This window comes from Chamaea fasciata, unplaced genomic scaffold (genome assembly GCF_029207755.1).
Source record: "Chamaea fasciata isolate MVZ Bird 193981 ecotype frontalis unplaced genomic scaffold, bChaFas1.0.hap1 SCAF_15, whole genome shotgun sequence".
In the NCBI taxonomy this organism is placed as follows: Eukaryota; Metazoa; Chordata; class Aves; order Passeriformes; family Sylviidae; genus Chamaea; species Chamaea fasciata.
Window position 1 is genome coordinate 4,687,746 of NW_027094100.1, and position 72,089 is coordinate 4,759,834.

Below are 72,089 nucleotides of genomic sequence, written 5' to 3' on the forward strand. Positions count from 1 at the left end.
CACTTCAGACTGGGAATTTGGCTTTTCTCACAAATAATAATTCTACCTTTACAGAGGGTATCCCAGTAGGGCAATTAATTTGACTTTGCTGCATAATATTAATTGGTTTAGTCAACTTGCTTGATTACTGCTTCTTAATGAAACAGGTAGCATGTCATTTTATGAATAGTTGTCCAAACTACTGCACATATTCCTTGTTCATACCACACATTTTAAACTCTCCTATTCTATCAGAGACAGTTTTTAATTTTTAATTTATTATATTTTAAGAAATCATTCTGGTATATATTAAGTCATATGATGTATATTAGTTGTGTTTCTCAGTCACTGTGGGGTTGCTTCTCATTTTTTGTCTCAGTTTTCTCATCCAGAATTGAACAGGATTTCTGTATTTAACATCCTATTACTGTAGATGAAAAAGTAGATACCAACACCAATTCTTTTTATTTATTTTCCACTTCAGTCTCTTTGGAGCTCTGATTCCAATTTTCATTTTCCTGCTTCATGACTGCGTTGTATTGGTTTAGAACTTGTAAATTTTCAGCAGCAGCTCCCAAATCCCTACCCTGGTCAGTTTGGAGCAGCATAAGCCTAAACCTCATGTCAGTAATTTTACTGCTTGCTTTTCTCCTTTATTTTCCCTGTTTGGCTTGTAGGTTTTTATGTTATTGCTAGGTAATAGGATCCTGCACTCATCTGCTATTTTTATCTGCTAAGCCCAGGAAGTAAAATGATACTATAATCCACTTCGAATCACATTATAACAATCCTTATTAATTGAGGCTTTGTCTTTAATCACCTCATGAGATTATGATGATAGAGTTTTGCCTAAAAACTGCTACCCATGCTGTCAATAGGGCCACTGGATCTCCCTGGAATCCTCTATTTCTTTAAAATTGAACAAGTTACCTCATTAAAAGCCTTTTTCTTTTATCCCAGCCTGATTCTGGCACACACTTTTTTTCCACGCATGACTCAGCACCATACAACCTGCAAACTGTATCAAATTTTTCAAATATCTGTTCAATGTTGAGGTTCAAAAAGCTCACAGATAAAACCCTTCTAATTGTCAGCTCTGAATGTGTGTCTAGACCTGCGTGATTCAAACTGATATTTCTAATTAGGGCTGAAATTTCTCGTTGGATATTTTGGTCAGGTAAGAAATGATCATGGCAATTATATTGATTAGGGTGCAGGAATGTTTCTCTCGTTCTTTTTTTTTTTTTTTAATGTCTTTTCTCCACATTAATCAGGAATTAAATCCCATTTTAATTATATTTATACTGGCTCAATTACTACACTAGCAAAATTTTGCAGTGTAGTTGGAGAGGGTCCTAAGTCAAATCACTAGTTAGGTCTCGCTTCCTTATCAAGCATCAAAAATGTAGAAATACAAATATAACTTAAGTACAGGAATGTATATTAATATTCTCAAATCTCATTAGTGGTGGATGGAAGCTTATTCCCTCTTATTATTTTCTGCTGCAACTTCTTTGAATCTTCCTTGTATTACACATAGGGCTTTTTTACTTCTTAATGCTTTCCAGTTGAATCTCTGAAATCCATCATCTGTGCTGCTTTTCCCTTCCTCTTTCTTTTTGTCTTTTGTATACAATACATTTTTTATACTATTCAGTATAAAATACAAGACAGACTGCAGATATGAGAATGTTTTATACAGCAGAATGTACCTAACATTTATAACATACTTTATTAAATCATGTAAGTTGAGCAGGTTTTAATTGGTCTGCTATCTATTTCTTGTGAATCATTTGATAATACAATAATAGTATTGCTACATTATCAACCTTCTATTTTAGAGATCCTATATAGACCCACCTTTTTTTTTATAGCATCTTATATTGCCTATTAACCTAGAAATTAAATACCAACATCATCTCATCAAAATCTTTCTTAGAGCAAGAATATATTGCTCAAAACAAAGTGTATATATATATCTTTTAAAGAAAAAACCTTATGGAGCACAGGCAGTAAAATTTTTATGTTTGAGTATTTACCAGGCGATTTTTATACTGATAGCTCAGTCTTGCACATCATATGGTTTGATTGTACACAGTTTAGACTAGAGTAACTGTACATTTGTCTTCCTAATTCAGGTTAGTCAAATGGTATGTTACTGATTCATTAAGATTGGACTACACAAATGTTGATGTTATACCTGCTGAGTACCTGCTCATTAAGTATCATCTAATCCAAGTAAATTCCAGCGTTTGTGTAACACTCACTAAGATCAAACTCATTCTCCATCGGTTGAGTCCAAATACAATTTATCATATAGAGGAAAATTATATTTAAAAAATCCAAAAAACAAAAGGGAGTTTGTATTCATGAAGAAGATCCAGTTTCTTGATTCAGCATCTTACAGAGAGTGACAATACACTTTTGCTCCAGAAGTTAATTTTTTATCACATACAAAGGCTGTGTTAGTTCAGGATAAGAGTCTCAGAATGGACTGGAATGCAGCAGCTACTTAGTTATTCCTTTCTATGTCTCACTGTCTCCTTTGACTTGATTGGAGATGACTAAACAGGGAATTTTTTTTTTGGTATTTAGGCCATATACAGTTGTTACAAGTCACAGCTTTGGGGCACTGCTGTCCCAGGACTACTGCTCTCTAATTCTGACATAGGTTGCCTGCAGCCACAAAATCTTTCCACAAGCTTGTTGTGTTTCTTAATCCCACAGTCCCTTGTGGCATGAAACAACCTGTCATCTCACTTTTTTCCTGAGTCTCTTCCCTATATCTTGCCCTAACAAGTCTTGGCAAAAGCAAGAGTGAAACAAAAGTTCGCAATTGAAGGTTTAGCAAAATTGAGGAAATATGAAAGGAAATTCTAGCTCAAATGTTCTGTTAATGCCACTGAGAACAGAATTTCCATTATTTGTTATTTTAACAGGATCTGTCAAGAGTGAAATTCAATACATTTCAGCTTACATGCACCAAGACCCCAGACTGGTTTAGGCACCCAGATTTCAGTGGTTAACTGCATTACAGATAGATTTGGCCAGCATGTGCTCAGTCATCACATTTGGCCACCTTAACTTTCCTAGTTCATGAGAACTCTGCCAGGTATACACAGCTTGAAAAACAGCTTTGTAGAAAATGTTGACTGTAAAGCAAATTATGCCCATACAATGAGAATTTGTGGAAAAAGGAAGAGAAAAAGGTGGCATATGAGTGAAGATTTCTGCCTCTGTGTACGTATTGAAATATCCCCTTAGAATCATGTGACAGACATGGCTGGCCCATAGATGCACAGATAATTTGGTTTACCAGATTCCAGCTTGACCAGCCTAGCTTGAAATAAACAAATCCTCAGGCATGATAATGATAGGTCAGATTCAAACCCAAACAGAGGAGCTCAGCCAATTGAAGCACCCACATCATTGGCCAGTGAGCTGGGTGGAGCTGAGGCCCCTGACCAATCGTCTCTAGGCACAGGAAATTTGGAAGCCCTATAAAAGGAGCTGCAGGACAATGAATGGTTGGTGTTGCTGCACGAACTCGGTGTGTTAATGCCGCGTCCCTGTCTCTGTCTCCACAGCGGCAGAATCACACTTCCAGGTTACGTCCCTCAATGTAATTCACACATTTGAGTAGCCCACCATTATCTCCATGGGACATTGGAACAAAATTTTGGGGGTTACTGAGATGAACATCACTCATGAGGAGCTTGCTCTGGCTCATTTAAAACCATGGTTATGTTGCACACGTATGGCTTTAATTGAAAAAGAAGGCTTAAAGTGAGTGTCAAACCCCAAATTTTCCATTCGTTTCCACAAAGTTTATGAGGAACTGTGGTTCTGTGGTTCTGTTCATCCTTCTCAGGAAACGATGTAGTATGGTATTCTGTGCATGAATAGTGTTATGTTGCAGGTGTCTAGACATCAAAGTTTAAGTGGAAATTAACACTAAAGCTATGGCAAATAGGAGAATCACTTGAACTTGGGGAGAAAATTCATATATATGTATATAAATTTTAAATATTTAACAGCATTTTAATAATTTGATTAGAAGTTTAGAACTGTTTCATTAGGGTTGAGAGTTCCTCCTCATCATCTCACAATTTAAGCTCTAAATACACGTATTTAAGACCGAGTTACTTTTCCTCAATGACTTTGTGCACTTGGCAGAGCCCCAGAGCTGATGCAAATTTCTCTAAGGGTCAGCAGGTTTTGCACTCTTTCTGTTATGTTAGCCATACAAATATTTTCAATGCATTTTATAGAGATAAACAGTCTACCATCCTACCCCCCAAAGCAAACAGTAATTAGGAGCAATGAAAAAGAAAAATCTGATTTTTTTTACTCGCCGTAAGACTGTATTTCATATTTATTGAACAACAGTCTCACAGTGTCCTCCTTGGAAGATTCAACAGCCATAAGGCAACTGGTTGTATTTAGTAATCTTCTGCTTCAGTAGTCTTGCCTTTTGGGCTCCAGAATTGATTTTCCTCATCTTGGCATATTTTACAGCTCTGCCCCTTGACCTCTGTTGCTCTGCACTGGCTAGCAGTGACATGAGTGGCAAAAGAAATGTAAATCAGACTGCTGATTTCTGGAACATCAAATGTGACAACTGTGGAGTAGTACTGATGGGTAGAGTGAGTTAAGACAGTTCTTTTCAAATATGTTACAGCTGGGAATCAGTTACCACAGAGAGATCATTCAAACTTAGGAAACTTTCTTCTGTATGAAGAAATTCACTGTAAGAAAGGGAATATGTCTACCCTGCAATCATGAAACCCAAAGGTGTTGTCAAGACATTTTAGGCTTCTGCTAAGAATTCCATAAACTGTGTGAGAACCATCTATCTCAAAAATCTTAATGTCTTTCATTTTTCACTAGAAACATGCTGGGGTGAGACAGGTTTCCACAAAAGGTATTTCTGTTTATTTTAAAATTCTCTTTTAAAACTGACTTAGCCACGATGTGCTTGTATGCTATTGCCTAGTATGGGCTAGAATTTGAGGTGTTAATAGCACATTTCAGTGCTGAGATTTCTAATGTACATGAACATTATCATTGCTGTGGTGAGGTTTCCAGCTTTTCCTGCCTTTTTCTAATTACCTGCCTCATAGCTCTTTGTACAGCATTCACTGCTGAGAAGTCCCAATTGCACACTGCAGATCCGAGCTGCTCTTAGAGCTAATAGCAGTAATACCTAGCTGATACCTGACATTTTTTCTCAGCAGAATATAAAGGTCATTGAAGAAGCCTGGGAGAGCAAAGTGAGTAGATCCTTGCATGATTTTTTCAAAACTGTTGAACTGCAAACAATTCTTCCTTTTAAACATCATTTGTTTAAAGAGGAAAACATGAGCATCTATAAGCAGCTCAGCATTATTATTACCATTTAACATCACTGAAAAAATGACTTTTCCACATTCACCCAGGAAAATACTTGGTAATTTCAGTCCTTGGACAGCTAAACTATTGCTGGGCCTTGGTTTATATTGGCTAAGCCTAAAATATGATATAGTGACCATGGTGAATATTTTTCTTTTGACTGTGCAGAAGTGGACTGAAAGTTATGTTCAGATGAACAATTTCCTAAATCTCAGACATCGTGAGTTACTAGTTATTGCAGCTAACAGGTTGTGGTCTGGTCTGCCTGTTTCTTGCCTGCAGGAGTCTGACTTTCCTGGACAAAAAACTGTTGGCATGCATCCCATGTTAATGGTTTCTTGGCCTTTCTGAAACACTTCGATTTAACTGCAGAAATCATCAAATTAATACATTTAAATAAGAATTATTCAGAGATAAGGAATGATGTTTCCTGTGAGAACCATTTGTCCCCCTTTGGAGCAAAGAGTGCCCAAGGACAAGGTTGTGTCCTTTTCAGCCTTACTGCTCAGAGGTGTCACAATGTTCCTTCAGAGGGGACCCCACAGGCAGAGACAGCCACACACCAAGGCTGAGGATTTTCCCCAGAAATCTGTAGCAGGCACAATCCTACTCTGTGTCAGGTCACCCCTACAGGGAGAGTGTTTGGGTCAGGGACTGGCAGGCGGTGCAGTGGGCAGGGGAACCTTGTCTGGGCGGCTTGGGCACGTAGGCTGCTGACGGAACTCAGGAGTCATGAATCAGCAGCTGCAACATCATGTCCTCCTCCCTTCATACAGATGCACATTTGCTGCTTGCCAGCCTCCTTCAGCCTTTGTTAAGGTGCTTCTACTCTGAGCACACCTTCCTACTTTCCATTATTCCCTCTGGTGTGGTACAGGCAAAGTCCCTTTGTGTTATATTTCTCTGTATGCACTGACGGGAACAGGGTGTCCATTCTAACTGTGCAGAGTACACTCTCTAATGGGTCAAGTACCAGAGCTGAGATCTCAAGCGAGTTTTTCTCTGTTCCTATGTAGAAGCTAATAGTAGTAGACACAAGTTATATTTTCCATATGAGATTTTAACGTGATTCGTTGCAGTTCCGTTTGTTCTGTGCTGGTCTCTGTTCAAGATCCTTCACTGCCCTGACCTTGATGTAAGCTTGTTTTCCTTTATTCTTGCATGCCATCCAGCCACAGTTATGGTGTGAAAAGAAACTGATGATTATTTGCTTTTGCACTCACTTTGCTTTCAGATATTATCAGTAGTTTTATCTTGTAAATATACATTCCCAGCTATTAAATGCTAGATCTAATAAAACAAAATAATAGCTAATAATCTGAGTAGCTTGCTTGCAATACAGAGATATAATAGCTTGTCTGACATTTTTTAGAGCCAATATTTACCTTTATCACTGGTAAGTGCCTCCTGAGACTCATTATTCATGTAATTCCCATTAAGAGGCAGTAGTAAAACAGCCTGTTGTCTTACTACTCTTGTTGTTAAGTACATTATGTTTAGTAATAAATACGTCAGCTTTTGTTATGTCAGAGAATTATTATTATTTCTTATCTCTAGACATTTATAAATAAATGGATCATGTTTATTTATAAACTTCTTTCCATTTATTTCTTGCAGTAGCCAGATAAAACTGTTTTTCTTTAGGTACATGGTTGTATCTCTTGAAGCTTACTTATTCCTTTTGAACCTAAGGCTGTAACAAAATTATTATTCTTGCTTTTTGTGTCTTTTACTTTTCAATTAATCAAGGATGGTATTTAGGAAAAATAAAAGTTGTATTAATAGATAAATTCTGTCAGTTTAGAATAATGTGGTAAAAGTATCTCACTGAGAACTGAGTTACTTGAATATCTAATTGTTATTCCTACTGCCACTACTAAGGCCTGATATAGGAACATAGCAAATTACTTGTGTCTTTAATTTGTCTGATCAGTGGTTCCATGCAGATCTATGAAAACCCTCAATATGAGTTTCAAGCTCTGTTATATAATCAAGAAAATGTTTTACAGCAATGTGAATATTACCTAGAATTCTTTGTCTCTTTCAAAGTCTTCAAACCCATGTTTTCGTGGCTTGCCACCCAAGTATTTATGGCACTATTCATACAGCTGCAAGAGGAAGATTTTGAGCCACATGCTCTGGTAGAAATCAGACTCAGAAAATTTTCTTAGCAGAAGCTGCTGCACAATCTAATGATGCTTTTCGTGTTATAATTGCTTTTTGTCATCACCAGCATGCTTTTAAAAGTCATTCTGTACGTGGATAGAAATAATGAGGTTTTCAAAAGCATCAGGCACCTGTTTAATTCTGCTCATATCCACTTGAAAGCATTTTTGTTGTTCTTTTAACTCGTTTGCTAGGACCAGACCAGTGCTGTCAGGAGATTGAATGATGGATGGTTAGTTACCAACTAAAACTATGATAAGAACTTTCTGCTTTACCAGTTCTTTGTATTGTCCATAATGACCTTTCTCTTCTGTCTCAGTAATCTTAGAATTACTCTTCTCTATACAGTTTGGGGAGTTGCAAGCCAAAAATCTGTCTATTCAAAAACTCTTAAATGGATGCAGAACTTTTGGCCCTGCAAGCTTTTTTGGAAAAGAAAGCCTCGGTTAGGATCAGAGATGAACACAAGCATTGATATTCAGGATACAGCTCCAATACATTTTTAGAAAGCTGCTGGTGAAGCAGCTGGCATGGCATCGTGGCTGGCATCCTCTGGAACTGGAAAACATTACCTTTTCTGCAAATCTGGCTATCATTCGAGGGATTAGGTGACATGGATGTAAACGAAGTTCTTGCAGGCACGAACATTCTGGCTTTGCAGCCATCAAACCTTGTATCAGTACTTTCATTACTCTCATAGTTCACCCTGTCCTTTAACTCCTGAAAGGGGATGCATTGCTCCAGTTACTTCATTAAAGTTTCCTTTGCCTTCCACAGAGAAATTAGTCAGGAACAAGCTGGTAAAGCCCCTAACGGCCCAAAGCCCCATTTTACCTGGTCTGAATTAGCAGAGATCCTACAAATCAGGGCTGGTGGGGCAAGATAGGGGTGTGGCATCAATGGAAACCGAACCCTCTCAATCCCACATTCTTATGTTAATCTGTGTATTATTTTGTCGTGTTGATGAGGTGTAGCTGAGCATTATGTGTAGCTAAAAAAATACTTTACATGGCCATGTAAAAGCTAATGTTTTTCTAAGACTTCTGTTTCCTGTTATTATGTTTCCTCAAGATAAAGAGATGAACTATTATTTGGTTATGTTTAATTGAAAAGTGTTAGTTTTCTTTCTCAAATTCATGTGCCTACAGCAGGTCTTAATAATCAGCAGCAGTTTTTACAATGACTTCCATTGTCTTTTTCTCTGATTCAAAAGAATGAAAGATTATTGGCTGAAGTCCATTTTACTTTTATATAGTATTTCGTAAAAAGAAAATTTAACTTAAGAAAAAGATCTTTCTATTGTAGTTCCACTATGTTTTATATTTGATTTTAGATAACCATAAAAGATTTTCTTATCTTTATTTTTTTTTCTGGAATTTTTCATATCATTGCAGTAAACTTGTTGCATTAATAAATATCACTACAAGGGAGAGCCATCCTAGAAGCTTGCAAACCATTTCTTTGAAGTGTGGTTCTGCTGCTAAGGGCAATAATGGAATAGGATCTCTAAGTATGTGAGGTCTTTAAGTAACTTTCATTAATTCTACAGCAGCTGAATTATTTTTCCTATGAGGCACTGCAGGGATCTGGTACTGATCAGATGATACATGTAAAATCAAACAAGGAGTCTAGCAAAGGTAGTGTGCTGGGCAGCCAACAGCAAATCACTGCTAAACACATTTAACTTCTTGGGGCTGGTTTGGATCCTTAGGCTTGTACCACTTGAGGCTGATCAAATACTGCATATATAAGGACACTTGAAAAGAAATTAATTGTATCTGTTTGCATTGAAATGTCCTTGGCTGAAGCAAGAGTTCAGCAAACACATCTTTGCTCCCTTGACAGCACATTCAGAAAAGCTGTGCCCTTTGTTGGTTGATCTGCAGCTTTTTGAGGGGAAGTATCTCTAGTCTTCGGGTGAGATGCCTGTAACAGCTGTGCTGCAAGTGCAAAATCCACTCAGAGCATCTTCAAATGCCTTAAAGCAGTTTAATAAAATAAATTTATCAGCATCTGTGAAGTCATCCTGCCAGTTTGGATGGGCCTATGGCCAGAGAGAATGAGCCTATAGAAACTTGTCGTTTCAAGGCTTTTACCTCTCTTCTTGTATTTGACGTAGTTTTTAATCAGATGGAACATGACAGCAACAGCTTGACAAGCTGATAATACACTTCACTTGCAAAATTCATGTGCTAGGACTGTAAACACATTTTTATTTAAGCTATGTCATGTTTATGCATAGCACAAGGACTTTTTCTTTAGTGGATCTGTGGTGGAAAGTCTGAGGAGATCTAGCAGTTTTTATATTTTAAAGTAAGACTGATATTTTTACAGCCCACAAGAAAAAGTTTGACTTTTCCCAGTCACACTAATTTATTTGGACAGTCATTCAGCTACAAAGCACAGGCTGAAAGAAGTCATCTTATTACTTGCTCCTTGAAGCATGTGTGCCCCATTTTCCCGACATTAGGGTGTTTCATAAGCTGTTATTATTTATCATATTGATGAAAAAGAGAAAGAGATGGAAAGAAAATCAGTTTTCTCAGGTCTTAGAGTCCAAGAGAAAGAATTTCATTTAAAAAGTCATTGGCAACGTAAGAAAGGTTCTTGTTCACTAAGTCCTGGAGTAGCTGCTAGGGATGATTGAAGGAAAACTGAAGGAGCTTCTGTCGATGTAAAATCAGAACAGACACAGAATTCCTGTGTCAGGGTGTCACTCTGGACTCACTGCTGCCTGTGAATTTTTCACCTGATGAGGCTGTTCTTCCACCCTGTGAAACTGAATAGTGTTATATTTTTTTTTCTCTGAGTCAGATCTTGTTGCCTCTAGACATTTTGTCTCATTTTTACTTGAGTAAAAAATTCTGCCTAAAAACGTCTGAGCAGTGGCAAAGATGTGAGAATCCCCATGTATGCTCTGTATCTGGCATGTGAACATAGGAGGTGGGTGTTCTAACACCTTCTTCACCATCCTCTTCCAGAAAAGCCCGTGTGGGTTTTCAGAGGGATTCATCTCTGTGCAGGCACTTGTAGGAGGCAAGGAACAGGGATTCAGACTGCATTATCCTCATTCAAAATAGGGGAAAGCATAATAAATTGATAGAATCTGAGTCCTTCCAGTCTTTCCTTCCATTTTGAAGAATCCCTCTGTAGGACTCATGTTAAAGAACACTGTGAATATTGTTATATACAAATATACACTTCTATCAGCCTTTTGGATGCTCTAAAGCTGTATGTCTGTACATGTCTCTCCCTGCAGAGGACCACAAGCCTTGCTTTCCAGGACCATTTCCAAGAAAGTTTGAGGGCTGAATGCACTGGAATGACTTTCCCTCTCTCCTTTTTTCTATTTGGGAAAGAAAGAGGAGTTGAAAACTAAAATTTTCAAGGTATACATATGCTCTTTTGAAATCTATCCTTACAATTATTTTAATAAGAGAAATATTGTTTTAGACAGTCTGAGGTTCTTTTCTAACAGTCTTTCTTAGATCTGTGTGGTTCTTAACCAGTTAAAAATCTCTAGCTTAAATAGTCATATTTTTATTCTCAATCTCTGGTTTATCTGCCATTTCATCTGAGAGAAAATGCATTTTATTTTGTTCCTACCTTGTATTAGTCAATGTTGTGGTGCAAAACCTTAACAATTGTTCATCTGATGCAATTAATTGCCTTACTGGATATACACAGTACAGAGTGAACTATCTTTTCTGAATGTCAAATCAGATTTGGGAAACATTCCTGTTATATTTATCCCTGGAAAACACTGGACAGAAAATCACATCTATTAAAACTGCATTCATTACCAAATCCAAGGAAACGAAGTTTTTGAATGAATAGCAGCTAATCAAGCAATGTGTCATAAAAGGCAGTAACTAAAGAAAACCAAAGTAAAACATTCACTTGCATTATTGAACATTTTTAGCTTTATTATTATAATAGAATTACAGTCTGACATAAAATAAAGAGCTTTTGCTAAACTCTGTAAAGCAATACATGCTTCTGCCATAAACAACCTCTATTAGATTTAGGTTTTATTGCCACATCACTGCACTGAGGTGCAATAAACATTCAATGTCATCTTTTTAAAATTATCTCAGGAGTAAACAGAAACTGTCCTCTATAAGAGTGTATCATTATTTTCAAGGAAGACTTACTATTATTACATGGTTTAGCAAAGCGTTGTAAAAAAGCTACATAGAGAATACCTTGTCTTTGATAAACTGTGCAGTCAAGTTTATACAGTATAATACTATTGGCATAGACTAACTAAGAGGTGATATAATGCAGTCATTGCATAGCAAAAAGCAGACTAGTTAAGTAATATTCACATCTAATGTGCAAAATGCAGACCAAAAGGTAGCTATGAATTAGCTCGAAAGTTAAAATGCCCTAAATGAACACACTAGTGTAACGCCAAAAATAACAAGATAAACAAGTACACAGAAGTTAAAGAGCCATAGTTTATTTTTTTCTATACATATATCTACACATGATACCAGAGATGAAACATCCCCTTTTAAATAAGATCCAATCAGATAACTCATCAGGTTCAGACAGGACTAAATGTTAGACAATGAAGCATTATTAAAAAAAAAAATAATTAATCTCTAAATCAAACATTAAATATTTCCTTTTGTAGATGGAGACTGTCAACTTTTTGATTTATTAAGAGTTTAGAAATCACTGCCTATTAAACTTGACTCTCAGCACTTGCTTCTCTAGAGACTCATGTAGCACTGTGTCAAAATCCATTCAATAGCATAAATTACATTTTTTTAATTGACTCTTGCAAATACCCACCATTCTTCCCATCTCTTTGAAAAAACTTTATCTGAAAGTTTATTTCTAAGAGTTAGCAGTAATGATACTGACTAGAATTTTTTTTAAAGGGAGCACAATACCTGCAAAATGGACATCTTGTATTTAAAGCCCTTACATATTGTTCCTACAAATATATTGCTACAGTAAAAATGAAATGTAGTAAGTTTACTCAATAAAATCTATTTTCCTGTACATTCTTTTATGTATGACTTCTTTGTATTTAATGCTACATATATTACATCGCTTATTGTAACAGTTATGTTTCAGCAAATATAGCAGTAATATACAGATGAACTTCTGTCTTAACAAATATTTCACCATTTTTACCTACCAAATATAATCCCATACTTTAGTGTTTATGCATGACCTGAGCAGACCAGTCATTAATCTAATAGTATACATTGGATGACATTGTCAAATTGCAAGCTGCTGTACACTTAACCACTTTACAAATGGAATAAATTCCAAGCACTTTCTGCTTATTTATTTTTATAAGCTTTCCAGTACCACTGATTTATTTTTTCCTTTAATTCAGGCTCTAAATATGTTTTATTGAGCATTTAACAACATATTAAGAGCTAAGAGGTGAATCCTACACAATGTTTTAAGAACACAACTTTAAAAAAGTAAAAAAATGTACAATCTCATGCTGCATATTTACAGATATTATTTAAATACTATATTTTATCTTTCTGCTATTCATAAATCTCAGTCTAAAGCTTCTTTTAATGTATCATTTTATAAAAGAATACATTCAACATATCTAGATCTTGCAAAAATTTTGTTGTGTTTTTTTTTGTTGTTTTAACTCTCTAAAACATAGTGATGAGTAAAAGCTATCTTTAAAGCATCCAGGAATTGTTTGGATTACACGGGTGATAGTAGAAATTTGGGATCTGCACTTGGTTGTGCAACTGGTTTTAAACCTAGTCTAGTGACAACTTAATGCTTGGAACAAGCTTGCAGTAAGAGAGCAGATTAAAGCATTTTTTACCATTAGAACTTATGTGCTATACAGTGACAAATTGTACCTAGAGTGAGTAGATTTCCTTTCTCATTAAAGACTATTTAATATTATAAGTCAGGTAGTTTGGAACATAGAAGAGAAAAGGATTAGGAAAATAACATATCTTATGGGATTCAGCAAATGGAAAGCTTTACATCCTTGAAAAGATTATAAACAGTGGCTGAATAAATGATACAGTCTAGGATGTGCATCAGGAATGTTATAAAGAATATCTCCCCCCTCCCTAATAATCTTCTGAATAAAAATATCTTTTTCATGTACATATACACTATCTTCTGGGAATATTCAGTACTAAGCTTGCTACAAATGGTTTCTTTTTTTTTTTTTTCCACCCTCCCATTACTCTACAACTCTTTTCTATTTCCAAAATCACTTTTCCAAAGCATATACTTTATAATGTTCTCTCCCTCACGCACAGGTTTTTTAAATATACATATATATTTTATCTTTTGCTAACTAAAGAAACCTTTATTTTCTTTAAGACAGAGGCAATGAAGCAAATGGGAATTACTGTATGTGAAAAAGGGAAGCAATTCCCAGAGCAAAAAACGAAACAGAACTGTACGAATAAATGAGGTTATTGATGCGGAGTTTGAACTTTCAGCTGGGGCTCCCTGTTTAAATAGGTGGCCCAATAGACTAAGTTAAAGATTCCAAAAAGCAGTGGGAAGGCTATTCTTGATAGCCGATCAATTTTACTGACGCTGTTAAAAGTTTTCTTGGGTTCTGCAGGTTTTGTTTCTGGCTTAACTTCTTTGGGCTCAATTGTTGCACTTTTAGCAATGGTTGCCAGCCCAGGGTCCCTTGCAATATTAGGGGTGTAGCTTGTAGCTGCAGCTGTGTATGTGTTGTTTTTCTTGATGAGAGGGTCCTTCACTTTCTTTGGCTGAAGAAAGAAGAAAACATTTCATTCTTAATACCTTCTCAACGGATGAAATGATGAAAAAGCACCATAACATTTTGCAATTAATCGAATTCATACCAATAAGGTGTAAGGGAGAAGTTAACTCTGGATATATAAATCATGCAGAATATTTAGGTGACAATAAAGACAAAATCATCCATTTGTATTACTTGTATTAGGTAAACCAAATTAGATGATAGATAAAAATAATGAGAGCTGGTAGCTAGGCTCATTGGCAAAATCACCTTTAATGATAATCAGCATTGATAAACCACTCATAGTTCAATATTCCCACAAACAACTCTTTCCCTTAGTCAAGCTGAAAACTTACAAGATGCCAAATTCTTAATGTAGCCTTCCAACATTAAGACAAATATTGTGATATGAAGAGTTTTAATAGAATTTATACACAAAAATAAACACCAAATTATCATGCACTTAAGAAGTGGTTTATTCAATAAGATGCAAAGCTGTCAGTATTCTAGTCGCTAATGGTTTACACCAGAGGCACATGCATTATGGATTAGGAACGTAATTTTCTTGTTTGAATCTTAAAGTTGGATCATAATGGCTGAAATGGCATTCCACATGCAAAGACTTTAATGTCTGTATGACTTTTTCATCCACCTACTTATATTGCTAAAGCAAAAATACACAGAATATCTTTTAGGGAAGGAGGACTTATTGAGCTTATTTAAACTTATTTTAACCTAGGTCCTTAGATTTTCTAGTATTCTATCTTTTGGATCTAGTTGTAGGAAAAAAATTAAATTTTGACATCTGGGCATACCAGTTAGAATTGAACTGTCCCAGTTTCTGGCAGATCAAACCTTTTCATAAGCCACTGCCCAAGGATAAACACAGAAGAGAGATGTAGTGGGTCATTACGAAGGTGTAAGGGTAACTCCAATTATGAGACAAAAAACCCCCAGCAACAAAATATACAGTGAAAACCAATCCCAACAGCTTAGAAAAATCTTCAGGCAGTATTTTCCACAAAAAGAAAAGGCAAATGTTATCCATTTTATCCTCTTGGGATGGGGGCAGACGTGGTTGAAGAGAAAATATCAGTGGAATTTGATCTGTTTTGTCATTTTACAAGACAGCAAATACAATTCTCTGTTTTCAAGAAGCAGCTGTCCCAGTGAGGCGATATTTTTATGTGGTCACAGTACTTTTGATGACAGATCACCTATAGGTTAATGGCTACTTTGACCCCCTAATAATGGAAATTAGATTAAAAAATCTTGTTCAAGAGGCGAACACTTCAGGGAGATGGCAATAAAATTCTTTGCTTCAGGCCAAGAAAAATCTTCAAATCTTTGGAACAAACACATTCAAAAAATATTCCGACAAAAAAGCCACGTCAGGTTTTTTGTTGTTTGTTTTGTTCTTTTTCTGTTGCTTTGATTTTGGTTTTTGGGGGGTTGTTTGTTGGTTTTGGGGGTTTTTAGCTGTCCATTTCCCCCACCCTCCCCAGGTAGGGAGCCTGCTAACATGGTTGCTGAGTGTGAAGGCAATCCTGTTTGCTTCTCGTTCAGATACTCAGGTGAGCAGCAATAAATCCAGCAGACAAAGAGCAGCCTCACTGAAGTCTCAGAGGAAACCCTTTCAAATAGATTTAAGCTGTCACTAGAAATCTGATCCACAGAAAACCCTGACACCAGCCTGGCTCTTAATATTTCATGTCAAATTCAACTTCATGAAAAAGCAATATGACAGCTAATTAGAGCTCGAAATTTGATTAAGCTGTGATGCTCTGATCACTGTGAGCATGCCTTGCTTGCTTTTCCTCACTGCAGAAAACTCACACAACCAGGGACCAGCAAATGACACATAAAGCCCATTACCTATTAACGAGCAGGAAGTCATAAATCTTCCAATGTTTTAAACAATGCTTATTGGTGTAGGGATTTTTTAGTGTAGTTTTCTTTGTAACAAATGAAACAGCTCATTATAGTAACTGAATTACAAGGGAGGATAAATTAGCAAGGCAATATTTAATATTTAAGGATACAGTTCTATCAATGCTGTTCATTTTTATGACAAATGTCATGAAAACAGAAAAACAAAGAATCAAAAAAAAATATTTTCAGTGAAAGTATCATCAATAACTGAAAACTCAACATTCAGCAGCAGTTGTGCAGCTCATTACTGTAAGTTTGTTTTGTTACTTCACTCATTTGTTCTACAATACTTTTGTAGTAGTTTCCATTGTATAAATGCCCTAATTTAATTTGGAGGATTTTTCACTGACTTATGCAACTAATATACATAAATAATGTATACACATGTAATCCTGAATTAAAAATATATCTTTGCATACCAGTGAGTTACATCTGCTCCTCCAAATACCTGTTCTGTTGAATCTCTAGTCTGTGAATGTTCATGATAACCAGTTCAGCAGGTTAACCCAACAGAATTTACTTGCTCACAGAAGCAGCTGACATGGTAACTCACAGGAAACAGGCAACTTCTATTTCATCCCCTAAATGTCCTCAACAATTTCTTGATGCACCTGTAGTTTACAGAACAGGTCTGACCCCAGACCAAAAGGAATCACTGTCAGTTTTCTCTAGTGCATTCAGGGACGTACAGATCAGGATTGCACAGTCCCAGCACAGCTCTCAATTCCTCCTTCTAAACAAACACATTTTTCCTATAGCTAAGATAGGGGAAAAAAAAAACTCCAGTGATGATTTTTTGGGTAATGATGATAGAGCAGGTCTTCTGAATTTTGTGTTGGGGAGCACTGTACCTTGGGAACTGTCAAATACTGCAGCCACAAACATTTTTTCCTTACATTTACACTAAAGCATCCACATTTTCTCTTGTTCAAACAGAAAAAATTAATTGCCTTCCCTTAAAATAATACACGTTCATCTTTTTTTTATTGCTCGGTTGCAGAAGCCAAAATCTCTGTAGAATATTTCACTATTAATAGCATGAAGTATCACCCAGAATGTCAGAAGTAGTATTTCGGTATTAAGTGTCTAAGTAATCATGGCATAGAAATGCTGTACATGGACACAGGAGGAAACTCTTTTGGAGTAATAACTGTTCTACACAATAATAATAATAATAATAATAATAATAATAATAATAATAATAATAATAATAATAAATAATAATAATAATAATAATATAAATTATTATTACATGCTTATAAAGTAATAACTGTTCTATATAATAAAACATTTAATGTGCTAAACCCCTCCCACAGAGTGACCAGAGTATGGCAGTATCACCAGAGTATGACCAGAGTGACCAGACTTTTACTGTGCTAAACCCCCTCCCCTAGAGTGACCAGAGTATGGCAATGTAACCAGAGTATGACCAAAGTGACCAGACTTTACTGTGCTAAACACTTCCCCTAAAGTGATCAGAGTATGGCAGTGTGACCAGAGTGTGACCAGAGTGATCAGACTGTTACTGTGCTAAACCCCCTCCCACAGAGTGACCAGAGTATGACCAGAGCAGCCAGAGTGACCAGATTTTTAATGTGCCAAACCCCTCCCACAGAGTGGCCAGCCCGGCAGAGAGTGATGCTTTGGGATGGACATGGGGCAGTGTTACCTTTTCGGGGACGACGCTCTTGCCGTCCCAGGCGTAGCCCCTCTTGGTGAAGTAGTTGACGGTGGCGAACTCGATGAGCGCAGAGAAGACGAAGGCGTAGCACACGGCGATGAACCAGTCCATGGCCGTGGCGTAGGCCACCTTGGGCAGGGAGTTCCTGGCGCTGATGCTCAGGGTGGTCATGGTCAGCACCGTCGTCACCCCTGCAAGGCAAAGGGTTTGTGTCTTCAGGGCAGGGGCTGGGGTTTTGTGCTTCATTTCCCTATAGCTGCTGTAGGTGGGGGAGCCTTTTCTACACCCCTGGTGATGCTGTTTTACACCACAACAACACAGACTCCGAGATTCAGAAGGCTGAAAATGACTCCTTTATTTTTGGGATGTGTCCCTCTTTTATACTATTCTACACAGACCAATTTGATTGGTAAAACAAAGGCAAACCTCTTCAATCACATTGGTCAGACCAGAGGGACATCAAGAAGTCCCTCTTAGGAAAAGGAATGAATAACATAGTACAGTTACAAAAACATCTTTCCTGTTTACAGAAAATTCTCTGGGAAAAGAATTTCTGAAAACCACAGCCCCTCCGGCATGTAACCAGGGCTACAGCAAAGGGTTTGTGTCTTCAGGCCAGGGGCTGTTTTTTTGTGTTTCATTTTCCTATAGATGGGGAAACCTTTTCTACAGCCCTGGTTCTTACAAACTTCCCACCTGAGTTCAGTTTCTAAATGACGGTATCAGGTTTCAATTCCTGTGGACATTGCTTGATTTTCAAAACCATTTTTATGCTTTTATTCTTTGATGTTTTTATGGTAGAATACTATTTTTAAAGTTGGAATGGAAATATAATTTGTTTCAAAATATAATTATTTTTTGAAATACAATAACTTTACTCTTCTTGGCATTTGAAGGATTTCATTGCTTTTCTTTATTCATGCCCTGCAAATTGTACTACAGATGTAACAATTTAACATCTTTAGTTCTTTCTTGCAGCAGTTCTGAGATACTTTAAAGAACTAAAAAACTTGTTTCAGCCTATTTGGGGCATTATACTTCAAAGATATATTCAAAGGGACTAAGATTTATGTGTTAATTCTTTATTTTTGTTTTTGAACTGATGGTTTTACAGATTTCTGTCCCTTTATTCACTGACACCCTGAACGTAGCAAAGATTTTATGTAAGAATGACAATGTAATTTGCATTTCTGATATCAGAGCTTCTCACTGCTGAACCTTTCCTCACCTGGCTCTAGAGAGCCAGCAGAACTGTACTGAATTCACTCTGCTTGCAGCTGCTTAGAAAAATGAATCTCCGAGTGCACACAAGACATTTACATCAAATCACATGTCCACAAGTTACCTTGACAACTGCACTGTCATGTCTTGAATGTGTCTGGTGAGTTCAGCTTCGCTGCACTGAGTGTTAGTGGAAACGAACAGTGGGCTAAAATAGGTCAATTAATGAACAACATGTTTACGTGGTAGTGTGAAGAGCTTGAATTATTAGTGCCTAATGAGGAAGCAATTTCTCTTTCCTGAGATGCAACCAAATGTTTTCTTTGACTTATTACTAGTGAGCTTACATTTCTCTTACATAGTAGCAGAAGAATAATTTATAACTTTTATTATCTGTGGTACTAAGTGGGCTAAAAGATCAAAGTTGTGCTTTGGTGTGTATATGCATCCATGCAAGATGTTCTGAAACTGTTTCACTGCCATTTTGAAATGAAAAAGGTATCTTGATACATAACGATTGAGTAAACCCAAGAGTATTTACTAAATAACTGTCTTCTAAAAGGAAAACTGAGAAATTTGTGGGGTTTTGAGCCTGTGAAGACAGCAGTTTGAAAGTTTTGCAGTATTAGATATTATCCATTGAGACTAGGAAATTCGGTTCTCCATCTAGTGACAGTGAAGTACAGCATTTCAAACTGATGATCAGACATTTCTTTTTAAATGGCATGTGCAAAAGGAGGTAAAATAGTTACAATTTCAATTGCTTTGACCATAAAAATGTTCTTAGTAAAGTAGTTCTCAGCAAAGCTGATGTTAAAAATTCAGAATTAATTTTAGTTGCTAAACAATATTATGTAAATCAAATTTGATTATGCTGTAATCTAAACCACTGTTCTGTAAATGCACATCTGTATATCAACAGAAAGCCAGTGCTTGGTTCATGAGGTCTAAGGCTATGCAAGCTGTGATTGATTTCCAGAGAAATTGGGAAACTAAAGCACAGCTGTGAAGGGTGCAGGAAAAGATCCATAAAAATAGCTCTTGTTCAACAAGAGTTTCAGAGGCTGCATTTCTCCACAGTGACTCTCTGGCTTTGCCATGTCCAGCATAAATGGGTTAATTCTCTTTGGAAAAGCCAGAAGGACCAAAGCATCCTGCCCTTTCAGTGCTCTGAGGCAGCGAAACGAGTGCCAAAGCCAGCTTGGCTGGGGGTGCTTCTACCTCCTGCCAAAGGTGCTCAGCAGTCCCATCTGGATATCACCAAGGACTAGGTCACACAGCAGAAATCTCAGGTTCCAGGTTCCAGCTTTCCTAAATGAAAATTCATTGGGTTTTTTTGTTTGTTTGTTTTTTTTTTTAGTATGCACTTGACTTGGGTTAATATCTCCAAAGAATTTTAAGATAAGCTTTTGCAAGCAGTGGTTAAACTCTAGGGACCAGCTGTATAAACTTGAGAGTCTTTTAGATGGCCTTCTCACTGCATTCCTTGAGTGCATGTATTCACTGCTCTAAGCACAATAAATTGTTGCTGATCTCAACAGTAGCCTGTAAAAGGGATTATGGAAAAAAAATAAAATAAGAATTTTCAGAGGGCCTAAAGATGTCAAATGATGGATACCCATTGATTAAAGTCTTTTTGATAATCCCATGATTAATGTTATTGCAATTGTCAGGGATCCTTTATTCTTAATGTGATTGCTTTGGAGAATTCAAATGGTAATGGATGGCTTGAGGTATTTTCAGGTCTCTTTGTACAATCAGTTCAAAATCAGTTTAAAAGCTTTGGACCTATATCTTCACAATGAAATTTGTTAGCTCTTGTGTGCTGCAACATGTCCAGGCTCCCACTGTTCTTCAATACCATGTTACACATAACTACTTTTACCAGTTCTGAACATGATTTCATAACATTTCTGAAACCTAATTGCCTCCTGATTGGCAGGAGATTTATAGGTCCTGCTTACCAAACACAGTTCTTGCTGGAACAGATTCTCTGTTAAGCCAAAAGGACACCTGTGACAGTATCACTGTCATAATGCAGGGCAGGTAAGTCTGGATGACGAAGTAACCAATCTTCCTCTTCAAATGGAAGTGTGTAGTCATAACAACATACTCCCCTAAAACCAAGAAAAAAGAACATTGAAGCTTTTATAAATATACACATCAGAGTTCTCTATAGGGGGGGGGTTTTCATTACATTCATCCCCTATTATAAAATAGAAGTTCTCAAATCAAAATCAGCTCTGAATAAAACACTTAATAAACCTGGCAGGTTTTTTAGTTTTTCCCTAATAATACAAAACTAGACATTTCTGGGAAATGCTAATTAAATTTACATATTTTCATCTCTGTTGAGTAGTGAATGAAAGTCTGCATTAACTGGTGGCTGTTTAAAGCTTCTGTAGAAGCTCTTATTCCATTAGAAGATCGAAAGCCAGCACAGCATACCCACACAAACATCATCTAAAGACTAAATCAAGACAGCCTCTCAAAAGTGTTTCTGTTGGGCCAAGCTTAAGATGTAATTGCTGAAGTGATGGTGTCTGCATTACCCCTGTCAGTGCTTTATGTATTCTGAAGCGTCCCTGCTCTGCTAATTTAGTACCTTAGTAAATTATTATTCTCGCCTGAAATAAAGGATTACTACCAGAATAACACACAATATGTTCATTAGCACTAATACTTTTGGAGCTACAAAATTGTGTGAGCTACTCCAAATACAATTAAAATTTTGGGGGTTTTAATATATTAATATATTTCATTCATACTTTTAAAAATAAATATAAATATATTTAAAATTCTAATACACTAATGTCATTCCATAAACCCTTCTTGCCAGCAGGGCAAACAATGCTCATTTTGAGATCATTATTTATATATAATTTAAAATGGATTTTGGAAAACAGTATATTCTCCAAAGACTGAAAAACCTATTGCTTTTTGGTTTTGATTTGGTTTTTTTTAGTAGACTGATTCTTATTATGCAATAAACATCTTAGGAATGAAACAAGTAGACACGTAACTGAATGGAAACTTCTGTCTAGATTAGAGATGACATGTGAAATTACTGTAGCTCTATTTTAAAATGTAGGCAGCAGGAAAGAGAATGCTGCTCTTGTACAGGAAAAGCTTAAACTTGATTGAAAAACTATGTCTAGGCATTGACTGCTTATGCACAGAGCATGTCAAATGCCCATTTCTGTAATGCAGAGTCCAGAAGAACATTCATTTGAGCAATCTTGCTCAATTTCTAACCCCAAGGAAAGCTTATTTATAGGATGTGACAATGCTCTTTCAATATAAAAGACAGTAGCAAAGGGAGAAAAGAGAATAAATTTTAAATTGAGAGGCAAAGCAAAGGATATACAAGGAAATTTTTATTTTAAAAATAGGACTGGCTGTAGTATAGTGGGAATTATTACTTGAATTTTGCTCACCTTTCTTTAACTTTCACAGAAACAACCTCCTTGTCCTCTGTACCAGAGATTATGATCTTACAAAAGGTGCCAGTCTTAGCTAGGGGAGCCAATAATTTAATTTTATCTACTTAAAATATGACATGGGAAACTATTTTAATGCAATCAGATATAGAATGCACACCACGGTCTGTCAGAATTAATTCAGTGATTGTAGATGGCAAGCTAAGAATACAGAGTGAGCACACCACTGTACTCTGAGGCTTTATTTAGCTGCCTAAATTATCGAAGTATTTTTAACCTCTGGAAAATGAGAACAAGATCCAAAGCATAAAAGCAATTAAAAAGACAGGGATTACTCTCATCTGTTAAGCACTGCAGCAGGTCTGAGCTGGGAGTCCGAGAAAGGTAATGCTGGGAGGAGTGAATTAGGCAAAGCAGAGGCCCGGAATAATGCTCTGCACTTCAGTTACAAGGCAAAACCAAGTTTCCACAGTTCCAATGGACTGCACTTATTGGGCATTTCCTTGTTAAAGGATTGTAGATGTTTTATAAGATTTATTGAAATGAAGGACATGAAAGCACTGCAGTTATTTACTGCATCTTTACCTTTCTGTATTTTATGGCTTTCTTTAATTGAATAGCATTGCCACACTTGTGACAGCTGCTGATCACTCTCAAAGCTTTCCAGTTCCTCTGTGATTCTATTTTGAAAGTATTGCAATACAGCCATAAAATTCCCCACAATCTAAAATTTCAAATAGCTCTTGAGCAAAATATTGCCTATATTCACAGTGTCTGATTGCTAGGCTTTCACAAGTTGTAGCTTCTACATCTTATATTCTCTTCTCTCTTATCTTTTTTATCCAAGGAATTTAGAAAGAAAGGTAAATTGTAATTCCTGAAGTCTTCTATGAATAACTGTGTTGAGCAGATAAATCTGGTTTTCATTCTATTTATTCCAATGTTTAAATTAGTTTATATGTAATACAAAATATGAAGCATTTAAAAGTCATCAAACAAATTCTACATCTATATTGACTTAATTTTTGAATGACTGTCCACACTGGAATATTTCCAGAGGTCTGGAAGAGTTTGTACCTGTGTTCGGTGCTTCTGGAGGTGCAGTTTTTAACCAGCCCTTGATTTTACAGCATATTGCAATAATTGAGTCAAATGTGCAGATGGTATAAACAACCCTGTGCCCATAGAAGACAGTTGACAATTCAGGAAAGTTGCATTAAAGCTATTTCTCAGTGTTCTGTAAACTATTTGTAAAAAACCAGATTTATCAGCACCTGAAGTTAATGTGCATCACATCAGACGTAAGGTCTGAGGTGGGGACTGAGTTTGAGCTGTAACAATACTTTTTCTATTACTCTAGGTAGAGAAGTAAGGCTTTCCTTGCCATAAATTTAAAACAAAGTATTTATCATTTACTATTTATGCCATGTAAGTCATTAAAAACCAAAGAAACTCTTAATAACAACACCATCTCCACAGATTTAGAGAGATAAGAAAAAAATTAACTGTTTTGAGCATAAATCCTAATGATTCTCACTGCAAAGCAATGTTTTCAAGGTGGCAAAGTAGTTCTATATAAATAGAAACTTGCACAAGCCCTTTAAGCATTTGTTAAGGTGCTTGCAAAAAGATTTTAAAATCTTTCTGAGTCAATATGAATCAGTGGCTGGAGAGTGACAGTAATTTTACATGCCAGTAAAAAAATGGATGACTCTGCCTAAACAAAATAGCAGCAGCAATAATTATTATTTCACTTAATACTATTTTTAAGCCTGTAGTACCTGCATATTGCATTGTTAGAATAGATGAACAAACTATACCATAAAAAAGTTTTAATGTTTCAAGCTTCTCTTGTCATTAAAAAATCAGTGTTTGTAGTTATCTTGTTCTATACCCATAAATAAGGACTGCGGGTGGCCTACTTGGCAAGGAAGAAATTAAAGGGAAAAAAAGCACTCTAAAGATCCATGAAATACTTTCATAGTTTTGAGAATGTTTAGAATAACCTGGTTACATCCAGATCCTTGGGAAAATAAGTATCTAGAATTCCACACAACTGTGAATATCATCTCTAAATTTGCCCAAGATGTTGTAGATTGCTCTAATGATCCACAGAATCAGCTGCAAAAGAACTTTATTTTCTGGCCTAATAAAGGTGTATTGAGAACTCTCAGGTGAAGATTGACTTCAATTCCTTTTGTCTTTTTTTTAAGATGAGTCACTATTCATGACTCTGAAAGCAGGGAGGAATTTCATAACTTTCATTACGTATGTCATATATTAAACCGTAGGTGATCAGAGGACAAAGACATGCTGGAAGATGCTGTTGAGACTACCTGCCCACCTACCTCAAGAGGAAGAAAAGGGATTATTAACCACTTCTGGTCCTCACCTTTAGTATGGGGAAAGAAAAGCATTTTTCTTTCCAAGGCAAATAATGAAGAATTTTTCCTTTGAGACACTGAATTTGCAAGCAATAAATATGTTTCTTCTTCTACTGTGTGTTCTTATCAAGTAGTAATTAAAGAGGATTATAAATTTGTAAATACTAAAAAGATTCTGTAATGAGGTTGGTTTTTTTTTTAGTTTTGGAATAGTTTTCCATTTAGTTCTTTGTACTGTTTTTCAGTATCTAGACAACAATATCTTCATCTCAGCATATTAATTATACTGTATTTAACCTTATAGATAGCAATGGTAAAGAGTTTCCTCAGGTAAAAAAAGGAGTAAGAATTCAAATCTTTGAAACAGCTAAACAATGGGCAAAACAAATCAATTGTTTCTTCATGGAAATGCATGAAGAAATCTTAAACTTATGTTTCAGTTCTGTTTGAAAATTTATTGTCTGCCCTTCTCACCAGTCTATAGCATGCTCCTCACATTGCTGTCTAATGAACCATGTCTGGCATGGGTTTAGTTGCATTTCCTCATGAGTCTTTTCTGATTATCCTCTTGCCCTCAAAGCACATGCAGCCAGCAGGGAGCAAAGGCAGCCCCACAGGCTGGCCAGGGCTCTCTGAGACAACCAAGAGCTGAGATCCCTGCAGCCCCCCTCAAATCCTGTTGACTTCCCAGCCAAGGGCAGTTGGGGTGAATTATTGGCTGCAGAAAAGCCAGTGGCAACATTTCCATCTCTGGGAAGGTCAAGAGTTGTCCCCTTTTTACCTGCTTGTTGCACATCTCTGTGCTCAGCAATGGGAGCAGTTGTGTTGGTGCTGTTCTTACACAAAGTTCTTATTATTGCCATCCCACTTCCTTTTATATCAACTGAACAGAAGCTTCCATGCAGTAACCTAGAAACTTGTCTGTGAGAGATTTTCTTGGCTTAATAGAGCATATGAATATATTTTAGCAAGCTAAATAAAAAATTCAGACACAAATTCAATCACTTTAAAGTGACTCACTTTCCCTTAAATGTTCATTGACTTCAACAGCACATTAGGAAATTTGGTTTATGCAGTTATTAGTGGACTTCTCTCTGTCACAATGTTGGGTGCATCCAAAGCAATACAATCACTTCACCTCAAGCAGTGCTGCTTTTGGTCCATTGACAAAAATCTGGTCAACAGAGCTCTTGCTCATGCTCAGTGCTCGGGTTTTTAGTGAATTTAAATTGTCCAAATTATTAGAAAACAAACTTTAAAAAATTTACATCTTGAAAAAAGCACTGCAAAGTTAAAAAAAAAAGGGGGCTGTAGCCAGCTTCAAGGTTATGGGAATATCATACTATAAATATCAGCTGCAGTTCTGTACCTCATTAAATTTTTGGAGTTAAAGCTGGTGCCAACATTAAAGGAAATCATGTTTGGATGGTTCAGATGGTTTTGAGTTTGATGACATTTTTCATTCTCTATATAATTCTTTGAGAAATGATGTACTTGCTTTTAGTGACTTCACTGCCTCCAGAAATAAGATCTTTGAGGATTCATATTGTTTTGCTATTTTTGTCAGCCTATACAGTAAGCAGATAACATGAGAAGAACATGAGGAGTGCTTCTTTTTTACATAAATTATTGGTTTTTTCTGGCTAGATCTGACCCTGTAGGGACTTTTTAATTGTTCAAATACTTTTACTACCAGTTGAAGGAGGAAAATAATCCCAAGATGTATTATCTTTTCAGAATCATGGTTTCCTGAAGTGCATATATTATCATTTACCCCTCATTCTTACATATTTGTATTTATCAATCCTGCTTTGAATTACATCTTGACAGTTAAATAGCACCCTTCCAAAAATTTTCCACAAACCTGTACTGGACTGCACAATTCCAGAGTCCACAGTTTGTCCCAGCAGATCGTACTGGTTCAGTCGAGAGCCATCCTCAGCCACAACCACCGACCTGGCTGGTTCCCGTGTCCACTCATACACAACCTCTGCTCTGGTGTAAGCATCTAAGTCAAAAGAAATACATTGCATTTCAGCTTTGCACTTTCTGTTGCCTTATGGCTTTGTCAGAACAATGTCTTGAGCAGTAGTTTGAGTATTTAATTCTCTTTCATTATCTGCGGAAACCCACAACTACCTCTACTGGAATTTGTCTATAGGGAGTACAACTGATTTAATTGACAAAATTAACTGATTTGCAATTGACAAAATAGATAGAAATCTGCTTTAGGGCTGGATTAAGGTTGGTCCTCTATGGCCTGAAAATATTTCTCTTATATATTGCCTGCTTATGTAAAGAAGTGAGAGTGAGAAGTGGAACTTCATGAGCATGCAAGAACCTCAGTGCTTTTTCTGACTTCTAGTTATTGTAAAGAAAGATGAGCCCCAGACTTTTCAATTTTTCATAGTGTGATATTGTCTGGGCCTCTGTAAGTCCTTCTCAGAGTGGCTTCACTGATCTCCTCATCCTCAGCCTGGCTACAGCTCCCCATTTGGTCATGCCCCCATCACACTGTCCTTGCTGTAAAATGGGCCTAGCAGACATTTCTGAGGCTGCCTAGGAGAGAGTGAGTTTAAATCACAATTTTTATTTTTTTCCTTTGATTATTTCCGAATAGTTCTCACACTTAAGACTTAAGTTTGGAGCAAGGCAAAAGAAAAGTGCTGTGGGGTCTCCAAGCTCCAGCAGTCTGGTGTGTTACACAGATAATTCAGCAGCATCTACACATGCCATTGAGGGGCTTTGTGCTGCTATTTATGTTCTTTCCAGAATCGAGCTACACATAAATGTTATTAATCCTAATTCCTTGGTAAAATTCTGCTGTCATTTTGTGCGGCCTGGAATCTGGCAGCTCTCACTGGGGGCAGTTGGGTGGGGGTTAATTGACTGCACAGAGACAACTCATGTCATTCTTTACACCTAAAGAGTAACCAAAGGCATGAATGGCAAGGAATGTGTGGCCAGAATCTGCACCAAGCTTGCGCCCACCAAAGGCAGCTGGAGCTGCATGGGACATCTTAGGGCATCTGAAATGACAGTAGGATTCTACCTACAGGATGAGAATTTCCCTTTTTTCAGACTGACAAGCAGGAAGGGAAATGGAGGAATCTGATTCATTTGACCTCATTTGTGAGTTAGCAGTTTTACCTTATCAATGTAAGAGATAACAGCTAGTAATTGAAGAGTTGGGTGGATAGAATGTGCTGGAAAATTAATTGCATGGCATTTTTGAAGCTAAAGGGTGCTTTTATCCTCGGGCTTCATATTCCCTAAGCACTGTAACATATCTTGGAATATATTTTTGGAGTCAATGGCAAAAGCAAATCTACATCTTAATAACTCTGACTTTAAAAATAATGGCCACAGTAAACACAAAAATTGACATGCTAATCTAGTCACATAAAGACAGTAATAAAATTAATTTTCAAGCATTTGTTCTGGAGTATGAGAATAGCTTGGAAGAGAGAGGAGTGCTTTTCTGAGCTACTGAGAATGACTGGATTGGTTTAGAGGGAAGAGGGTGCACTGGGCAGTGCTAGAAATGAGCTGCCAAATTTGGTGCTGGATTCAGCTGCTCCCCTCAGTTTCCAATTCGGGTGGCATGAGCAGCAATGCAGCATCTGCTCCCATCACTGCTGGTTTCCAGAGTGGCCTCAGTTTTAAACTGACAATCAGATGTTCATGGTTAGAGTTGAGGAGGACATCTGCCTTTCTGATTTTGTTTTGCCAACATATGGCATTTTGTTGTTCCAGAATTTCTTTAGCATTTGTCACATTGAATTTACACTGGAATAACCTCTAGTTTAAGCTGCTCTTCGGCAAATCACTTTAGCCTTGGAGCTGGGTCAAACAATTATTGGTCCCTACAGTATGGGCAGAGTCCACAGGACATGTGAAACTCCTTCTTTGTGAGGCTTTTAGGAATCCAGCTCCAAGAAGTGATGAATAACAGCGGAGGACATAAAAAACCTCTTATCCAATTTAATCTAAAACAAATGGAGCTAGGCAAACACTACCTTGGGGAGCTAAGTGTTGGAATGTAGTCTGCACTTTAAGCATGGATTTTGTGACAATTAAATGCATTTTCCAGTAAATTTTCCAGTTCATTAAGATGATTATAATTAATTGCTTTAGTTTGACAAAAATGTCCCAAATGTATTTAAATATGATTCTCACTTAAAAAGTGGCAATTAATTATAAGATCTGTTCTTTTTTTTATGTATAACAGTGAGTCCCACTTTCATGAATTGCTTGGGTCCAGCCATTTGTCCTGTTGGAGATATTTGTATGTATATCAATAATGAAATATTGAGAGAAATCTGTAACTTGATAATTATGGCATATGATCTGATAAGAAGGAAGGGAGAGATCCAGCTTCAAGGGCTGTTTTCAACAGTGAATTCTTCATGCAGTGTTTGCAGTAAAACCACTTAACAGAAGGAACTCCTCCCTGTGAAGATCCCAAATTAGGAGTTTGCCTGAATTTAGTGGGTGAACGAAAAGTTTCCTTGAAAACTCCTTGATTTTGTCTAATGACTCTTCCAAGCATTTGTAGTTACTTTTTCTAGGGCCAGTTTAGGACAGCTGCCATAGAACATTAATGTTCAAACAAACAAAAAAATGAAAAAAACCTGTACAACAGGTCCACAGTCTGAGCTTAGAATGTCAGTTACTGTCTTTGAGCGGTGTAAGAAATGGCCTTTCTATCAGAAATATCAGTGATTTTTTTGTTCAATTCAGAAAATTACATACATTGTGAAAATATTTTTTTAAGGATAAAATCAATTTAGATGCAGATACACTTGCGTGTTTTTCTGCTCTCTTGTTCTTGCCTTCTGGTGTGGTTCTGGACTTCTAAGAAAACCCACATTATCTATCCCTTTTATTTGATAATTTCTGCTAATCTTAGTCATTTAACTGAGGCAAAGTCCTCAGTAATCTGGAAAGCCATGAAGGATGAGTATATTAATCAGGCATACAGTGAGCCAGAAAGAATTCAGCATAGGAAAAGAATGGGAAATATTGTTCGTACTGGGGAAGGTCTGGAGTTTGGGCTATGGTTCAGTGATGCACAGCTGTGGTGATAGGTGTCTTGTCGAGTCTATAAAATTCAGTCTCGTCAGTAAAATTTGTTCACAAACTGTTCGTGGTTTAAAATGTCATTAGCAGGTTTTTTTTTCAGGATTAGCCATCTCCCTGCCTCCAGTTCCAGCACGATGCCTGCAGGGACACTTTAATGAGCACATCCAAAGAAATTCCATCCTGCAGCCACTGCTGATCTCACTGGGATCTCGGGTGCACAGATTTCTTATTAATCAAGAACCCACTGCAGGATCTGTCCTGTTATAAACTGGAGTAAAGCTTCTCCCCGCTTCACTCTTGTTTCACAAGATATTCGGAAAGATTTATTGGAAGTGCTCTCTAAAAAAGCTTAACATTCAAGGAGCAAACTATTCTTGTCAGTTATACTCCAAGGTTGTATGAGCTTTTTAAGCCTTATCTAGGAGATTAGCAGCTCGTTAAAGACAAAACATCAATGCTGTCTCATGGCAAACATAGAACCATTGAGCACAAAGTAAATTATCACCCTGTCGGGCGCCATGTGAAGAATGAATTGGGTTTTCTGTTTGTTGACTTCTAAAATTGATCAAGCCACTAAGTAACCATTATCAGTGAAACGACCCATTTCTGTTAGAAAAAAGTAACCATTGAGGAAACAATTTGTACACTATTACATCTTCCATATATTTTAACTTCCTTGTTTGTGTTAAACGAACTAGAGTAAATTAGATCTTCACTTTTTTTCTTTTTATTTCATTTCTAAAAATATTATGTTTAGTTAAGTGTCAAGTTGGTTGCTATTCAAACTAAAGTTTTGGGGGAAATTCTCGATGTACCAAGAGCTTTGTCAGTTATTGCACTGATTTCAATTACATGACTTTGTTCAGTATGTTCTCTCATCTAGGCCTATGTATGCTGCAAGTGGAAGACTCTATTTGGAGATTTCTGAGATTTTTCACTTCCAAAAATGTTCTGTGAGTGTATATGAGCATTTTCTAATCCTAGGAAAAATGCTGATCTAAACATACCAAGACTATAGAAGCAAAACTGTTTTCACCTAAACCAATTCAGTTATCCGTGGCGTGTATTGCTTTTCTTTAAAACTGATCCTGGGTTTTTACAAAAGAAAGCAACTAGAAGATTAACAACATTTTGTATGTGACAAACTACTTTTCTAGATATTTAGAGCACGATCATTTTCATCTTCTGTGAATGTCCAGGCATCACATTGTAGGATACTTAAGACACATAAAAAAGATCCATTATGTATATATATATATATATATATATATATATATATATATATATAAAAGAATAAAGATACAACCCTGACAAAAACGTGAAAAGTACACAAGATTAAAACCTTGAGGTTTTCTCAGTTGCAAAATATTCTTTTAAGGTGGCCTAAAAATGGGAGAAACCTCAATTTAAAATAAACTTACAGCTTCCAAATTTCAAGGGGCAAGCATGTGCATCCATAGGAAAGTCTTCTAAATGCATTGGACATTCTGCTCTCACAGTCAATCTATAATGGATTAATGAGCAAAAGGACACATTTATTCTACTTTCATAGAAATAGCAAATAGACTTCTATTAAGACACACAGCATAAGTTAAGCACAGTATCTGTTATGTGAATTATTAGCAGTTACGACTGGACCTGAATTGTCTGGCTGAGGGTGCAACTACTCTGCCCCTCTGCCCTTCCTCATGGTACATCAGAGGCATGTTCAGGCTTCTATTTTGGTGTGAGGATTAAAATCTATTAGCAACTGCAATTGCTTCCTCGCTGCCATCGTTAAATTGGCCCACTCTGGATGCTCAGACATCTGCTGAAATCATTTCATTGCTACCAGCTTGAGTGCAAACATGTTTCTCAATAAAAGAGATTAAATGAACTAGAAACAGTCACATACCACACATCAGCAGAGAATGAACAGTAATACTTGAAGAGTAGGCTGAAGATTGCATTAAGGCACTTGCAAAGGTGAGGAAATAGAAATGGTTATGAACAAAAGAAGAGACACATGTGAACAATGTGCTGCCAAGATAGTGTTCCTGTGGACTAAGTCTCTAACAGCTGAGCATTTAGAAAGACAAGAAAAAATTGACCTGGACTTGTGTACCTACCAGCCAAGACAATTCTATTTCAGTCTAGCCAATCTTGAAAGACGTTGCACAATAAACTGAACATCCCAAATGTCTGGAGAATTTGTTTTCTCCAAACATTTGTACTGATTTTAAAAATATCTTTAAAAATTTTTAAAGAAAACTCAGTGTTTGCCTATGTACTAAGTAATCAATCTTGACATGAAGCCAACAGGATCCCTTTATACCTTGTTTTGGTTCCATGGAAGACATAAAGGGAGGATCTGTGGCTCTATAGAGACAACATGCCCTTTTTTTTCATTTTTTAATTTGTAGGTTTTTAATCCAGAATGCTTGCGTGACTGTATATCATCATTATTTCAAAAGGATTTCTTTAACTCCTCTAATAACAGCTAAAGTTCAGTTAACCATGAAGAGAATAATATATTTCCAATGAATGCTGTCAGCACAAAAATAATTTTTTCTCCTAACTTTCCAGATGCTTTAATCAATGGAAAAAGAAATGTCTATTTTTATGCTGTCTTGGTTTATAATTCCAAGCACAAGAAATATTCAGAATGGTCAATGAATTATGTGTGTATCTGTTATTTCTTAGAATCTGCTTTCTACATGATCCAAAGATTAAAGACCCTTGTATACAATTTAGGAGTACAGATTATATTAAACTTTCAGGCTTTATACTTTGCTGATGGAATCTTTGAAACCAATGCCAAAATAAGATCCTCTGCAAACTGATGGATTCCAAATACTGTAAGAATCTTTTCAAAATCAAGCATTAAGATACATCCAGGGGGTGTAGAGGTAGCACAGCAGGAGAGGAAAAATAAACACTGCAAACAGCTCAGTTTGCCCATCATCCCAAGGCCTATTGTGAAAATAATTATTAAGCAGGAATCAAATTATACTCAAAAAGGAACCAGTTTCCTATCTGGAAAATATGCTTTCACAAGTTAAATTGTAAAACTAAATGAAGGATGTAATATTTTAGGGCTCACCTCATTGTGTATAGCAACGTCCCATCCTCTGTTATTCGTAATAGTTTATTTGGCATTGTCATGTTATGAGCCACTGACTTCTTTCCATTGTGGAAAAAGGTATCAGGCGTCCAAATTTTGCTGGCCATTAAATTATTTAACCGGAGAACAGTCATGGGTCCTTTGAATTTTAATCTCTCATCTTTCCAGCTTTGGCGGAAAAATACATCTATAGTGTATTCCTACATCAATTCAGAAAAAAGGGAAACACTTATGATGTCATATGTTGCAATATGGGAACTTGAAAAGTATGTTCTTACCATTCCCTAGAAGCAAGATGACTGTTAATGAAATTAGTCATGATCAGAAGGTTTTTTTCTGTATTACAATGTACCTGAAGCTGGTTATTAAATAGTTACAATATCATTACTGTTTTCAACAGAATAAACATCAGGAAGTATTTCAAAAGTTGCCCATAAGTTAGTTATAATAAAATGGAAACAAAATAATTCACCCTTTTCCCACTTGAACTGTAACTTGAAGCTGCAGATAGGTGGCCAGTATTTATGGCACAGGAAATATATGTCAGAATAAAATAAACTAGAGCCTTTTGTTCTAAATGTCTCATTAGCATAAACATGTAATCAACCTGCAGAAAGCTCACAGTTCACTGAAATTATATGGTCTGATTGATGAGATGTGGAATGGTTCACTGGGCTAAACGGTTGGATTACAAAGAGCACAAGCTGAGGACACCTTTGGGCCAAGAGTCACAGTCTGATTCCACATGGACGGGAGGAGAGAAGCAGTGCCTGACTCGGTGGACATGGGGAAAACCAAAATAACCAACACTCACTATAAAATGAAAGAAATATTTTTGACAAAGCAACACGAACCAAGTTAAGGGAGAGAGAGTGAAAGTAAGAAAGATATGTTAGAATATTATACATAAAATATAGGTGTATGTGGGGTGGAAATTAGAAAAACTGTGAATGCAGTGTAGTACAGGTTTTCCTAAGGAAAAATTTCATCCTCACATGGAAGTTCAGTATGGGATTATCCTGCCCCTTCCATCTTTGACATTGTGATAAACATCAAAAGCAGTTATCCAAATGTGGTTCTGAATTACTCTGAATGAGACACTTTTGGTTGAGAAATGGAACCTTTCCTGAGATCTCCTGCAAATGGAGAGGCCGAATCCTGAAATAGCGAGAACTCCTGTGTGTGAAGACACACAGAGCTATAAGAAAAAGAGCTGTCCTGACAAACATGATTGTAAACAGAAACATTCTGGATGGAGCATGCAAAATATCTCCACAGCAAATTCCTTTAGACTTGTGGTTTTTCTTTTAAACAACCAGCAGCACTCCATTCGACATAAGCACTTTTGAGTTGTTTATTCCTTGTGTGACTATTAGCAAGGAAGAATGGTGATTCTTACTGATGTGTGTTTTTCCTGCTTTTAGGGTATGAAATGCCTGATTAAATTTTTTGTTGACACGAAGATGTAGTTACATAGGGTGTTCTAATTTTGGGTTTGTTTGGTGGATTTTTAAATTTAATTTTATTCTATTTATATCCCGGACCTGTGAATCATTTGGGTGCAGACTTAGTTGTATTTCCATTTTTTTAATCACTTGCTCAGTGAACTGCTGAAGCCTGAGTTTATTCAGCTTCACTGAAAGCAGTTTGCATTTATAACCAATTACTTGCTTCAGAATTTTGCTGGGTCATGGCCTTAGGTTGAATTGTGACAAAATCCTGTCCCAGCTGTGCAGTACAGTAGGAGAGAAGGAGGTGTAAAAGACAGCATCCATCATTAAAATTTTGAATTTCCTCCATGTTTTACTCGGACCAAAGAAAATTCCCTCCTACACACATGGGAAAGGTAAAAGACATGCCCAGAAGGTGACATCATTTCAGCATGCATGCAAGCCATTCCCTTTTTCTCTTTCAACTGCAAAGGGAGTGAGTGGGAGGTTGAGAAAAGAGAGTCTGGTTTTTCACTTCATACAAACACAAGGTTCATTTGTTGGAAAAGGACAAGGAGCCAGAAAGATTTGATAAGGGTTCTGACAGCATAAGATAAAATACAATTAAAAAGTAGCTGACAGGTCATGCCTGGCACAGACTGAATCTTTCCCTATCCCAGGTCATCGTACCATATAGAGTGAATTAATTTTGGCCAAGATATCTCAGCTCTTCAGCTTTCACTACCCACTTAAGCATGTACATTAATTCTCCTCAAATGAATCCTGACAGACAGCTGATCTTCAGAGCCGAGCAATCAGATACTCTGATTAGGGCTTTCTCCTACAGCAGGGGGGCACACAGAACAAGGGAGCAGGAGGATTGTCTCTAGACTGCACAATAGCAGTGGCCTATGTGCAGACATATGAGTGAGGTGGAATTTGGAATGAATTCTCCACAGCAGAGACTCTTCATTCCACAGTGTGCAGGCTAAAAAAAGAAGATTCGTATCTTCACTTTGAATAAATTATATGGTATTGAATATTTATAATGCTTTGACTTAAATGTTCTTTAATTTACTCTTCTAATACTTCTCCCTGGAGATTGTTTATTCACAGGGTAGACCCCTCTGTGGTCTACATGAGGTTCTGCACAGGAAGATAGTAAGACAGATAATTATTCACGAAAAACTTTCTTTGCAGAAAAATTGGGAATGAAGGTTTACTAGAAAAAAATTCTGTCTTTATGAAAAAGTCAATTTTGAAATGCTTCTTTTTCCAAATAATATACATCAAAAATATTCACAAAAATGACAATTTGTATGAGAATAGCCAAGTATCTGTTGTTCAGTTCAGTTCAATCCAAACGTGCCTGAAAACCTGCAAAGTTCCTCCGAAAGAGATGATTTTATTTTAGAAAGTGCTTTTTCCCCATTTAACTTTATTCACAAGTATAAGAACAAGCCAAGACAGCCTCTTTAGAGAATACCAGGGTTTGTCTATGCCACTCTTAGAAGTGGGTAGCAGAGTGGGTAGGAGCACTATGCACTCCCTGACTTATCCATGCAGGTGCCTCACTGGATCCCTGCACACAGATGACTGAGGTGTGCTGGTGTCTCAGTGTGAGTGCTTTCCTAACCCTCAGTGTGAGTTGGAACAGCCCCTGGCCAGCCCTCGCCCAGGCTCAGACACAGCACATCCTCCCTTTGCCTTCCCAAACTGCTCCCACACCCCACAGCTGCACGTGGCAGAACCTGAGGAGCCCTCAGCTGCGAGATGTTGGAACCCTGGAAGCTGAGAACTTTTGGGCTTTCTGTGCTGGCAGGCACTGGCCCTTGGGAGCACACTGCGTTTGGCCCGGAGCTGTGGAGTGTGGGCTTCCAAGGTTGGGTGGTGGCGCTGGGATTATGGGTGTGCAGTTTCAATGGAAGTGTGTGATATCACAGGATGGAAGACCTGAGAGTTTGAGATTTTAGTCTATGGCAATATACATAAAGCAACATGGAGGATTTAGAGCGTAGGCTAAGTCCTTCTTTTTCACCTTCCTCTTCCTGGGTTTGGGTGGTTTCTTGTAATTGGGTAGAAAAGTCCACATTGCAGGCCATGGGTAGTTTGTTATTGGGTTAAAAGTAAAAAAAAATTTAGGTGTCCTTTCATAATTGGACAATTTGTGCTTAAAAGACCTTGGAAAGAGACAGAGACAGAGCCATTTTCTACTTTGTTAGCTAGAACTCACAGCTTGTGAGACTGTACTACAGATAAGAATTAATAAACATCTGAGTGTGAACACGAACTGCGTCTCTCGAGCATTTAATCCCGACTCTAACAGAAGAAAAGAAGACAAAAAACCCACAGAGGGTGTCTGCTACCAACCTGTCTGTGCACAGAGCGCAGTGCACCGAGTGTACAGTGAAATTAAAATAAACTCTGTATCCTGGTAAACTCTTCAGTTTATCTCTCTGTCTCCGATTTCACACCTAGCTCCTCAAGAAAAGGTTCAATGTGAGTAGGCTGCACACACGTTACTTTTTATGGGAGGTGAGTAGGAGTTTTACACTAAATACTTTTCTGTGAATTCTTTAGTTTTCAAAATCTATGAACACCTGCCTCTGTGTTTCGTGGTCACACATTTTATTAAGAGGATGATGAATTCTTTCTCCTGTTTAACTGGAGATATATGGTATAGATATCATGGCATTGGTTGCAATTATCAATTTGACTGTAGTTTTAAAAATGCTTATGCAAGCAATCAAAAAATGGTGGCTTTTCATAAAGTTCACTCAGAAAAATAAACTGTCTTGTAAAAGTAACTTTATCTGGTTTTCCATTCCTTAACATTGTTTTGAGTAGTCAGAAACTTGTAATACCCTGGTGTTTAAGGCCTGTCTACATTTTTAGTTCAAATTAAGCAGTTGACAATTTGCAGTCAGAAATCCAACTTGTTTCCTTTCCTCTACTTATTCTCTCTCTCTTTTTTTTTTTTCCCCTTGAATCTTTCTTTTGGTAAGTGCATTTAGCTAAATGTAGCCAGCTAAGCTTGAACTGCTTTCATTTCTTCATTTAAATTAACAAGGATGTTTCTAGCCTTCACCCTAATACAGCATCCGGCAGATAGTGGTGGCTGCAGACCAGGCTTTACCTCTCTCAATAGCAACCTACTTGTGCAAACCTCACTTATATGCAAAATTGTAAGTACCTTATCCATATTTCTACACAACTCTTAGTATCTCTTAAGACCAGTGTTCACATCTTCATTCAGTTTTTTGAACATCTCCATTCCCTGCAGTTATCTGGCAATTTGATTTTAATATTCATTCCATAAAGAAGTGACACTAATTCTCTCATTAATCTTCTCTTTTTAGCAGCCAAGATCTAGGAAAGTCACTTTCCATTGATCAGTAGCTTTTAATATAAAAATACAGGTTAGACTGTACAGATGTCGCACCATAGGCATAAGTGTTAATTGCATTTGAAGATGATGATCTTTCTTGGCAAATCGGATCAGTGATGTGCCAGAGAGGACCTAAGCAATCACCCTCAGAAGAATATGGATCCAAACCCTAATGCATTTCATAATATATTATGTAGCAAATATAAAGTCTGTTAAAACACGTTATTAAAGTCACTGAGGCTTCTAATTTCAGGGCACTTAAATGCAGTCACAGCAGCAGGAATGGTAGCACATAAAAGCTGACGGCCTTTTCGGATCAAGGGCTTAAAGAAAGACCAGCCTTAAAAGGGGTAAATAAGTTATTGCATAGATTTTTCATCCTCCAAATTAAAAAGACAAGAGAAAATGAGTGCTGTAGAAATATAGGCCATCACTTACCATATCATGGTCTGAAACAGGCCCAAAACTGGTGACGAAGATGTCAGTCTTCACTTCAGTTACACGCTCTGATGAAGCAGGAAATTAGGACAGTGAGTATCTATAAAGAGCCTTCATTAGATCTAACCACTACCAATTCTCACAATAAATAGAGAAATTATTGGCTTTGATTAGCCATTCTGAAATTGGTCTGCAATACGATCCTGAGAATTTACTGTAGAAGTAATTTCACAGTCAATATTGTCAGCAACAGTTTTTTTATTACAGTTTTTCCACAGAACTTTTTGAGATGCAACAGCACAGCAGCTGCATTTCCTCTATTGTGGAAGTCTTTTCATTCTTTGACTGATAAATCTTCTTGTCTGACACTATAACCAGTGCTCAATATTGTACACAGTACTCTATAATCTCATTGGGTACTCAGTTTCTGGGCAAGCTAAAATAAGGTCTCTAATAATCAATCCTGGGCTTGTGAGCTATGTATTTTGTACTGAGGTCAAGAACATAGAAGAAAGAGAGATAATACATTATGGTGTACACAAACATGAATTTACTTTATTGGTATGAGTTTGAAATGGCTGTATTACCCTTTACTTCAATAAAAAAAAGAAAGAGTTAAAACTTTTCCAAATAAACTTCCCTAGTGAAATCACCTGTGTAAATGTTTTCTGAAAGTGAGTTCTCCTGTCCTAGAAGCCTAAATGATAGATTAGTATAAATAACACTTCTGTAACATATACCTAACACAGATTATATGCATATGCTGCATCACAAGGCTGGACCCCTCTGTGATTTCCAGGATGTCCATTTGCTCCATGGCACAGTGACATTGGACACTTCAGAAGAAACCAGTGATTTTAGTGGTCACAAGTGCTGAGATGCCTAAACTGGTGTTGATCTCAAGAAAGAGGTCCAACATCTGACTTCTCTAGACGGACTGGCAAAAGACACTTTGAGAAGCACCCAAGCTTAACTTTCCCCCTCCCTCTCCTCTCCCTCTACACACACACACAGGATCAGTCACTTCTGAGCATACTGGGATGTTCTAGGGCACACACAGCAAAATATTCACCCAGGATGGCATCTATCAAAATAACCCTGTTGAATTAAATATAGCTGCAGGGAGTAACACCACCTGGAGGCAGGAATCCAAGCAGTGTTGAGTGCAGCTAACCCCATCCTCTTTCCAAAGTTATGATGGTAAAAGTCTGAATACATTTACTATGTGCCAGTGTAGGGGTTTTCATAGAGGTTTCAAACATGGAACGAGTGATAACATTTCCAAAATAACTTTCAAAAAATAAATAAATTGAGCAATCTGGAATATTAAAGTAATCCTAAAGAAAGCACTATAGTAAGTGTATAGTAAGAGGATACGCAGAAGACAAAAATTTTCCATGACTAAGAAATATGTATGTAGCTATTTGTATAATCTTATTTAAATATTGCAAAATAATTAATGAAAACCCCCCCCAATTTAATACAACCATCTGATTTTAAAATACTTTGGACTTGTTTAAATACAATTTGTTCTATCTGACAAGCAAATTCAGACTGAATTCTGGCTTTGGGAGACATAGTCATAGAAGAGAGGCTGAGGCTTAAGGAAATAACTTGAGGACACTAAATGGAAACTAAAGACTTTTGCACTAAGAAGGAAGATTTCCAAGGGAGTGAAAAAATAAGCGATGCTTTTTATTTCTGTATAATATTGAAAATAATTTAAGTGGCACACAAATCACATGAAAATTACAAAATTCAGGTTGTGAATTTAGAAGACATTTTACCTTCACACTGATTACACCTTTTCAGTGCACCTAATCCCTTCAAGTGCAGATAAACCAATGTACAGACCACCAAGTGATTTTTTTTCCTTTGGTGTGTACCTCACTTTCAAGACCAACGAAAAAGTATCAAAACACAGAAAAAGATTAGCCACTCCAAAGCCATATGGAAGTTTTGAAATTTTTGTTTACTGTTTTACTAATTAGATGATTCAACTGTGCTTTGTTAAGTGCTTCAGAAGTTGTGAGTCACTCCTGCACAGGACATGTGTTTACTCATACAGTTGAGCTATATATTTAGAACCAAGGTTACCCATGTTCAATTTGCATCTTGATTACCATGGGAAGGCTTAAATTGTGCTTCAAATTCTCAGAATGCTTTTTTCAGGAACCACTAATCCTGAGCTGTATTCAAAACCTTCATAGTATCCCTGAGAACTAGAGACAAGTCTTAGTCATTGACCAGAACAGGCTCAGGTCAGGAGCTGATTGGATTGGTGAAGAGAAATCCAGCAGTTCTAAAGATGGATTAACTTTGCCTCTTGACTCTGACATCCATCTCGTGAACCAGGAGTAAGCAATGTAGGGATATCTGTAGAATATGTAAGGATTTCAGTAAAAAACCCTAAGGAAATTAATAATGACTAACTGGTTTGACTATAAGGCGACCACAGGGTCCAGGTAGTTACTGAGCAACAAAAAAAGCAGCTGAGTACCTCACCCAGACACTCTGGAACACAGCTTTGGGCAACTGATCCACGCACGGCTATGAAAGCATCAGTCAACCTCAACTACTGCAATTTTACTGTTTACAAATACTGTGTTTTGCTAATGATGCTAGACTAGCTTAAACTCAAAATTAGTAACAATAAATATTTTGATTTAAACTCCCAGGGATCTCATTATTGCTAGAATTGTGACTGGATTATAAAGCGAGAACAAAATAAGTAATACGGATTTATTTAAACAGCAGGAAATAAGCCTATTTATCAGGAGAGACCATACATGAAATATTTCCCTTTATGATCTGCCAGTATTTGAGCACAAGGTTTATTTGAATTGCATGTTTTGGTGGTTTAAGTTAATTCTACTTTTTGGTAATGCACTTGTTCTTCCTGTATGTTTCAGGTCTGTCTGTGCTAAAATTATTAATATGGAGGTGATTTTTCCTCTGGCTTTGAACGAAAGGAATTTTGATACCTGTACAGTGCACACTTAGACTAATCAGCCCAGCTGTATTCTGTGAAGTATTTTGACTGAAGAACCACAACAAACGCACTCGGGAATTTTGTGCTGCTGCACTAAGAGTGGAGACCAAAAAGCAGAAGAGTGAGCTGTCCTGTGATCACCCACTGCAGTCTGTGCTGAGTTTACTGGGACTTGCACATGCCAATTAACAGCTCAGAGCTGCTTACATCCTACCTACCTCCCTACTCCTGTATTAAATCAATTTTCCTAGGATTTTCTAAGGCTTTTTACAGTTGTCTTTGCATTCATTTGGTGCCTACAGAGTGGGAAAAAAAGACCAAAATCAGCCCCTTCAGTTTTACAAAGTTAAGTGTAGCATCTGGTCCTTCTTTACTTACAGAATAATGCGTAGGGGTAAGGTCTTTTCATTTAGAGTAGAATCATTTAACCTTTAATTATGCATACAAACAAAACCCTTATTTTCCCTAAACTTTATATTAGCTCAGATATGTTAAAATAACCAAGATGAAATTTTATCATGTTTATATATAATGTTCTCAAACAACTGAATCTTAAAATCTAATTAACGTAATACTGTGAGGTTCATTTCCCCATCCCTTCTACTCCGTGGAAGTAATGAATTGCCTGAGATTGACTGATGCTCCACTTAAGGACAGTCCCACTCAATTTTGATAAACATCACACAGGAGACATCAACAAATACCTTTAACTGACAGCATAAAATAAGTATAATTCTGTTCAGTACTCAAGTTGATAATCTACTTGGGAGGATCTACTGGGCATTCAACCCAACAATAAAACCAAATTTAATTCAGGAAGATTCTGGTCTGTCAAATCAAACCCATTGTTGTTTGTTCTGTATTAACCTTTCTACTACAAAATCCCTCTCAAAGAGATAAGCCACATTTGCCATTATTCTAATCTAAAAGATCCCAGAGCATGTAGTATCCTTTAGTTTTAGGGACATGAGATGTGCTATGCAAAGGTGAAAGTCTTAGAAAATCTTTATCTGTCCCTGATTTCATGTTATTGAATCTCATCACCAAACAGAACCTGCCCTAAGCAAATCTTCCCTGTCTCCACTGTGGCACTTCAAACCTGCTGTGGTGGCAACCCAGGGACCATCTCTATGCCCCACATGAAGACAACCCTGAACAAAGGGAAAAGGCATATCCATTTACCTGAGGAACTTATTTTTTCCACCCTTCATTGTTCTTCAATTTCTCTAACTCCCACTCTAGACACAGTGCCTTACTAGGAGAGATCACTACACACTGAAGTGAATTTAGTTTTTTATTTCACTCCTTCCCAGTACTATTTGATTTTTTTTTTTTAAGGACTGTGTATTTGAATAGAGATTAGCATCTTTATTATTTAGGCCATTTTTGATCACCTCTAGTTCTACAGTCCAGGTATTTTCCACAGAAAATTATGCCATTACCTCAATTACTTCCGTCGGGTTTTTTTTCCCTAATGTCTGACATGATTTCCTTTTTTCAGCTTCAGTATGTTACTCTCTGCAAATCCCCCTCCTTGCTTTTTGTAAACGATTATCCTCTCATAGAGTCAATAGGTGTCCTCTAGCATCATTCACAACATTTTTACATTCATTTTGGAAGTTCTGTTTTCCATGCATAAATAACTAAATGCAACTATTAGTTCATGTTTATGGATGGGTACAACAGATGCTATTTCCTAGCAGTGTCTGACTAAGCCTGCATGCGAAGGAGGCAAAACAAGTAAATAACATAATTTATATCAATAATTATTGATAAGAACTGCAAATGTGTTAATGCATAACATGGTGTTGCATGCTCTTTTTAAAAAGAATCAGATTAATTTTATCAACGATGCCATTTTTTGACTAACAAGCATATTCAATCACTGTAATTTTTCCCTGTGGGTCACCAACTCCACTGTTTAATATTCTGATTTATGAGAAATAATTCTTTCTTCCCCCCTTGTTTAATGGAAAACTGCTCAGAGGTTCTCATTTAATTTCAGATATGGCCTTATTGGGATATCTGAGGATAATTTCCTTTCCCATATTTTTTATGGAGCATATGTGGTTTTTAGTTTTCCTTTTGAAGTTACACCTCCAAAAAAAAAAAGGCAAGGGCAGAGTTAATTTTAATCTAGCACTTATTCTACGCTTGCTCAAAGAGTGATTCAAAATTCAACACCTCTAAGTTTTTCATTACCTTAATGCTCCACCTTTTACCCTGGCTTTCCCATGAATTCATAGTATAGCTGCTACAACGAATCTTTGTAATGAAATTTCTCCAGAAGGTTTTCCTTGACTTCATGGTGCCTCATCAGCCACGCCAGAAAACTTCTACCAAAGAGTAAAGCTGTTCATCACACTAATAGGATGTTTGCAAACTTGGGATTGAGAATTATCATGGTGTTTATTTCTAAAAGGATGAATTTACTCCTCTAAATAAGTAGAGCCAAGATCAAGATCAAACCCCTTTCACAATTCATTGTGATTTTGCAGTAACTAAAGATAGCTTTTCATCATTGAATTCTTCTTGCCTACACATAATGGCAAGGAAGGAAAAACAAATAACCTTACTGAAGAAACTAGCTTTTATTCCATAGGTGAGAAACAGAGAAATTTGTCTCTTTTCTGCTTCTGTTCATGCACACAATTCTGTTTCTGCAGGTGTATAGATTTGAAAATGTGCACTACAGGAGGAGAGGTCGTACTGGGATAACCAGAGTTTTCTGCAATGTGCTCTTTTCTGTAAGACAAAGTATCTGCACCACGCATTGCTTTACCTCATCTGCTGTTTCTCAAAAGGCACAGAAAGAATAGACTAGACAGTTTTAGATGATTGGAAGAGTGCTATTGTGCACTTAGTGATACACAGATTTACTCTGTGCCTAACATCATGAAATTTATCAACAGAACATATAATGAGGGTCACTGGTCTCTAAAATTCTTTGATGGTTACATCACAGCTAATATGGAAGGAATGAGTTTTAGGGCTAAATCTACATATTAAAAAATACAGATTTCTTAACTTTTGCTTCAGAGTGGATAAAAATTGTGTTCTGATCAAAATATTTAACAAGAATCCACCACTGATGTTGGGAAGAAAAATTAAACCACTGCTTTTCCATACATATTAAAATTTCCAGTATCAAGTCGTGCTATGATGGAAGGCTACTGAACTTCCAACTCCAAAACCCATGCTATATTTTATATATTGATTTAGATTTCTCACTGGATATTTTTATGCACAGAACATTTCAGAATACATTTCCCCCTTATACCAAGAATCTAAATCAACTGTCAAAATTGAGTCATCCTGAGGTGCTTCACTCAGATTTAGATACCTTAGAAAGAAGGTTTCAAAGATGTGAATTTCCAAATTCCTGAGCACACCCTTTATTTTAAGTTGCTACCACAACTGAAAACATCAGCCTGGGTATTTGCCCCTAGTTTCCGATTTTTGAAATCTGTAATTTATATCTTTTGAATAATGCCTTATTCAATAGTCAAAAGAGTATATCTGCTTCTTACTATACTTGATTTCAACATTAATTTAGTCAGATGTGGGATTATTTTATTCTTTTTAAAGCCATGGTACTCTTATTTCTAATGTCCAAAGCTGACAAATGTAAGAGAGAAATTTGCTGAAGTGACACCATGAAAGTATAGCATACTGTGCAGAAGGAAAATTGGATATTCGAGGTTCTTGGTTACAGGCAGGAACAGGAAACACAATTCACAAAAGGAAGGATGCAAACATTATTTAAACTTTTCTATCCCTTAGTTAGAGAAACTACTCCAATTCTCCCTTCCCTCCACCTATACTTCCCACCACTCATTGTTGCTTTCAAAAGCCATACAGATTGCTATTTATCTTTGTGAAGAGAATAATTTCCTTTCTGTCAGGAGTAAGTTTTAACTGGACCAGATGATTCTTTCATGAGTACACCAATGAAGTCTGCATTCAGAAACATATATATAAAGACATAGACATAAGAGTTGATACTGATATGCTTAGTTCTCTAAATTGCAACCCAGAGAGTGAGAGAAAATCCTTTCCCTGCATGTCCCTTTGTTTTTCCTTCTAGTATCCGTTAAAAAAAAAATCATAATAGCTCTAAAACTCATATAAGAAATCATCATATGCTCAGATTTTTCTTGTAGGCATGTACCAGACTCAGTTTACAGAGTCTCATTTATTTATTGCCTTTTGTGTTTTATTTACTGTGATAGAGTAGGTGACTGAACTCTTCAGTTCCATTAAACAAAGAATAAAGGAGCATTTATCTACCCTAGGTCAAGGGTTCACAAGAAAGCAGGCAATAATACTGGTAGATAAAAGTAAAAAATGACTCTTATTTTGTTGTCTATTACCTGAAATTGCGCACAAAAAATTTACAGACCAAGACATTTTTAAATGTGTTAATTAATACTTTTTAAACAGAATTTTATCTTTAGCCATTCCTCAAAATCAGTCAAGTCAATTTATTGAAGTGCCTGGCTCACAACTCAAGAACAGTGGCAAGATGGTAGCCTCAAACGACAGAATAACCCTCCACTTAATTACCTTCCATTTCATCCACAGGACATGAAATAAGAATCCTTAACGGAACACCTCCTGATATTACAGTTCCTCTGAGAGTGATTATAGGAAAACAGTCTGAACTGTACTTTGTGGAGTGGGTTGCTCTTTTTTATTTTATCTGAAGAGTCCAAAAGGAAAAAAAGATGCCTGAAAGAAGTAAAGCCGACCTTTCCATGCACTGGAAATAATAGATTTGTGCTTGTCCATTTAGAATTTCCATGTTTGTGAACAGTAAGCTTTTAAGACCCAATTTTGGGATCATGTCACAGTAGAACAAATCGAAGAGTGAACACAGAGATGTTGATGAAGACCAGGCTTTGCAACAATAAAGACTATTGCTTTATAGCAAATAATTGCTGTGTGGTTTTATGCCTTTCTCTGGATTCAGCACCAAGAACAGAAGATGAAGGACATTTTTACCAAACTGCAAAGAAAAAACGTTACAGAAACAAATCCTTACAAATCTAAGTAGAAAAAAAATCTTAAGAACTTCCATGAGACAATCTATAGGGTAGATTGATACTTTCACTTTTAAAAAAATGAATCCTCATGAAAATAGTCATAGATAAATGGGCTTTTAGGCCTCATTCATCAACTTGTCATTTGTCAGGTCACAGGTTGTATTTTTTTATCTTTTATTCGTTATACATTCAAAGTTTTACTACCCATTCAGAGGTCTTCTTGAATTGTGAACCATTTTCTTCTTCTTTTGGGTATAAGTGTGAGAAAACCAAGGATGCAAAAGACAGGGAAGGCATGGATTTTGGGGGGAAAAAAAAGCTATATGCCAGCATTATTTTTTGTGTATATAAAAACAGAATTAAAACAAGTATAATATAGAAAAAAATTATGTTTTAACTGACTTTTTATCTAGCATGTAACATTGAAAATCGCAATGCAACACACCTCCCAGTCCTGGTCTCAAGCGGTTGTCGTAACCATCCAGAAGACGATCCAATATTCTGGTGAACACTGTGGTGTTGTCTTTGAGCTCATCTTGTGAGGAGGTTTGTCCATAGCTGAAATACACAACAGTTAACACTGAATAAGGGTCATCCACCAATAACCTTAGAAAACAGTAATTTCCAAACCCATTTAATCTTGCCTATACTGGTTTATGGTCACATAACCTCCTCCATATAACAAGATTGTGGTGCTTCCTAGAGTTCTTGCATGTTTACATTTTCTCCTTAAATTGTAAGATTTTAAAATCATAAAAAATCAGTGCCCCTCTATAAATGAAATCAGTGCCCCTCTATAAATGGTGAGCAAATAGAATGCCAGTTCCTTAATGTTTGTCTCATTACTCCTTATGTTTATAATGTGCTAATGTGTGTTTTCCTTAGGAAAACGTTCATTTGTCAGCAAAGAATAATGTGTTTAATTCATAATAGCTATAAATGGTTTGCATACAAAGAAAGATACAGTAATTTGGAACACTGACAAGTACTGACAAAAATAGAGTTATTTTCTTCGTAAATATAGAATGAGACTGAGTGAGTGTACATTTTCATAGATCGATATGCAATTTTGCTTTTATTCCTCATTTTCCTGTAGCAGTTAGATTTGGAGAAATATCTCCACCTTTGCCTTTCAAATGCGTAACAAAACCATCTGTTGATATGAAAATCTCTTGTGTCTATAAAGCTTCCCTTACAGATCCCTATGTATATCTCTAAGTCAGTCAAAGGTCCTGAAATTTTACTTGAAGAAGGATAAAATTAAAGCTCTTTGAACTCAGCTACCAAAATCTTACTTCCATCAATACAAATCAGAATGAAATCCTTAGGCTTAATAATTTGTCTGCTGTAGATGACACCAGAATCAACCTTTCTCTTAAATCTGAGACCTTTACCTAATACCCTGTCACAGATGATTCCCTTAATCATAGATTACACTTGTCTTAAATCCCAACCCAGTGGCAGTTTTTCATTCATTGCTGGGAAGACTTCCATTACAAACACATGGAGTCACCAGGGATAAAAGCAAAAGTGCTGCTGTTCAAAACATCATTTTGTTGCACACATTATCACTGAACTGGAGAAACACCAGTTTCTCCAGTGCAGCTCAAAAACTTTCCTTAGGATCAGGTCTAGTGACAGAAGTGATTCTTCCACTGGCCAGCCTGTTTTCTGTTAGGGGTGCGTGGTTCTTGGTGCCTTGCCAGTCCTTCCTGCTCTGACCACTAAAGACCCTCTCAGGAGGAACATGATGTTGCACAAAATGATCAGGTTCTGTTAAACCCCCCATGAAATGTCTTCTCTGTGAGCTTCATCAGTCAGACATTCTTTGTGTATCCCACGCTTACATTCCACTTGGATCAGAGAGAAGGAGGAAGGATACCCTGTACACAGGAATCCTGGAAATGCTTCCAAGTTTATTTTGCAGTACAGGTTTGAGTATTTAACGCTACAAATTTAAATCTGCTTCAGGACTGACATTCACAGAAGTTTCAATTACATTTGGTTTATTTCCATAAAGTGCCATGTTTCAATGCATATAAATAACTATTCCTAATGAAAAGGCAAAATACCTAGCAGGTTTTAAAAAATGGCAGGAATTTCCTCTAACCATATCATACAACTTCATTTAATTAAAAAATAGGTTGATTTATATTTATTGATCATGCCTACAATTGAATTTTAAGTCACAGACAATGTTTTTATGCTTCCTCTATGTTACCAAATAAAAAGTTCTCCTGCTGTCTCTAGCAGGCATTTTATCTTTTAAAGGATCTTTCCTCATACACCTTCCCCAGAATTTCATCACAAGACCTTCAGTGGATTGAATTTTATATTAACACTCACTGTCAGAAAAAAAAAGCTGCTCTTCATGCATATCTCAAGGATAGCAGAAGGTCATCAGAATTAAGGCGGAAAAATGACACAGAAACACTTCAGAAATGTTAGTGGTAAATAAATATGTTTTTGAGGAGACATCAGGAAGATGGGCTGGAGGCAGTGCAGTTGGATAACATACCCTGCTCCCATGCCAGAAGTCACATTTGTCAGTGCCCTCACCTGTTCTCCCCACCATTTTAGCAAAGGTGAAAAGCGCTGTGAGGGCTGGGTTTCACTGACATATGGTCACAACAGGAAGGTTCTGAACATTTGTGCACATATGGAGTGGACTGTAACTCCAGAGGGATTGTGATTTCTCATTGAAAACACACATATTGAAATACTCCTATTGCTGGCTTTTTTATGATAACAACAGTGACATGAGAAGACTCTCTCTGTGTCACAGACGCTTGATCTGATTTATCAGTTGTTTTTTATCATAAAGCATTACCAGTACTCTAGAGGGAAAGCAAGGCAACTAACAATGACAAAATGGCTTGAAACCCAAAATCTACTTCGTGTAAGATGTGTACATTTTGAGGAAAAAATTACTGCATGCAATTGTGTTTTCACAATAAACCCCAGTCTCATAAAAAACTGTGCACGGACTCCATCTACAGGTCATTATATTCCTGACACACCATTGGATTTTGAAACTCTGGTCCAATGCGTTTTCATTCTCACATTAAGAATGCACATGCACCCATTACAACTACAATAAATGTATGTGCATAGATATATGCGCAAATATCTATAGAATAAATATGTTTTTACAAAATTCTCCAGCTAGGTCAGATAAAGTACTTCAGGAATACTTCAAATCTTGCCTTATTATATCATAAAAAGAAAGGGTTTTTTTCTAAAACATTATTTGATACAGCAGCTGTTACATGAATCACCCACTCTTATTTTCATCTTTTTTTGAAAGGAAATGCTTGTGCAGATGAACCTTTGCCCATTACCACTCTACACAAATTTAAAATCTTCAAGGCAGTCAGAAAACAAGTTCCTCTAGAACTGTGAATGCATAAGAAGACACTGAGGAGATCAAGGCACGAATAGATCTTTTGGGGATCACTACTGACAATAAAAATATTCTACTGCTTTCTGGTTGTTAGATAACATCATTGACAAGCACATTAATGTTTTTTATAGTACAAAAATACATCTGACTGATAGTCTTCTTAAAAGTTTTCACTGAATTTTGAATTGCAGACAGTACTTCAAGCATACTCCAAACTGCTTTATAGTCTTTAGTTAAGCTACTAGTTGTTTGATGAGGTGTTGTATGATTACAAATTGGCCTTAATACTAAAGTTATTTTTAGATTATGTTTTCAACAAATATTCCACAAATACTCAGTACAGAATGATCTTTTAAAATATAACTGTCAGGGGCTTTGAGCTTAGAAATTCTTCTTCATGCAAGCAGTCTCCCTTCACCAGGAAGGTCTACTTCAGATTTTCAAGTACTAATAAGTTAGCACACAGTCCTGACCAACAAAGAAGTTAAATTATGCCTCTGCTTGTAGGCACAATAAAGTTACTAAAAGCACTTAAATGATATTAAAAATAACCCTTCATTATACTTTTTCCTCTCTGAAGAAACTTATATTTCCGAGTAGTCATTATATAAGAAAAGAAAAAAAAATACACAGGTTTTTAAGAGGTAGATTAGTTTCAATTTGTTTCAGAAAGCTTTTGCTTATTTTCTTCATCATATTGAACAGAAAAGTTTCATGCAAACAAATTGTAGTTTTCTTTTAAACTTCACTTAGATTTAGCTGGGACTTGAACAGGGACTAACTTCCCCCAGTACACTTTGTGGTAGTGCAGCCCATGCAGTATTTGTCTTATGCTGCTACACTAAATTAAATGTTCCTAAAATATGTTGGTGCATTAAAAAATATCTCCCCACCTTCTTTCAGTCAGTGCATTCAGGAGGAGGCTCCAGGCCCAGAAGCAGTCACAAAGCACCAGGAATCTCTTCATGGTGGACTCTGGAACTAGAAGGAAAATAACCATTAATATCCCCCACACTGGAATAGATAATAGGGAAAAAAAAAAAAAAAACCCTGACATTGGAAACTTCTGCAGAACAATTTGATGTCAGGTGACCTCACAACAGTAGAGCTGATGTCATTCCAAATAAAGGTGCATGGCCTTGGCTGTTCTCCTGGTTACCTTTTACATTTAGACTCACAGACCAAGGATGGTTTATTTTGTGGCAAGAGTGTATTCTTTACGCAGTACTCTTGAACTTTAGCAAAAACAATTGCAAGTAAAAGCTGCTGTCCACAAACCCTGTGGCAATTCTTACTCTGTTTCCCCCGTGTTGAAAACGTGTCAAGGCACCTCCATTGCATTTCCAGATAACCAAATGTAGTTGTTTTTCTGTTTGACTTGAACCAGCCTGAGCCCTTCCAAACCTGGGAAGGTGTCAGTGTGTGGTAGTGTGACTGAGGAGTTCCTCACAGTCACTGCTTTGCTTTGATGTGATGGAAGCAACTTTCTTCTAGAGATACAACAACCCTCCTCTTCCCTGAAATACAGCATCAGAAAAGGACTAAAACGAGCAGATTCAAACTCTATTTTCTGCTGCTACATAGGCACACTTCAGGGCTAAAGGGCACAATTCGTAATGAAACCATGTGCTGACAACCTGCACACTATTTCCTAAATCTCTACCAGTCTCTGAATGCTGCTAAGGAAATGTTTTTGCATTAGTAACCTTCTCCTCCTCTCTAAACATCTCCTGTACTCTCTCCAGACTTCACTGAGTTACTCTCAGTTTATCTTTGAGTAAAAAGTAACACAACCCAGAAAGTTTCTTCTGCTTTCTAATAAACCATAAAATAAAAAGTTAGCTGATATTTCTGGAATCAGTGATGCAGTTTCAACTAATTGCCCAGGAGATGTTGCAGGTCCCTTTACAAATCAATTCAGTGTGTGCTGGAATACAGTCGATTTTTAGGATTAATTACATAAATAAGGTTAACAAATACGAAGCCCGTGTTTTCCCCCAACAGTGAATTGGAGAGGTTTTTACGTGCCTGAGAAAATGAAGCACTGTACATAGAAATGTAGTTGCAGCTTTAAATAAAGCTCCCCCAATTCACTGCACACACTCAGGGACAATTTAAATCAATAAAATACCGTTACAAAGTGGTATGTAAGCAATGAGATATAATTAATGCGTTTATAGCCAAATGATCGGCAGACATGCATTGAATGGGGCTGAGCTAATCTGACTGGATGGGAAGGAGCTGGATGTGGCAGGAAAGTGTGGATAAAGATCTTCAGGGACGAGACTGCATCTGTAACTTGCCCTGTAATCAGCCCCTTTACAAAGGGAAAGACAACATCTGTGGCTTCAAAAATCACCTTCTCCCGGTCCTGCCAACTTCTGCCTTTGCAAAAGGCTCCTCGGGATGAAGAACGGAAAGTGAATTATTCTGAACTATTTTGATCTGTTGAGCTCCACACTCGCCCCCCTTCTCCCAACACCACCCCCTGCTTCGATAAACCCATCCAGGCACAATAAATCCCGAAGAAGGAAAGTTTCTTGCACCTGGAAAAAGCAAATGTTAGCAAAGACTCTGAATGAGCGTTAAAGCCCATCAGCCCCCGGCCTCCCCCACCCGCACCGCCTGAGAAACCAGCGCCGGTTCTCCCATTCAAAATGGGAGCAAGAGCCACGCTTCTGGGAGCCTTTCAGCAGCGCCCACTGGAAGGAAAAAAAAAAAAAAAAAAAAAAAAAAAAAAAAAAGAAAGAAAAAAAAAAAAAAAAGGGGGGGGTGGAATTAGAAACAAAATCGGGGGTAAAAGCGGGGCATTTTGATGCATTTTGACTCACTGTGAGAGATTTGCTCCTCTCTGAGGCTCAATCGAGACTTGTTTTCCTCCCGGCATTTCAACTTTGCATCCCCCTGCCCGGAGCAGCCACCCCTCCCACCGCGCCCGCGGGAGGGAAAAAACCCAAACCCAAAACCCTTCTGCGAGAGACCGGCGGAAATCAGTCCGCGCTAATAAATAAATAAATAAGATAATTGACAATGCCCATCGATCGCTGCGGATTTTCAAGCCGGAGGGATAGAGGGGGGGGAAAAAAAAAATCTCCCCGATCCGGCGGTACCTGCGGAAAGAGAGGAGAGGAGCCGCCCGCGCGGTGCCCGCAGCCGGGAGCGCCCGGAGGGATGCGGGCGTGTGTCCGTGTGTGTCCGTGTGTCCGTGTGTGCCCGTGTGCGCCCGCGTGTGCGGCCGGGGGTGCGAGCCAACAGCCGCCCTTACCGGAGCCCTGGGGCGCGGGTCCGCGGCGCCGCTGCCCGGCGCTGCCCTGCCGGGTGCCCGCCCGCCGGCGCGGAGGCTGCGCGGCTCCGGCTCCGCCGCTCACTCCGCCTCGACCATCGCCGCCGCTTGCTCCGCTCCTCCGGGCTCAGCACCCAAAATTTCTCTTCCCCAGTATTCCGACCGCCGCTATACAACAAAAGCTTTCTCTTTACCAAGACAGTAGTAATACGTCCCAGGGTAAACCGGATGTGAAATAGGCTGTGACTTCATGCCAGAGAGATTTTATTTTAGAAAGGAAGGTGGTACCAAGCTCTCATCTAGAGACCAATCCGCCCATTTTTTATATGCAGCACAATTTAACTTCCAGTGCTCTCGCCCTAATCCCTTTCTCTCTGGCTGCAGACTCAAATCCTTCTACAATCTGCAGCATTATTATTACTGGGGGGGAGGCTGCGCGGCCGGGGGAGGCTGCGCTGAGCATCTTTAGACACTTGCAGTTTACAAAACAGTCTATTTTAAGGGTCGTACATTAAAAATATAACCGATCTGCGTTCGCGTTCAACCTTTGATCGAATATTTAGTCGCGGCATAAATATGAATGAAGGCTGGCCAGGGGTGTAGAGGATGCAGCACTACGCGCGTGTGCCCATAGACTGTGCGTACCTATAGGGACCTGGCGGCAGACCACGGCTGTAACCAGACGGGGACAGAGATGCTGTGCAATACTAATTAAACGCAAGGTAACACGCATTTCTGGGCGAGACCCGTAGGAAATCAGCTCCAGGAGCAGGCGGCTCTCCCCCACTTCCACACGCCTGTAGTCGGCAGGTACCACGTTTGCCCGGCGCGGTCCCGGGGCTCAGCCGAGGTCAGCGCTCGGGGGCTGCCGGCCCCTGCCCACCGTCCCGCTGTCCCTCGGGGCCCCGCCGGAGCCGGGACATTGGCGGCAGAGCCCGCGGAGCGCCCGGCTCCGTCCCGCGGCGGGGGCGGCTTCGGCCGCCCCCCGGAGACGCGCGGTGGCTCTGCCCTGCCCCACCCGCCGTGACCGGGTCCTGCCCCACGGGAACGTCACTTTACCCCTGTCCGCACCTCCTCCCCTCGGACGGGAGCGAGCTGGGCGAGCCCGGTGGGCGCCAGCACTTCTGCGGAGGAACAAGGAGAAAGTTGGATGCATCAGGTCCGGAGAGGTGTCGGTGTGCGGGGGAACGCAGGCAGCGCTCACCTGCCCAGCACAGGTTATCGTGCCTTTAGCTCCAGGCGCCTTTCACCGGCTCCAGCCTTCTGCAGACACCAGACACTGCTGCCACGAGCACAGCGTGGTCAGCTGTCCTTGCTCTGGTTAGTGGAAAGATAAAACGAACTCTTTCTTCAACAGTAAACTCCTTCTTCCTTATAAAGCACTACCAGCGTCTGAGGGGTGAAAAAAAAAAATCCTTATATCATATGCACCTAGTGGATTTGAAATACTATCTCCTTTCCCTCTTCTCAACGCCATCACTGATTCAGTTTCTCTTCCCTCCTATGATGCTGCTCCAAGGGAGATCAAAATCCACATATCTTGTCAGAGATAACCTCAATATCTTATATTACAGTAAATCTATCTGCTGAAAGCTTTATCCAGATTTCTTAATGAAATATTGCACATTCTGTGCATCCCCATGAAATGCATGATCTGTTTGTCTTTGTAACAGCCCAAGAACGTTTTGATTTGACCTAAGAAACCAATGACATTCATAGCTAAGACTGGCAATAACTTCCAAGGTGGCAATCATTTTGGATAAGTGCCTGATAAAACAGTCTAACCACTGCAATGATTTCCCTAAGCACAAGGAAAATTGAAATTTTGTTTATCCAAGTCCCCTAGTGCACCAAGTTACCCAGTCATTATGATCAGCACTGAATAGCCACAGGTTATTTTAAAGGCTTACAATGGACTTTTTGCTTAGTTTCTTGGCATTTCCAATATAGCTCATCTCATTTTGATTCAAGGCTGTTAGCAGTGCACAGAAAAGTAGGGAACAGAAAAACCTACCCACTTCCCAATGAAATTATAAGTAGTGACTTTTCAAATCACTATTGCATAGACACAGTCTTAATGGCTAGAGGGATTTTTTTTTTTTCAAATATGCAATGCTTTCACCTTCATTTGCTCTTAGCTAACACAATTTACTACGGTTTTGTTCTTCCACTGATGCACAAGAGAGCTTTGCTTAAGCAACAAGTAAACTGAGGTCCTCACCTGAGTTTACAAAAACAACACAATGGATTTTTATTAAAATACGTGGATATTTTGTGGCTGTAAAACCACTGAGATTCCTTCCCCTGTCAATAAGGCATTAATTACATTCTTAAAATGACCGTAAGCTATTTTTCCTAGGTTAATAATATATGTTTGCAAAAATAAATAAATATTCAACATAGCTTAGATATTTTGTTTTCTCCTTCATTACTCATGAACAAAGTGGTTGTAAGAATATTTGCTCTTTGTGTGTGTCTGTGATTGGTAGCTGGACAGAAAGACGGGCTGAAAAGTGGGTGATTGAATGGACAGGGATTCATGCACCTCTGAGCACTAAAATCTAAGCAACTGGAAAGCTGAAGCAGTTTCGGAGCCCATGAGACATAGCCTTGTGTCCTATAGTTTTCTTGACTTATTTTAAATCATATATAAACAATGGCAACTGGTTTTAGTTTACTGAAGTGTCAAGGGTTACACATGATGTTCTTTGCCTTTTTGCCTTCATGGACACAATTGCTGTGTGCCAAAGGATTCTGTGTTTTCCTGAGTTCTCACTGGGTGAAAGTATTGACCTAAAATTGGAAGTTGCTCATTCTCTCTCTAATTCGCATCTGCTCAGAAAGTAGGACATGGCTGAGATTCCTGTCCATCAGTGCTCACATGTAACCCAGATTTTATCTTTTCCTTTCAAAAGCTGTTTTCTCAGTTATCATGTCATTCCATAGTAAATGCTAAAAATATTTGGATGTAATCAAACAAATAGGTTGTTTTATGATGGATTGTGTTATCAAAACAACTGCTTTAAAAAATACAACGGAAAATACAAATCGCTTTTTTTCCTTCAAAAGAGCATTTTTGCTGGTAAAAACAAAGTGTCTTGCAATTCTTTCTTTTTCCCTTTTCCATCTGAATTCCACTGACCTAATCCAAACACGGCTAGGGGTAATGCATTTATCAAATAAGCCCATCTGCGGATTTCAGGCACCTAACTTAAGAGAATGTCTTTGAAAATCTCAAGCTATATATAGGAATGTGCATAGTTCCAGTGGGTCTTAGGGTCATATGATTTCATTCCTGAGCAAATTGTTCAAATGAGAAAGGAAAGATGCCTTTGAACATACGTCTCCAGGTAACTCAGCATTAGGGGATGTGCATCTCTGCAGTTTTACAGTCACATTTGGAAAAGGGAGATAGATGTCAGGCAGACATGGGTTTTTTAAGCCAGCTTTTTGGTTCCATGAAGTTTTCAAAAAGAGTTTGTCATTCACGTAACATGGGAATGTAGAACTACATCCTTTAAAAACAATATTATTAAATATAAACAGTCAGCCAAACCAAGCCTGACACAGCTCTGTGCAATGCTTAGAACCCTGAAGTTAGTGCAAGTGATTGGTAACAGTGAAGTTAAACCAATTGAATCCTAATTTGGTAAAATATATTTATTAAATGATGGAATAAAATTGACATGTAGAAAGATTTTCAGCTTAGTTAGAACTATTTTTGCTTTTAAATTTCTAGTAAGCACTTTTTGAAGTCTGGCCTATTCCTTTGGTATATATACATATACATATATATAGTATTTAAATAGGTCACCTGGAAAGAATATATTTTTTCAGTCTTGTGGTTTTTATCATATTTTTCTTTGTGTAGGCAAAATATACATATGTTTTATTTTAGTTTAGGACTATATAAAACAACTGAAATTCCACAGCAGAGTGCTTTGACACAATGTGTCCTGAATAAGCAAGGGATTTGAATAAAGCAAATGAAACTCAGAGATTTACTGGCATACAGCAGATCAGATGAAGAATTAAAGCAGAAAGACCATCTGCTCCAAAGCTTTGAGCTCTGTTATTTACAAGTCCTGCTCGTGCGATTAAATGGAAATATTTTGTAAAATATATGACTCCAGTTTGATTTCTAATTTAATATGTTTCAGTAATATATCAAAGCACAGTTGTTAACCCTTTAGTAGACATAACAAAATTCAGTGGCTTAACTTTTTTTCCCCTTTAATTTACAGCCACAGGAAAGAAAATAGGACGTACAGTTGTCACTTAGTGGTGGATTTTTGTAAAGGGCAAGTGGTGATATATAAAAAGTTTACTCCCTTTATGTCTCTTTTATTTTAAAATAAGGTTTTATTCATCATCTCTTTCCTCTTCAAAAAATTAGTAGATAAAGAAAAAAGAGTAGAAACTTTCAGGGGAATGCAACTGAGAATCTTCATGAAAACAAGTTGCACTGTTTTCAAAGAGTCAGTCTCACTTACAATGTCCATCAAAGACATAAGACTGCTCTTTCTAAAACTGTGTTGAAAATTGGAAGTAGCACTTCTTGGAACTCATTATCTATTAAAAACGGAATAAAGAGATAAAATAGCTGATGCCCAGAAACTTAGAGAGGATGATTGTCTCTTGAGTTTTAAAGTCTTTAAGTACAGTATTTCAAACAGAAAAACCAGTTACTGACAAGTTTCTCAGATTTTCTAATCCACAGAGGCAACAATTAATTATGCCTTGCCATGCTGTTGCCAAACATCACCACTAAGTTTAATCTGTAAAGCCAAACATGGAGGATTCTTTCCCAAATAATAATAGGATTTCTTGTTTGATGTCAGAAAGGAAGAATGGGATATTAATCTATTTTCTAGAAAAACCCATTGTGGAAATCACAAAAAGCACCAAAAAGAACAAAGGTCACAACTGGGAGCTTTTGGGGATTACAGAAAACTTGTAAATCCAGTGGTGATCATTGATGAGATCTTTGTCAGGAGGCTTTTCCTCCAACAGCTGGATTTATCTGCAGTGGAATACAGGCACCATATGGGGTTATCTCCTACACTCTCACTGCTGCTGCTGCTGAGGTGAAGTCCTGACTAAAGATCGGCAGTCTCCTGGAGCTTCCACTGTACAAGATCAGCTGTCCTTAAACAGCAAGGCAGCTCTCCCCACAGAAAGCAAGGAGTGGACTCTGGGCATCGTGGTGTGTCAATCAGTTATACTTCAAAAATGAGTAAATAATAATATTTGTTTAGGACTCAGATCCTAGAATGATGACTTGCAGTTTGATATACTTAATGAGAGTTCATGGTCCAATGGACCAATGAACTACTCACCTGTATCTTCATATTTTCTTAAGTAACAATATTGATCTGTAATGATGATTTTTTTTCCTAAAGTTGGATAAGACAAACATTTATGAAAGGAGAAATTCTAGATTACTCAAAATTCTTGAAGGTCTATACTACTTTCCTTTAAAAAAATTATCAAACCATATGATGTTTAGTGCATGACGAAGCCCTTGATACCGATTATTTGAGGATGAGGAAAATTAGTGACTATGAAAAGAATGGGAGTAAACTGAAAGAAATATTTAAAGAAATAAGATACAACAAATATATATTTTTTAAAATTAAAAAAAAAACATTGAGAAAAACTTCACCTGTCCTTCTATAAATACTTGCCTTTGATTGAACTAAAAGATGTAGAGTCAGAATATCTCAATCTATATTCAGATAGATATTTAAAACATGTTTAAATCCATCCCTTTTCGTCAAAACATTTCAGAATCCACTCAAGGCCATGGGTCATAAATATTTTTAAACTTAAATGTGTCCCTCTAGGCTGAATTTTGCTGCTTTGGAAGCCAAATACCCTGCTGACTTGTCAGGTGACCTTAGACACATTTACATTCTCTCCCTGTCTTGGTGCCTTTCTCTGGACTGAGAAGAGTGCAGCTTGTGAAGTTCAATTAGCCCAGAATCCTGTAGATTTCAGTGGCTGCAGTGCTAAGCTGGAACTTCCCTGCAAATATGGTTTTGAAGTCACAGAAGTTTGTGAAGCAGAGGTAATGCACACGTTGCCTTGACAGGTGCTGGATCCCACCCCAGGGTTTGACTCACCCATTCCTCCTACTCCAGTCCTTTCCTCACTTCCCAGAGATGGGGACAGGGGGATTTGTCAGATGATTTTGTCTTCCAGTTGGGAGCACCGTGTGCTTCCTGGCTGCTGATGTCACTGCATGGAGCTCTGCTTGCACAACTGCAGTGCACTGTCAGAGCCCCCCTGCATGCATGGTCCTGCTCTAGAGCTGCAAGGCTCTTGTAGAAACAGCCACATGAATATGTAAGTGATATTCACATTTTCAAATTTAATTTTTGCATGACCCGCTTAGTGCTAAAAAATCCAAGTGTAGTGAGGGATAGCAAATGGAAATGGGGAATAGACTGGGGCAATCATTAACAAAGGGATGTAATGATGATTTTTAGCTTAGCTTTTGCAATTATCTCTTTTATAGTCCTTATCCAAAGACAGAACTCTTCTTCATTTTCATCCTATTTTAAAATTATTTATGTTTAGTTTTATACCTACTGAAATTTCGTGGGCAAAACCTGTGTAATTATCACAGAACAGCTGTGCTGGAAAATTGAAGCTCCAGGTGTTAGTGGCAGACATTTCCAGGCAATAGCAGAGCAGAGTATGGTAGATGGAAACTTTTTTTCTGCCCAGGTCTCCTTGTTTCTACTCATTTGCCTTCTAAGGTGGGTTTCTCCTGATTTATTTTCTGGTTTGAGTTGCTTGTTTTTTGCTGTTACAGATTAAATGATGATTTATGTGTTTTGAATTTCCTTGCAGAGCCCCTGATGTTAGGCAGAACTGAAATTTTGACGTTAGCTTGAGAGCTGCTTGATGAACTTTTATTTTTATTTTCATTTTCATTGAACCACAGTGATTCAACTACAACTCCTATTCCATCTATTCAATTCATAGAAAAATACCTCACAGTTGATATATTTATATGGCAAGCTTTGCAACATTAAATCTGCATTTGCCATAGTTTGCATGGATGCTTATATTATACTAGGAAATTATTGTTTTCATCCAGAAGCAGACAAAATAATCACTGGGCTGTAGAGTCAAAACCCCACACAATTAAAAATCAATATTTTTTTGGCATTATTAATGAATTCAAATATTAGTTGGAATTGAAACTGTTTTATAATCTAATTCTGCCTTTTATTCTAAGGGAGAGATCTACCAATACGATTTCTGAAGGTCTCTGATAATCCAACATGATCCAAGTGATATTTTTGAATGCAACCAATAGTTTTTTACTGTTGAATAGTACCAACACTTTTGTAGGTGTAAGGATTAGCTGCCCAGTACATGTCACTGGCCCAGCTGAGCTGAGTTCAGCTGGGTTGTTACACCTTGATCTGGTCCCTGCCCACCCCCCTGTTCAAACAAACTGGGCACTGATATAAGCAGGAAGGTAAGAAGTGAAATGGCAGCCAACTTCATATGGAGCCGTAGTCAGCATCCATAGTCTTTACTTGCTGCTTTCAAACAAACTCTAATGTTTATCAAGTCTTTGCTGCAGAGATATTGGTGTGCATTTTTACCTCTTTTGAGATTCCATGTCCCAACATTTATTTGGTTTTGGTTTAGAATTTAAACTGTTGCTTATGAAAATTAGGAAATAGGTCTGCATAGAAAAAGGGCCTCCTAGGTCAGTACTGGTTCCCTAAAACGGGTTATTGAGCTTTTTGTCTTTTTTACTGCTGCCAATCAAGAGCAAAGCAATCGAAATCTGAGGAATATTTGCGCTAACAGTTACTGGTATGACTGTGAGAGAAGCCACTTTTTCACTTGTGTTCTGCTGTGAGGAAAAGAGGTCTGTATTTTTGAGAGTAACTTGCTGGCATGGTTATGGAACCATCCTCTTGATTGCCATGGCCTGCTTTTAGCAAAGAGAAGGAGACTGCACAGGCTTTGGACAACACATTGTTATTATTCACAATATTTCACAGACTGACAAAAACGTTATCATGACTTTCTCATTTTGTGATAAGGTAACCACGAAAGCAATAAGTTGTTAATTTTCAAAGTAAAACTGTTTTTCAGGTTATTAAAGGCAAGGTTGATCTCACCCATCTTCATCTCAAGTAGACACCATTTGTAATTGACAAAAAATGAGATGTACCTTCACAATACCAATAAACATTTAGCTAAAACTTAGGTGCATAAATGTAATAGAAGTCTGTAAAGTCAGACCTATAAAATGTTGCTTCTGTTTTGTAGCAGCTTTGGTGAGTTGCACTTTTTACACTTTTTAAATTTGAATCTCATCCACTGAGAGTTTGAGGACAAATATGTAATACAGCGTTTTGGTAATGAGCAATGTGTGATGCCACAACAATACCCTCTGTTTTCTCAGGACAAACCCCCAAACTATATTGGTGTATGGGATCTCTTGTCAAGAGTGGAAATACACTCCTCGTTACAAACTAAAAGCAGTGTCATTCACTGACATAAGTAATTCAAACAGTAATTTAAGACACCCAACTGTTGAAGAAGTAGCTGTGAGGGCAAAAAGTTCACTATCACAAAATATCTGCTGTAAAATATAAGTTCTGTCAAAACGGCAAATTTTGTTGTAATTTAGGAGGATCAGCCTGAAGATGCTTAAGGAAATAATCCTGCCTATAATTTATATTTTTCTACCAATTTTTTTCTTCAAAGAACAGAATATACTCTTCAAACTTTTACTGCCATGGTTTTTCTGTGAACTTTTTGTTGTTTTATCTTTTCACTGACCTTGAAATTAAGTAACACAGAAAAAAAGTATCAGGCACCCAAGCAGCTCAAGCATTTTCCCCTAGTTCTGAAACATAGGTTCATCAGCCATAATCGTTTCTGCTGTCTAAAGCTAAAACTCCTTTTCCATTAATATGTTGCTGTAGAAACATACAGGGAGCAAGTAACAGACTGTAGGTCAAATTTTTCCATTAAAGCTCAATGTTTTTTTATTTGCTAGGTAGCAGAGCAAGAATACACGTATTTTAAAAGCTCTCACAATCTAAATGATGGAAAATAATTAAGATCAGAATATGCTTCAAAGATAGCTTATTTTATCAATCCTTTATGTAAATGACGACTTATATTAGTGTTTTGTTTGTATCTTGTGGACTCTTGAAGCAAATGTGGCTGTTCCTATTCCCTGCAGTTTGCCATGCATTAGGGAGGAGTCTCGGAACATGAAAATTCAAATCATTGCAAATGAAACATAATCAGATGATGGTCTCCAGGTGTGCATCTGATATGGTCCAGCAGTAATGCATGTTCAGATGACAGGGCTGGACTAAAAGTAGCCTTCTCAAAATTCATAAAGGCTGGGTGATGCTCCACAGCTGTTTTGATCGGAATACCTTCATTTAATGGTTTATGGTGCACGTTAATGCAAAGCCAGCCTATGACATTTAGATATTCATCATAAATTTTATTTTACAGTAATTCACTTTACCTTTTCCCATGTGTCTGAGGCTGATGTTATAAACTTTAGACGTGCCATTATCCATGTCCCCAACACTCATAATTCTTTTAGGGGCAGATCTGCATGTATCTGTTTATGATTATGCCAGCCCTGAGTTTCTCTGATTTATAATGTGGCCTCTCTGCTTCCAACATCCTATGGAGTTCTGCCTTTGTATTTTTATGTGGGGTTTTTTTCTTTGTTTGTTTGTTTTGTGGGGTTTTTTTCTTTTTTCTTTTCCTTCTCTTCTCTGGAAGAATAGGCCTTGTCCAGTGTTTCCTGCATCATCAGATTTGCTTATTGTCTTGCAAAGGATTTTCAGTGGGGTCCTAGTACCAGACCCATTTTTCCTTCTCTGCTGTGCGCTGGTATTTTTATGTGTACTATTAGGAGAAATGAGGTCAATCATGCAGATTAATTGAGCAGGTAAGTTGAGCCGTTTGGGCAAGGCTCCTTTAATTTCTTGGGGTTTGTTTTTTTTTTTTTTTTTAATATCAAAAAGTACCTTTTACAAACTCGGAGTGCCTCAAAAATCATTTAAACCAGCAAAGTGAAATACTCAGAATGGTTGGCTCATCCTCTCCAGCAAGTCAAGGAATTTTCAGTCACGTAGCCCATCCTGCACCTCACTCTTATTTCCCTTGGACAGACCTGCCGGTTCCCTCTGTCACAGCAGGGTGAAGAAGCAGGATTATGGAGAGCATCATGTGCAGTCATGTGGGGTGACTGGAAGGAGCCAGAACCGAGATCTCCAATCATTATCACTGTGACAGTAAGTAATGGGGGCCTGAGTAATATTCAACAACAGAATAAAGAACTTTAAATACAGCTTCAACAGTATAGAGTATTATCAGGAATAAAATATAAAGCAATCTTTGAAAGCTAGGAAATTATCTAGCTTTTTCTCTATCAACATTTATGTACCTAATTAAAAATTATTTGTGTGATTTAGAATGCCATCCCCCTGTGAACTGTTCCACCATGTTCTAGTGAGGGTTGTGAGGAGAAGTTTCAATTTCCTTATCTTTCATTGATCTCCTTTGAAATATAAAGAAAATACGTTGCGTTTTTTTTGAGAAAAACAACCCCCACCCCCCAAAGCAGCTTCAGCACCTGAAAATAAATATCTCTTTAGAACTGGTCAACAAATGTTATGCAAATACTCATTCTTAAGCCTGTTAGCAGTGACACTGAATTCACCAAGACTGCCTACTGTATATTCCTGTGCCTTTTAAAATAGAAGCTCGACATTTTAAAAAGGTTTCTCTGATGTTCAGTATAGAATTTTGCTTTGAGAACCATCTCCCCTCCAATCCACTGACAAAACTCTATATCAATGATGAGATGGTTTCTCTTTCTGCCTGTGAAATTACTAAAATGTCAACTTCTGCAAGAAAAGAAAATGAAAGCCATTAATGTCTATTTTAATGTTTATATAGGAAGCACTACCCTTTTCAATACTAACTGTGACTGAGTTTAATTAAACAATTCAAATGGAGAAAAAGTACAACATAGTTTACTCTTCAGCAAATTAATGTACAAGGACCGATTCTCAAAAAAAAATCTCCCAATGACACTGCTTAGCAGAACAGTTCATGAAAATGTTTCTTGGCCTCCACAAGATTTTATAGAGCAATATGCTACAAACAGGAGTTGCCTCACCAACTCCTGTTCATACATTTGAAACCTAATCAAAGCAAACATTTAGTGAAAAACAGTCTTGGATTGACACAAAGCTCAAGGCGGCATCTCCATGTGTAATATGGTGGGGGGAGGTTATGTGTAAAGTTTCTTTAACTGTACCTTCTAGACTATTTACTGTATGTGGGTGAACTTAGGGAAAAATATTTACTAGTACAAAGTCAGTATAAAATAGCAAGTGCCAAAGCACAAGATTAGAAGCCTAGTTTTGAGAGCAAAAACACGGGTTATATGGTTTCACAACTCTTAGCCTCTTTTATTTCTTTTGTAAGTTTTGATTTATTCAAAATATTATACAAAATTAGAAGAAGTATGTAAACTAAACGTAATTGCTGTTATATAGCGAACAATACTGCTCTCAACAATGAAAGGAAAAATATTCTGTTTGGAAAAATGTGCACTAAAATTGGATTATAACTTAGAGTATTATTTACCCAAATAGATTTTTACTGAGTTATAAAAAGAGATGGTTTTTACAATTAAGGTGAATGAATGAATTTATTTCAGTATGTCAAGTTAACACCTTTAGAGCAACTTCTTTGACAGAAAAGCTTTTTAAAGACCACTGCAATGAAGAATGACTGACAATATGGAGCAGCACAGAAGGGACCTCATTAGTTTTTTACAGGAGGAAGAAATTGGAAAGCTAAAGCTCTCAGAGGGCAAGAGTCAGCCAATGTAACAAGGAACTCCTTATCAGATTGTGTCTGTTCACCTACTACATAGCAACCATTGCAGCTGAAATTCAAGTGAGAGGTGTCTGAAGGTACTGTAGAGAAATGTGAAATATGTTTGTGAGATGTCCAATCCTCACGAAATTATCTGTTAAAGAATTCAACATAAAAATGCAAAGGTGCAGACAGAGCTGTCCTAATAATGAGTGAGAAGCAAATACTTTTCTTTTTGACTCTAAGATGTTCTTGTTTGATGGCAATGATGGCATCGTGGTAAGAATTAAATATCAATATCAGACACTCTAATGTCAGTCATACAGTAGGAATAATTGGAAGGCTTTTTATGCTGTAGTTTGGAAGCTGTGCTTTACAGTACGTAGTGAAACTATAAAGCAATAGCAAGGATTCAGAACTGAACAGGCATTTCAGGTAATTCTACTCAGTTTGCATTAAGATTTAGACCAAAAAAAAAAAAAAAAAACAAAAAAAAAAAAAAAACAAAAAAACCACAGAACAAAATTCATGTTGAAGCTCTTTAAGTTTGCTGGAAAATACGCTGGATTCTTCCGTTATTATAACTACATAAGAGAGTATTTCCATTGAAGTGATGGTGACAGGCAATTCATAGAAATGCTCAACAGGCAAGCTCCCTTCAACTTGTCTTAACATAGGTTTACTGCTGTGGAGGAAGAAATATTAAACCAATGAATGCTATAATCTTTAAAAAGATCCTGAAGTGTGAATTGTCATTCTTTCTCTCTCTGACCTTCAAACGTAGCATCTACATGTACTCTCTTCTCCTTGATAATTCTACCAGACTACTGTAGTGAAGAACAGTCCCATAAAAAAGGGGTGGTTTATGCCCCACCAGCTCTAATAGAAAGTTTTATTTCGGTTTTTCTTGCCTGACCACCAGGAAGCCTTGGTCCCAACATGGCCTGTGCAGAAGCATTTGTTCTTCAGCAAGGGAGCAGAACTTTATATCCCTGAGCTGGTCACGACAATTGCAAAAACAATTTGTGACACCTGAGAGTGTCCATGCAATGACACCTATGTTTCGTGAGACATAAGCTTGCTAATTGAAAGAAATTTGGTAGTAAAAAGTATACCAAGAAAAATAAAGACAAGGCTTGCACAGAGAATAATCAGCAGAGGTATAGTGCCACAGGAGGAGAAGCAAGATGTGAAACACAGGGCTGATGCAGCTACTGCTCCTTTGAAAATATGGGATAACACAGGTGCATCTGAATTAAGCTGAGAACAAATCTAACCAGGAAAACACCTTGTGGATCTTGCTGTGACAAAATGTGGAGAATTGAAAGTCAAAACTATGAAACACTGTCAAATTTGTGTTGGAAAAAATATTGCAGCACTATTAATGGGTCTGGTCTTGAACTTTGCATCCATCGTTTTTGCAAGCCAGAATGTTTGTTAAATTCCTCTACAGAAACTGCTCTTTAAAAGAGCATTAGCATTATGTAATTTTAATACATGCATTATATGCTCAATTCCTAGTCTTAATCTCCCATCACCATTCTTCAGCTATTTATATGTTTAGTTAAATAAGTTCTTATGCAGGGCTAGAGATGTAGTGACTGTATGCCATGGATGAATTATGGGAACAATTTAATATTCCAAACATTTATTTATATTGCAACATTTTTCATCAGCTCAGAATTTGCAGTTGTTTGCTTAGAATAGAAACTACTCACAAATCAGCAAGTAAATCAAGGTTTCTGAAATTCAGTGTCATGGCATATGATAATTGATGTTTAGCCATTACAAAGGATCAAGACCTTATTCTTGGCCTGGTTTTTATGGTGGAGCTATAGTTGCACTTATATCTTATGGCCTAGGTTATTAAGGATCTCTCTAAATCAAAGCTCGGGGAGCTCAGTAAGTTTGATTTATCTTGGATGCTCATTAGGGAGAAAATGGGTATGAACTTGCTCTTAATGAATGCAGTTATAAGTGTCATGTCTGTCTCGGCCTTTCATGTGCATTTCCAAAGTCTTGAGTTGGTATTCAGAGGAATTAATATATTGACTTGCTGGGGATATTGGCACTTGTCTTGATGCCACTTCAAAGCCCCTTTCAAGACTCTTCAGAAGATTAGCACCAGGCATGAGTAGACAGATAACTAACCTTCCAAGGAAAAATGTGTCTTTTCGGAGCAGCTTTGCAGGTTTTGTGATTGGTTGGCTTTTTTTTTTTTTTTTTTGTAAGACTATCAGGAGAAGTATAAAAACACATGTACTCAAAATATTCTGATTTTCAGTGTGTCCAAGATTTTAGGTCATACCTCATAAACAAGACAAGCTTGAGCATTAAGTCAACCCTTACTTTTTCCAGCAAAATAATTATCCTGCATCTATACTTTACAAACACAGCTTTTGACCAAAGACCTAATAAAATAAATAAAAAATGAAATAGATGAGTTTATAAAACAAATTCTTTGTAATCTACATTCATTCTTTTTAAAACAAGAAAAAAAGTTTAAAAGAATCTCTTCTTTTTATTCTTCCTATCAGTACCAGGAGACCTGCTGACATTCACATCCAGTCAATAAAGTCAGTATGCAGAACAAAGCACAGGAACTGATAAAAAATATGAAACTTTGTTTCTATTCCTTTCCCTTGCATAATCACATCTTTACACCAGCCAAACTTTTTTTGCCGTGTTTTTTTGTGTGACTACTCTATTTCTCAAGGAAAAAGACTCTTCACATCCAACCTAAGAGTATTAACTGCCAATACCAGTTATTTGTGTGTCAAGACATAAAACTAGTGTGGATTGTCACGCTACTTCATGGTGTTATTTTTTACCTTCTCAATGAAAGATTCTACGTTATGAAGATAATATGGATGACATTTCAATTAGCAGGGAATAATGTCAGCTTTCTTCCCTTGTTAAAATTTAAGGACCTGGTATCTGATCTTATTCTTTGACAAGACCAGTTCATTGCCACTAGAAAGCCAAAACAACACTATGTAAAGCTGAGCTTTGTGGTATCTGGACCTGGAATTCTATTTCCAGGAGTTTGTGTTCCTGATGGGATTATGACCAGAGTAATTAAAAAATGTGGGTAGGCTCAAAGAATCCTTATAGCAATTATTTAAGAGTTCTCATAACATTTTTATAGCTCAAGAACATTATTCCAGCAAGATCTCTCTCACCTTTGCTGTTCACCATTGACATACGTTACACACACATTCATGTTACGATCTGGTTAAAACCTAGAAGAGCAAAGAAAATTAAGTCTTCTGTGTATAAAATGGAAAGAACTTAGAAGGTTCAAAATATACCAAAAAACCAAGATTAAAATCAAACAAGATTAGATATTGGTGCCAAAAAATACTGATATATTTTATTTAAAAGTAAATGAGGCAAAGGGAAAGAAAGAGGAAAGAAAGAAATAGAAAAAGGTGGGGGTGGGGGGAAGGTGAGGAGAGAGGGAGAGAGTGACAGGGGTTAGGTGGAAGCACATCCCGCATCCAAGGATCCCAAGGATGTCTCGTTGCTCCCTTCTCTCTGGTCTCTTGTCGGTGAGGGTCCCACATCACGCTGCCACACGCCAAAGAGTTCCGAATCCCCTGGGTTAATGCACGCTTCGGGCAGGTGGGAACGCCCCGGTGCCTCCCTTGCAGGGCCAGTCTGACCCTGTCCCTGCAGCCCCGAGGGTCTGTGGCACCATCTCTGGGGCAGGGTCTGGGCCCCTCTGGGGCTTTTCGGGGCCGTGTCCCCCCGTGCTGTGGGTCAGCTTTCCCCGGGGGCCCCACAGCAGCTCCTCTGCACAGCCCGGCACGGGGGCCCTGCCTCTCACCAGAGGCTTTTCCAGCCCCCCAAAACCTCTCCTCACCCCGCCTTGGGCGTGAGGGTCTGTGCCAGCCTGGCAGCTGACAGCCCTGGGCTGGGGTCTCCTCCCCAGAGGTGCTGAGTTTGTGCTCTGTGAATGTCCCCAGCTCCTGAGTTTGATCTTCGCCAGGGAAGGAAAATGTTTAAGTCATAAACTATAATATTTCAGTCTCTGACAATTCCTGACGGCTGAGAAGCTAACACAGCTGGGTGCAGTTGCAGCTCAGTGACGGTGGCTTAAAAATGGTATAGCTCCCTCCTTGCAGGGGCTCAAGCATGGGGCATTTTGTAGGACATAGCCTACACCAGGGTCAGGCTGCGCTCTGAGAACTATTTCACACTTTAATGGAGCCTGAAGTGCAAGTGTATCCTTAGCTTTTTCATTCCCAAGTCTTAATACTGTAACATCAGGGACCTAAGGGGAGCATTTTTTTCCTAAGTAACTCACTGCCTTATACCCAGGGCCATGTTTCTTGTTTGAAATTTGGCAGTGGCGTGCATACTCTGAGATCCTTTGTGTAAGGTTAAAAATATAGTTCCAGATTTAATGTCAGCATCATATTTCTAGTATTTCTTTCTCTATCTAACTTTAGGCAATGCATTAATACCAGGCTTTTGTGAAAAATTATATTCTCTATAGAGTTGTTCTTTTGCTGACCTGCTTAGACGTAGTCACAGGGAAGCTGGGTTTTCTAGCTATATGGTAAAATTCATATTAAAAAAAAAAAAAATACGCATCCTCCCCCAAACAAACAAAACCCCAATGCCTAAAGATAAGGCCCAGATCTCCTAAGTGTTCTGGCAGCCGGTGCCTCCAGCCATGCTGGGGCTAACCAGCCTTATCTCAGAGATGCTGTTGACAAAACATTTAATGAAATACCTCTTAGTCTTGAAAACTTTCCAACCAATTAAGTCACCATCACAACTGAAACCAAGAGGAAAAGTGTTCACTGATATCAATAACAGAAAGATTTGGCTGATTTATTTTTAACCGGCTTAAAATATGAAGTCCTCCAAGACTATGTGTGAGGGCACTGTAATGTAATTGAATCCATTTTGAGGAGAAGATATTGGTAACAAAGATGCTGGGAAAAGATTTTCAAATTCAAAAGGGCATCTTAAGAAAAGACTTTAATTTTTAAGTCTTTTTAGACCCTCCAGTGAGGAATGTTTGTATACAGTGGCTCAATATACTGCAGAAATTGTAGCAGGTCTGGATGTGATTGTGTAAACTAATACCAAAAGTAGCCTGTGGTCATGCTTTAAACAGACTATCAAGCTTGCTACTTAATTTAGGCTTGTTTTATGTCTGTTAGACATAAATACTGAAATAAAACGTGAATGCATATTTTTGACTGAGTAAATCTTTAAATCTCAGAGATTCTCCATTATTGTTAAAACTCCACTAACATAATTTTTAAAATCTTGCATGTGTCATTATAGATTATAAACTCTATTCTATTTGTAAACTTAGAACTTAATGATGATGTTCTACATAAACATCTCCTTACAGCACAAAAGCAAACTAATATTAAGTGCAAAACATATCCTTAAAATAGTCAAACTCACATTTTTACTAATATATTCTGTTTGTAGATGTTGTGGTTTGACACTGGCCCAACGCCAGGCACCCACGAAAGCTGCTTGTTCACCCTCCCCTGCCACAGCTGGGCAGAGGAGAGGAAAAAAGGTTAACAAAGAGTTCATGAGTAGAGATAAGGACTGAGAGAAACACTTCAAGGGCAAAGAGGCTCAGCTTAGAGGTACAAAGTGAATTTATTACTAAGAGAATCAGAGAAGTTTAATGAGAGTAAAATAAGCCCTTAAAACAACTTTCCTCCCTCCTTCCCACTGACAGTGCAGGGGACAGGGCGTGGAGGTTTTGGTCAGTTCATCACCCAAGATTTTCTTCTGCTGCCCAGGGAGGGGAGTCCTTCCCCTGCTGCACTGTGGGGTCCCTCCCACGGGAGACAGCTCTCCGTGAACTTCTCCAGCCTGGCACCAATCTCATGAGCAGCAGTCCTGCCAAAACTGCTGCAATGTGAGTCCCTCCCAAAACTGCTGTGGCCTGGGTCATTCTTCCATGGGCTGCAGTCCTCCAGGGACAGGCTGCTCCAGCCTGGGAGCCGGGCCCGCTCTCCACTGGGTCTCCCACTGGGTAACAGCCTCCTCCAGGCATCACCTGCTCTGGTGTGGGGACCTCCCCTACAGGCTGTGGGTGGATTTCTTCATCCCCCTGGATCCCCATGGGCTGTGGGTGGATCTCTGCATCCCCCAGGGATCCCCGTGGGCTGTGGGTGGATCTCTGCATCCCCATGGATCCCCATGGGCTGCAGGGGCACAGCTGTTTCACCTTGGTCTCACCATGGCTGCAGAGGAATCTCGGCTCTGGCCTCTGGAGCAGCTCCTTCCCACCTCCACTGACCTTGGTGTCTCCATGTTGTTTCCCTCACATGTTCTCACCTCTCCCTTATCTCTGGCTAGGAATAAAACTCTGTGTGTCCACTTTGTTTTGATTTTCTTCTCAAATATGTTATCACAGAGCCGTTACCAGCCTCTCTCATTGTCCCAGCCTTGGCCAGCAGCGTGTCCATCTTCAGAGCCATCAGGAATTGCCTCTGCTGGATGTGGTGGAAGCTTCCAGCAGCTTCTCACAGGAGCCACCTCTGTGGACACCCCCAACTACCAAAAGCAGACCATGCAAAACCAACACAGTTGAAAAAATCCGTCAGGTATGGTTTTGAGAGCTTTTAAGAAAACTCAGCATTTAGTTTAAACCCAGTCTCCATTACCTCTGAATTACTTTAAATAATGTTTCTCTCAGAGTTAGTAAAATTTCGTTAAATTTTATTTTCATTACCCAACTTTTTATGTCATATTCTTGTAAAAAATTGAGGGGGTATTCTGATATCAGAGTGATTTCTATCACTCTCTCCCTTAAGGTTTCTTAGGGGGAGGATGGTAGCATAATAAATTCACTGGGGTCCCAGGTAAGAGTTCAAAGGTTGAAGAAATACAGGTTCACAGGTAGTAGGATAAGGTACTTTAAAAGAGGTTAATTACAATGAGGAAATGTCAGGAAATAAAATATTTCTTGTATTTTTCTTACATTTGATTGCTGCGGAACATTATTAAAATACAGTAAAGTATGACTAAGTATTTTCAGAACTAATCTCTCGTACCTGAGTAATGTTATTCAAAATAAAAGAAAAACTCTTGCAGATATTAATGTCATT

The 72,089-nt window shown here is 37.8% G+C and overlaps 1 protein-coding gene across 2 annotated transcripts; it reads right to left on the bottom strand.

Moving 5' to 3' along the window:
- Nucleotides 1-11,982: 11,982 nt before the first annotated feature.
- Nucleotides 11,983-53,300, bottom strand: GABRA1 (gamma-aminobutyric acid type A receptor subunit alpha1). Of its 2 annotated transcripts, XM_066196862.1 has the most exons (10): nucleotides 53,071-53,300; nucleotides 50,699-50,786; nucleotides 46,848-46,960; nucleotides 38,366-38,433; nucleotides 33,089-33,309; nucleotides 31,428-31,510; nucleotides 26,786-26,929; nucleotides 21,062-21,214; nucleotides 17,865-18,067; nucleotides 11,983-14,270 (listed from the first exon to the last, which is right to left on the bottom strand). In XM_066196862.1, exons 2-10 carry the CDS (start codon nucleotides 50,770-50,772, stop codon nucleotides 13,962-13,964), a joined length of 1,368 nt encoding a protein of 455 aa, XP_066052959.1. In that variant the 5' UTR covers nucleotides 50,773-50,786; nucleotides 53,071-53,300; the 3' UTR covers nucleotides 11,983-13,961. The 2 variants fall into 2 exon arrangements, with proteins under 2 accessions (XP_066052959.1, XP_066052958.1); XM_066196861.1 differs by lacking the exon at nucleotides 53,071-53,300 and having other exon boundaries at nucleotides 50,699-50,993.
- Between the last annotated feature and the right edge of the window lie 18,789 nt (nucleotides 53,301-72,089).

Excerpts from the sequence above, each read along its gene's own strand:
- GABRA1 (XM_066196861.1), bottom strand. The coding sequence starts at position 50,862 with ATGTCAGGGTTTTTTTTTTTTTTTTCCCTATTATCTATTCCAGTGTGG. Across the intron at positions 46,961-50,698 it reads AATGCACTGACTGAAAGAAG|CTATGGACAAACCTCCTCAC; the intron begins GTGGGGAGATAT and ends TGTGTATTTCAG. Across the intron at positions 38,434-46,847 it reads CTTGAGACCAGGACTGGGAG|AGCGTGTAACTGAAGTGAAG; the intron begins GTGTGTTGCATT and ends CTGCTTCATCAG.